Raw genomic sequence first — 55,434 nt, 5'->3', positions numbered from 1 at the left:
TAACAGTTTAACCTGGGCGGGTCACAGTTTAACCTGGGCGGGTCACATTTTAACGTGGGCGGGTCCCAGTTCTCTGGGTGGATCACAGTTTATCACAGATGAAGACTTCTCCACGCTGCTTTCAAACTGTGAGTAAACACCGTGTGCTTCACTTGGAGGCTGTCTGAAGGTATACACAGATGGACTTGGACATTAACAACGATATTCCGTAATAAGTCTGGAAACAATAGCTGGTTTAAATGATTTATTCGAGCAACTCGTTTGTCTTGTTGTAGTCCTCGCTGTTCGCGTCCGGATATCGCCATCGTAATCACAACCTCACACACTGGTACTGGATGTGCATCAACGTGTTCCTAAGAAGCCAAATATACCAAAAGATGTATGTAAACGACAGAAGAAAGCGATCGAAATGTGTATTTCAGTCGAAAGCCACGCACCCCACGGAAACGAGTTGATTGGGAAACAAGTTCATCCGGAACACCGGCAGCAACACACAGCAAAGGAGAATTATCGAAACAAAACAAAGTGTTTTTATTTATTTATTTAAATTATAACTACAATCCGAAAAAACTGGGGAAGCCTGGCTTCCCTTGGCCTCCGGGAGAAAACGCCACTGGTTGAGTGTGGAGTAGTGTGCGGTCTGGAACAGCAGTGCAACATTGTGGTTGCAGAGTGCTGTTCCAGCTACACAGGAACACTTTGCCACTGCAATCTCCACAGGTGAGCAGTTCTTAAAACAAAATGTCAGTCATTTTACATTTAGGACACTGCTTCAATACAACACAGACAAATGAGAAAGCTGAGAGCAGGCTGATCAGGCAAGTAGTAGGTGTGAGAAAAGGCTAAACCATGTCAGGTTGTCAGTCACATCACATACACAGAAGTTCTGCTGTTTGGAATACTGTAATTTAAGGACATTCAAACAGATACGCTTGTAGCCTGTCTCAGCTCTCTCAATGTATTATCTTATATTATAACTACATAAAATAGTGTTAGTAGAACATTGAACAGCTTAACATAGATGTAGGGTACAAAACCAGCACTTACCTAACACTGGCCAATACAAATAATTGGACCCTACATGGATTATACTAACCATTCAGTAAAAAACAGCAGCCGTCACAACCAGTTTCTGGGGTTTCCATGGAAGCAGAGACGGTTTTCAACCTCTCATTAAGAATCTTTGATGAAAGCTAAGTTTGGGTTTAGCTAATGTATTTATCATTTTACACGAGAGGGTTACACAACGAAAATAAATCTGGAGCCCCTTCATGCTACACACACACATAGTTAGCTACCAGTTGATGTGAGCAAATGTATTGTCACTATGTAATCTGTTGCAACCTATGGTTGCGGAGCCGAGGCGGGACCTCCTGCCACCGAGCTGAAAGTTCCAGAGCTAGCTGAAGCTACCAAGCTAAGCTAGCATTTTACGTTTCTAAGGTAAGCGGACATGAAACTATTCAGCAAAAACTATAAATAATAATCTAAGTTATTGAGTTTTTAGCATAATACTTCAGAATCTTAAAACCCCTTAACATTTGTATGCAATTGTGCTAAATTCAACACTGGAATCAAGCAAATATTAATATGTTTGCATGACATTAGTTATTTATATTTTGATATCACTTAATTATACATTTAATACATTTAAGTCAAGCTAAGGTACATGTGATGGTAGCTAGTTAGTGCTCTTACCTGTGAGGCCTCCTCCAAACAGCATAATAACCAGACTGTATCATTAAAACTAAGTACCAGTTCTAGATCCTTGACTTTAGACAAACAATTCAAAAGACAAAATGTATTTAAAGACCAATCTTTATTTGAATGTGCCTCTTAACCTGAGATATTAGTTATACAGTAATAGTATTGACAATCTAAAAAAACTGAGCAACTCAACAGTCAACTTTATATTTCTTATTGTAAGCATTTCTTATTTTCATTTTCCCCCTCTCATATTCAGTGTGGACGGATTGAGACAGCGTGGTGTCCAGAGAGCAGCAGAGACTTCAGGGAGAAACCTCCGTGTGATGGATGTCCTGTCTGTTGGTTTGGAGAGGACTGAGGGTCTTTCCTCTGCGAGGAGGACCAGGCCTGATGGAGGAGCCCATGCTGGGCACAGCTGATACCAACTGCACAGGCCTAGTCTGTCACTTTATTTGACTAAATGTGTTTACTTATACATTTAATAGGTTTACACCTTCTGTCCATATGTGATTTTTAAGTTTTTTGATTAAGTTGTGGTTCACATTTCAATAAATTGTATTTGTATTTTCACTCCTTTTGTCCATTATTCTTACTGAAAATGTTAGATTACACATTCACATCTGACTGAAGATTGGCCCCATTTATTTGTGACGTTGCAAACTCTGCGGTACAAGGCACAAGTGATGTGAAGCTCATAAAGTGAGACAAATAGAAATAATCAGCGGATGGAGTGTAGATGTGGAAATAGCTGTATTCGATCAGCTGACTGTGTTTTCACAATAAAAGTAGTTTCTTAGTCAATGTCCTGTACTGGTCTTAAAATCTCATAACATCAGCTTTTAATGTTCCTCTTGGATGTTCTTCTTGACCTTCAGAGAAGGAGAACATGTCGTGTCTTTCAGGCATGTCCTTTCCTAACAAAAATGACAGGAAACATAAAACATATTATTGCAGAACAAGTGTTATTTATGAAAGCGGTGTGTTTGTGTGTTTAGGGGCTGTAGATATCATTATTTTGTAATTGTAATGTTTTTTTTTTATTCAACAGTGAGCTACAAAGACAATCAGATTATGAATGAACAGTATGAAGCTCATCAACATTGAAATATATGTTATTATCAAAATAATATTTAACTGTTATCAAAACGTAGTGCAACTGTGGAAGCTTGCTCTGTTGTCTCACTGAAAGAATAACTTGTACCACGTTTTTTTCAGACAATATTGAGAGATAAATAGTAGCAGTTCTCACTATGTGTTAAATATCTTTGCCTTCAATACATTAAATTAGAAAGCTGACAAAACCATATTTCTTTAGCCTTTATTTATACAGGTGTAGATCTCATTGAGACACAATGTCTCATTTTCACACAATCATATTGCCTGTTAACATCTAAATGTAACCTTTTGCATGGAAAAACCCCTCAACTTAACTGATGTGTAGGTGATCTAGTATTTAGTATTGTTTAATGGAATGTATATCAGTGTATTCAAGTCAATACTTCATTTATTTAAACAAATATCTTTCTTGATTCTTTGTACAGTATGAAAAATAGAGTCTTTGTACCTGTGCTGAAGTTCACTGCTGTGAGGAGTCCAGTTATGTCTCTCACTCTCTGGTCCAGCCTGTCTGCATTGCCTGGACACCTTAAACAAACAGATATATATGTAAAGTACCATGTGTACAAACAACATAACTGATTCTCTTTGGTTGAACATGTTGGATTGTGTATTGTCCGAGTCAGGGTCCTTTTTATTTTACTGTAACTTTGGAAGTTGTGTTACCAATGCTTACTGTTTATTTGATACCAATTTGGTAATGCAATTAATAAAAACAACAAGGTTTGGGTTCGTTCTTCAGATGACTGTGACGTTAACGTGTAAGCTCGATAATGAACTCCAGCTCAACCAACCATATTGTAATATCTAACCTAATCATCTTGAAATATGACATTATTATTTGTAATATACACACATCTTATTGTGAGGTTGATTTCACATACACTACTTCTACATGAGCTTGTCTACATACTTGAGCATAGCCAATTTAAATTAACCTTAGATGCATACAGTTCTACCTACATAATAAAATATCTCTAAGTTACAAGGATGACCTTATTTTATAACCTCAAACAGAAGCCGTTTTTTCTACAGTATTATCCCACTTAACGCTTAACACTTGTCTATTTTGTTTTAACCTTTATATATACAGTCTATGGTTTTAACTTGGAGACTACGATTAGCATCGTTAGCACCGATGTAGCTACCACTCACTTACACGATAACCCAAGCCTTAACATTAATTACGTAGCTGATTCAAATCATAAACGCATCAATAAGTACTCGAATTTCACTTACCGCAAAAACCGCATTCATGCACCGTCTGTTTCAACCGCAGAGCGAGTCAAAATAGTCCGATATATAAGCATGAAGAACAAACAACCACGGCCGGCTTCAAGTTGTGTTTCCTGGATGAACTGAGCAGGCAGAGTCCCTGTAGCTAGCTTCACGAAACAGGTAGCAGAAAGACAAGAAGCTAGCAGCAGCAGTCACTTGACAGAGCTGTCACTCAATGTGACCACGCCCTAATATATGCATAACTTTAAGGCTTAGTATTAATTAAACAGATGAGTTGAGAAAAAATTCACCCCCCACACAGTAGTCATGAAGGGGGAATCTAACTATACAGAGAATATGGTTTTTTGAACCACGATGTAAACATGTTTATTTCTGCTATAAAGTTGGACATTTTAACATGGGGGTCTATGGAAATGGCTCCCTTCTGCAGACTGCTCCTACTGGCCACTAGATGAACTACAGTGTGTGGCACTTCCGTATTGGCGTCCCGGCTGAGAAGGGTCTAGCTCAGTGGTACTCAACCTTGTCCTAATCAGGAGCCACATTGACGAAAAAATATTTTTGCAAGAGCCACAATCCAAAAACGCTCCTTTCCTCCCTGAAACCATTATGCATTTGAGAATATGGATAATAGTAATATGTTACTAAGGAATGAAAAGCATAATGTACAGTGCAATAACTGTGATTTATTATTTTCCCTGCAACCACAAAACACACATTGCTGACTGCCCATAACAACAGATAACAGACAGCATGTTTACTGATCATCACAGGATGCCTCTGTCGCTCTTTCACTCGTATTTGTGTGGAATACGTTTTTTTGAGCAGTTCGGTTCTGTTTGAGTCTCGCCAGCTTTTCCGCCCTCAACTCTCCACCTTTCGGAAAGTCGGTACTGAACTTCGGGTGTTTTGTGTCGTGATGGCGCTGCAAATTGGACCTTTTAAATTGTGAAATGACGTTGTCACAAAGCAGGCAGATGCATTTTCCCGAACCGGTGGAGACGAAGAAAAACTCGAGACCCAGTCCTCTTTAAATGTTCGATATTCCTCTTCATATTTTCGTTTCCTATATTCCTTTACCATTTTTGCATAGTGCTGTAAGCTAGTTTTCCCAGTGTGACGAGCAATTATCTCGCGCACCTGCAATCAGAGCGCGAAACCTGAAATAATTTAGAGCGCGAAACCTGAAATAATTTGTGATTGGTTGTTCAGAGGGATGGGGGGGGCGGCTTAATAGACTGATGTGTGTGACGTCACAGATTACCCGGCATGAGAAGTACCCGTATGTGCGCTCATAGCGCATGCGCAACTTTGACCAAAATGCTCGTTCACATCAAGCACCTTAATTTGCGTACACGTAACAGAAACATGAAACGGTCCGATCCGCCGCTGAATCAGTACGCACGTGTGTGCAGCGAACACTTTACAAATTACGATTATGTCCACAAAATTATGTTTGATGAGTCTGGATGACTGGTTCAATACAAAACATCGGATTTGAAGCCAGGATCTGTTCCCACAATATTCAATTTCTCATCGTATGCAGTCGGGAACACCGACCGTCCCAGCACGTCGGCCGCGCAAGACAATGACACCAGTGTCAACAAACGTGAAGTTCGAGCCACCAAACGAGCTGCTTCAGCTGCCGAGAGAGAGGTAAATATTGCAGCACTACCAGATTACTAGCTCACACATGTATTTACTGACACAGTGTGACCTTATTAATTTATCAGGGGAAAAATATGTCGTATATATGAAGTCAGCCCGTGGGGCTTTGTGTCTGTGGTATAGGAAGAAAGCCTGTGGAGCTCTGTCTGTGGTACTATGAAGTCAGCCCATGGAGCTCTGTGTCTGTGGTATACATGTATGAAGTCAGCCCGTGGAGCTCTGTGTCTGTGGCATATGAAGTCAGCCCATGGGGCTCAATGTGTCTGTGGTGTATGAAACTTAGTCAGCCCGTGGGGATCTATGTGCCTGTGGGATAAGAAGTCCGCCCATGGGGTTCTATATTCTATATTCCTCCATCGCTGCCATATCTGCCACGTTGTGTTGACTTCCGGTATGGATACCCGGAGCGAGGACCCACACAGTGACGTCACCATTTGGGACTCCCCTAATGGCAGCGGCCTGGTCCCGGAATTCCCCACCCAGCCGGCGGATAAATAATTTTCTTTTGGCGAGTGATATCATATACAATAAATATTACGATCAATATCCATTGTAAAATGAATAAACTACCGGAATATTATAGCTGTAATGGTGTTTCCTTTCCCCTTTAAACCCACTGCATCCTTGCACTTCGCCAGGATAGGTCGCTGTAACTGAAGCTTCGAGAAATGAACCTATTTCCGACACAATTGTCCAAGTGGTTCGATGCTTCATTCAAAGCTTCATTTTGCCATCACTACTAGTCAGTCAGCTTAATGTACGTTTTTAATATCTGCATTCAGCTGACAAGATAACATGAATGTAACCAGATAACCAAGCGCATAAATATACTCACATGACTCCAAATCCATGATTATTCAACACATTAGCGGAGGGTCCATCCATGCCATCTTCCACTCAGTAAATTGTCATCTTCTCCTGAATCTCTGTACCGTGTGCAACTACTCTGACGTCATAGGGCGTAACCCACCTTCACTTAAGTTGCCAAGGTAAACTTTATTAGCTTTTAACCGTTTTACAATCAACACAATACTTTAGGTAATATTTACTTGGTTCTATGGTTAAAATGTACTTAACACAATGATGATACAAAATTACATGCAAAATGCAAGTAACACATTAAATAAAAGGAGACATTTTGAGTTAAAGCACTAATATAGTAATTTATTGTAGAAGTAAAACACATAATCTAAGTAATATCGTTTTTATCGGTGTAGAGGTATGGTTAACACGAAGCAGCCTGCAGTCACTCGCTGTTCTGATGAAGGTAAACACAGCGAAGGCGGTGCGTAAAAAGGCACAGCTCTCGGCGCGCTGGTGCTGCACTTCTCAGAGGCGGAGTTACCCGTCCCGCTGCCTCCTGATGCTGCAGCCAATTCATAGATGCGGCTTTCACACCAGCGCTTTTCCCTTTCTAGCTCCGAGCGGGAGCTTTTCTGATTCAGCTCCGGTTTCCCTTTTCAGCTCCCGCTCTGTTCACACCGCCCACTGGCGCCCCAGAGCTGCCCCTGCTGCGTCATGACGTCACCGTTTACATCGCTGATTTGCTCCCCAACCGCAGCCATTACGGCACTCACAACAACAACAACAACAACAACAACAACGGGGAACTGCGTCGGGTCGATGATCGTGTTGCTTTTAATCACACGAAGCCAGAATAAATTGAATAACGACTTCTCCAACCTTATACTTTGCTCCAGAGTGCCGTGGTTCATTGTTTATTAATGTGTTTCTGCAGCATTTACCGACCGCTGCAGTATTGGCTGCTCTTCCACGGGAGTTTATTCTCCCGTTAGCTCCCGGTTAGCTCACACTGCAGCGGCCGCTCTAAAGTATTCACTGTCCGACTCACACAAGCAGCTGATGCATATCCCCAGTTCCCCTTAGCCTAAGTGAATGTGTGTCAGTCTGAATTGACGCTGTTTGGTATCACAACGCTGTTATGAAAGTTTCTCTGGTATAAAACGGGTGATGTTAGCATAGCAACCGAAGCTAAACTGACTACTTGCATCCGATAGCTGCAATAATACAAAACAACACGTCTGCCTCTCTCCACAATGATCGATAACAGTGAACGGATGGTCAAAGTAAGGTACAAATAAACAGAATCACACGAAGCCTGGTTAGTGTTGCCTGACTTTATAAAGTGTGTTTATAAGCACTACTGCTTGTAGGCAGGCATAACAGTCGACCCATGTTCAGGGGAGGTGGGTTTAGTTTCCTGCACGCCTCGACGTAAGAGAGACGTAAGCTACGCCACCTCTTAGCTCCGAAGCTCTTGCCTCTGGACCGACAATTTTTTGGAGCTGGAAGTGAACCCGATTCCGGAGCTAAGAGCCGGCTGCGGTGTGAACAGGAAAAACCGGCGCTTTTCAGGCTCCAGCTCCGAGCCGGAGCTGAAAAAGCGCTGGTGTGAAAGGGGCATTAGTGAAGGAGGTTTTCCTTCTATAAAACAGCTGCGGGCAGCAGATCCGTGAGAGTCCCGGACATGAATTCATGGATCAAGGCAGACTGGTTTACTCTCCTGTTTTGCCAATCCAGTGCTTAAACAAAGGCAAGGCAAGTTTATTTATATAGCACTTTTCAACACAAGGCAATTCAAAGTGCTTTACAAAAAAATGAAAGACATTAAGAAAATGGCATTTAAAATGCAGTCATTAAAAAGAAAAGCTAATAAAATAAACATAGGCTATAGCTCTACACCCGACATGTCCTTAAATGAAGTCTGAGTTTGAAATATATCTCAAATAATGTATGCACTGCCATTTCCCCACATAAACATAACAGTCTGCAATTAAACGGTTGTCTCCTGTACGCTCCTCTTCCTACTTGGCGCACCGGTAACTTTTTTTGATTTTTGATTTGATTTGATATACTTTATTAATCCCCATGGGGAAATTGTTTCTCTGCATTTGACCCATCCTAGTGTTAGGAGCAGTGGGCTGCCATTTTGAACGGCTCCCGGGGAGCAGTGTGGGGAACGGTGCCTTGCTCAGGGACACCTCGGTAGCACTTGGTCTTGCCGGGACTTGAACTAGTGACCTTCCAGTTGCCAAGCCAAGTCCCTATCGACTTCACCACCGCCTCGTGCGCACAAGAGGCTGAGACCAGGCTGAGCCGCCAAATCCCTCGGAACATCATAAAAGCCATTTTCAACGGTTATCTGGTGAAAGATTAACTAGGCTACTGGATGAAATAATATGACTGTTATAGGTGCGAACATTAAACACTTTAAAAAAAATTATTTATATATTTATAATTCTGCAAATATTACGATAAACTCACAGCTATTTCGCGGCCCGGCAGTAACACCTCGGGGGTTGGGAACCCCTGGGTTAGATAACAGGTGTGTGTAAGTCCTGCATCTGTATGATACAAATGTGTGTAAAATGATACCGGGTGCTGTAATCACTCATCTGGTTACGTTATTGCATTGACCACCACAACCCCGACCCAAAAGAAAGGACGTATTGGCTTCCTCTAATTTTTTTCCCACGCCACGCTACTGTGAGCAACAGGGTTATTGTAAGTAAAAACAGTGATTTGCGCCCCAGTTAGGTAGTCCTTGAATTTCTCTGTCACTGCCCACTTCAGGGCCAACAGTTCAAGCTTGAATGAGCTGTAGTTGGCATCGTTCCGTTCAGTAGGGTGTAGGCTGCGGCTGGCATATAGGCTATCACTCGCTCTTGCCCCTCTTGCACTTGGGACAGAACTGCTCCTAAGCCTTGGTTGCTGGCATCTGTGTAGACTATAAATGGCAAGGAATAGTCTGCATATGCCAAAAGAGGTGCTTGCGTCAGTGCAGTCTTTAATGCATAAAATGCTGTTTGACACTCAGAGGACCACTGTACTTTACGTGTCTGTGATTTCTTATCAGCTGGGATGCCTGTCAGTAGAGTGTTCAAGGGGCGGGCAATGTTAGCAAAACCAGCTAATACAAGCAAATCTGCTGAAATGTAAGCATGCTGGATACAAAATCCATAGGTTATAACAAAAGAACAAAAAATACTTCTAAGACTTAAAGGGGCCTTGTGCTAATTTGCAGGTTCATATGTGTATATATACAGTCTATGGTTGTGCCTCTGCTGTGACATGTTGAAATTACATGATTTAATGTTCAAAAAGCTCTTTATTTTTCTCACACTGCCTGTGCTGCAGCACCTCTTTTCACCCTCTGTCTTAAAACAGAGCCCAGTCTGCTCTGATTGGTTAGCTGGCTATGTCATGTGTGATTGGTCAACCGCGTAGAAATGTCCCGCCCCTTAGCCTATCACCTACAATATGTTGGAGCGTTAGCCAATAGATGTGTTAGTAATGTCACTATGTTATTGAAGTAAACAAAGGAGTCCAATGGAGGAGTGTGTAGGAGAGAAACTTGGGATTTTAGCCTTTGCAAACATATATATATATATATTCTTTTTGTATATATATTTGTTCATATATATATATACACACACACTACAGGGGAGGAAAAACCCCAAAACCATAATAGGGGCACTTTAATGTTCAGAGTAAGGAGGATGATCATTGTGTTTAAAGGCAAAACATGTTTTTTAAAATCTCAACCCTTGCTTAATTTAAGCTTAGTAGCATTCTATGAAAGATTCTATAAAGGAAGTTGGTGTTATACTTAAAGAATGTATACTTTGTGTCCTTCAATACCCAATATATATCAACTGATATTTACAGTTTGCCCTATGGGATGGATGGCCTGATTACTCTGGTGATATAATACACTCAAGAGAAGATTGTGGAGTCTAATTGTGGCTCATCTCTTCACCACAGTGCCCTACTCATATTTCATCAACACACTAGTGTGACAAACACGACTAAAACACAGCTTGCATTAAACAATTGACCCCGTTTTCACTCTCTGGAGAGGAAGACTGTTAAATGGGCTACACTAATAATATATATACACATATGAAAAGTAACAGCATATAGATTAAAACAGCTCAACTGCTCATACCATTTTTCCTATTTAGGGCATACAAATATATAGAAAGAAGGTCAATTAAACTCTGCAGTCAAATTAGAAAAATCTAGAATAAGGCAAACCTAGAAATACAGCAACATGCAATCATGCGGGGCAACTCATCATCCAAAAGTAACCTCTGCCATTTAAAAATAAGAAAAAACGCGACATCTTTACAACTTCCACAAGATGCAGTAAATTGTGCTTTTATGGGTAATGTGCCCATTAAAGAGTAAAAGCAATCTGAGACGTCAAGACAAATGACAGCTTTTGAGTGCCATCTGCAATCTCTAGCTTCACAAACTAAATTATTCATAATGCATTTATGAAGTCCGCTGAGACTGCACTGTCATTCCTGTTCAAACTAACGGGAAAAGCAACATAAAGGGACAAGCTCTTTCCGATGACAATGGCCTCACAGATGGCACTAATGTGTTTATGCTGCCACCTGCTGGGTAATAACCATAACACCGCTGTTTATGCTGTGGCATAACGGTGTCAAATACATTTCCTTTAGTGACTGTCAGACAAAAGGAAAAAGACTATAATTAGAACTAAGAATATTTTATTCCTCAAAATCAAAATCACTTCTCTGGTGGGCAGAGAACCAGCTCCATATCAATATGATATAACAAACGTCCTCTTTTGATTCCTCAGAATCTAATTACATCTCTGGCAGTTCATCTTTCACACCCATCATTACAGATGTGCAGCGTAAAATAAAACTTTAATTGATTGTGGTTGTAGTCTTTGTATCCAGGGGTTACATCAAACTGAATAATCAGAGCGGCTGGGGGTTGACCAGGAGGACGCTCTCCCCCCTGATGAAGAGCTGGTTGATGTGGCGTGTGTGCACCTTGCCATACTTCTGGGAGACTTTCTTCTGGCAGACCTCTGGCCCCTGGGCCTTCGGCGAGACTTTGTGTTTATCCGTTCTGATTCTAACAGCGGTTGACAGTTTGGACTCCGTCCTGCTGTCCTGTCTCCGGCTGCTAGGCTGAGCAGCAGACGGGGGTTTTGGAGCACTTTTTGGGTTTGCAGGCTGATGCTTGCTGGCTGTGTCCTGGGCTCCGTGCTTCTTTGCTGGCTCATCATCTCCTGGACTCTCCTGGAGCCTCAGCTTCTCAAAGAGCTGCACACAGATGTTTGTCACATAAATAAATTAGAGTTTGGGAGGAGCACCTCCTGGACTTAAAATCAGTTTTATTTTAGGGGCTTTTTGGATACGGATACATTTAAATGCAAAAATTACAACAAGCTAAGGCACTCTATTTTGAACAATTATAGTGCTTTCAATATAATGGCACATGACAAAATGCATCACATTTCTAATTGCTGCTAGTTCTCAAAGCAGTCAAAGGAAACTCGGGGCATTTGAAAAAAAACGACATCGTAAATCTACTGACATTAAAGTCAGCTTGCAGTTACAATTCTTTATCACTGACTTCTTTATTAAAACAAACATAACTGATTGTAGCTTTTACTATTACAGAGTGTAAATATATTTCTGTCAGATTGAAGAATAATGCCTACCCGGGAAATGGTGAGGGCCTTCTCATGGTAAAATGCCTCTCCAAGCAGAGGCTCTCGGTACGTCTCATCGACATCCACCATGGCCTGACAAAGAGGATAAAAACAGATAGTAAACATTCAGTATAAAAAGACACAAACTTCATGGTTTCAAGTAAGATGTGGATTATTTGTTCAGCATATGGCAGCTGTTAATAATGAATGAGCGCTCACCAGGGTGGGAATTTCACGACGGCCACGACGGCCATGGCCGTCGTTGCCCCGCACTTTGGCCGTGATGCCCTGTTAAAAAAAATGCAATTCACGGCCAAAGTGGCCTTTGTGCCCCTGTCAAAAGTAAAAAAAAATGTCCTGTGGTATTGGTATTTTGACTAGCAATTTAGTTAAATTGTTTCGTTTATCAACGCTACAACATAGCGTTTCGTGAGTCGGTTGTCGTTGTTGGGGGGAAAAGCAAACAGCTGTTTGCTGCTCTCGATGTGCTCCGCCGCAAACAGCTGTTTGCTGCGGAGCACAGCGCGAGCAGGCTCCCGTGAGCGGGAGGGCGCTCCTTCTTCACTACAGACTATCGCGCCACCTAACCATTCGCCAAAAATGTTTTTAATACGAGCGGTAACCGGCCAAGCGCCGGGCAAAAAACAATCTTCTAATAAAAGAAAGTCACCGGAGGAGTTAAAGGAGTGACAGGGAGTTGGCTGCAGTGCCACGTCCTAAAACCCTTTTATATTCTATCGATTAGATTTATGATTCGAAAATTATAAAAGTAAGGTAGACATGTGGAGATTATCCGGCTGAACAAAACGTGCATTTATCAAGCAGGTTTGTTTTCCACAGACCTTATTTCCAGCTATTTGCCAAAACCCTGTGGAGAAATCCCATTGCTTTTTGTGGAGGGAACCAGCAGCTTACTTCCTGGTTTCAGGACGCGTCACTGCACCTCTCAATATGATGCCAGTATAAACAAGGTCTTCTGTCGGCTCTTTACATCAATGCCGACCTATGCTGACAAGTAAGTGAAGAGTAGACAATATAAAGGTATTGGCGAAATGTCCCACCAGTTTAGGATAATGAAGGTTTTAATCAAATCAATTACATATAGCCATTACATGGCTAACTCCTAATGACAGGAAGGCAGAAAGTGCATTATACAAATAATAATACTCATAATAATAGCAGAAATTTTTTAACAATGACCACAATATCATTATTTTAATAAACCAAATATGAACAATTGAGGGAAATGAGGAAGAACTGATGATTAAAATGTTGTAGTACAAGTAGTAATGTAGTTGGTGCATAAATTATTGCAACAAAGGTGTTAATTTTCTTCATTATTAGTCGATTTTTTTTGGTGGACGAATGCTCCGGGCCAGTGGTTACAATGGTGGGGCCAGTGACAATACAATTTTACCCTTACTGTCTACCCCTGACTGACTTATGTGGTTTATGGCTGAACTTAACGTATACGTTTAAGAAACACTATTGCTATTCAGCCGTTTGTAAAACGACTGGTGTTGACGTTAGTGCTACACTTTTCAGTCATGTTGATTGACCAGCCTTTGTGCCCTGTCATGTGGCCTTTGTGCCCTGTCATGTGGCCTTTGTGCCCTTAAAAAAAATGTGAACGGGAAGGCCAAATGGCCTTGCCCCTAAAATGACGAAATTCCAAGCCTGGCGCTCACCATGTTCCAGAACTTGTCGAAGGCCACAACAAAGCCCGAGCAGACTCCCCTCAGCCCCTTGAAGGTCCTGATGTGAACTCTGACCCTGATCTTCTCCTCCACGCATCGGTACAGCTCCCCCAATGGACTGCCTTTACACACTGAACACACATGACAAAGGAGTAACACAAACAGTTAGAAGGTATCACAACAAGCTTCTGCAAAAAAGGCCAACAATGCTGGGTTCTACTGGATTTTTCACTTTTCAATTGGTTGATGTACAAATATTGTATGGTTTCAGTTTCTGAGATATAAAGTTCAATATATGTATTCAGATTATTAGCATTATATAACAAATATCTTTGAATTTTGAATGTTTAATGGAAAAAATAGCAATTATCTTGGCTCTGAAAAGTGGTAATGGCGAGTTGACATTGGTTTGTCATATTTATCCATTTACATGTGTACAAAAAAAAAGGCGAATCGTAAATATATAAATTATATAATATTAAACGTTTGCTGCAGCCCTTATAAAAACAAAAATGGTATTGTGTTCCTATGTATATTATTATTATTCTAAGTTCATGGTAGTAATTTACAAGTCAGTTAAACACTACAGGACTGTGAGAAAAGTACAAAAAGTTTGAAATGAATGTTTATCCATATGAAGAGCAGGACAATCTCCTTCTATAAATGAAAATACTATGGAGTAACAACTTATATAAAGCTTATGTTTGAAAGGTTTTTAGCGGCATGTATGTGGAGTTGTTGCAACTTCTAAGTGATGGCAAGCGGGCCTATCCTAAAAGTCAACATGATAGCATCCCACTTGTTGACATTGAATAAGGAACTCCCAAAAAGTCTCAATGTATGCAGTGATGTAATAGAAGGTCTTATTGAACCTACAGGGCATCCTTGTGAGGACATTTTTCACCGGCTTGTGCCTCCTTCTCCGCGGTGCGCTGCTCTCCCCCTCCGGAGTCACCGGGTTGTTCACCATGAGCTTCTTCAGCCTCTCGATGCGCTCCGGGTCCGCCACCCCTTTCATGGCCTTCTGCCGCTTCTTCTCCACATTCTCCGGCTTGGCTCTACCCCGGCCGCCCTTTAGAAAGCTCTCGTAAGCCGCCACATTGTTAAAGCTTTTTATATTTGGAAAAGGAAGAGACACAGTGGGAGAGTACAAGGCCAAGAGAGGATCGAAGTTATCCGAGCAGACATCTGTTTTATCTGCGCCACTGCACGCAGCTTTACCGCAACGCTCCGGAGCTGATGGTGTACTCGAACAGGTTGCAGTGACCGATTCTTTGCTGTGTGACTTTACCATTTTTCTTTCCCTCTCCTCCATGTTTGAAACGCAGATGGGCGCACACACACAGTGCAGCAAAGAACCCTGGGAAAGTGACTGACGTAGGTTGAGGATGAGCTCTCACTCTGCACCTATTTCAAGAGTGGTGGCGAATTTCAATCACGGAAGCCTTATTTTTGTGTGGTGTTACAATTTTTTCCTGTGATATTCAGATAGTGATTACCTATTTCAAATCATAAAACAATCATTAAATAAATAATTCAACCCTCAGAAAACAGTACGTCTGGACTACGAGTTCCGCAATACGTATTTCTGTAACCCCTTATACACGATCTTTGGTTGCCCTTCCCCTCACCTAACCACACGATGGCGCCAAAATACAGGTTATGTTTTGGTAGCTTGTAAATCTGCTTTGATTATTTATGCAGTATCAACATAACAAATTGGTAATTGACGATGTTCGTTGATAGTGTGAACAAGAAGTGTCTGAGAGCAATATGATATTTGTGATTAATGAATTATTTGTTTATGTATGTGTGCTCCGGAACCTTAGTGTGTACTGTCTCCGGCTCCACTACGACATCATTCGTTGACGGACTGTACACAAACCAGCGTGTGTTAGCGAACTTACTCTCAGGATAAATGTAGATATCAGTTTATTGTATTAATGTTTATCCTAATAAATCAAATATTGGTGTTTGTGTAACTAACGGAATATATAGATATTAACGCATGAAGACAACGGGTTTAAGTAACTAACCTACTGGTCACTGTACGTTGGCTAACAACACATCACCTCCAAGTGTAAGTAATAAATAATGTTATAGCAAGACAAACGAACATGTCTCTTTAATAATTATTCTATAATTAGGTGGATAGCTTTTTATATTGAAATAATAAAAATAATTTGTGTAAAGGTTAAACCGAAACTATGTTCATAGGAGAGACATGTCTACATGTATGAGGTGAATGCATTTTGAATTGCTAACTTTGGAATATATTTCAATAACATCATAACCATTTGACAACAATAATGCATTTTTTGACTTTTACTATTCAATGGTTGTAACTCAACACAAGACTATTATTCAATTACAAATTGACAAATGTGACTTTTTTTTTATAAAAAGGGCATCACTGCAAACACAACAGCAGAAATGATGCAGATATTTGGACAATGATACACCCACCCATAGAAGTGACAATTTGTGGAGTGTAAAATGCACTCCATTCATGCTGTAATTGTGTCAGCTTCATATTTGATTTTGCTTTTCAGGAACCCCTCAATGCTGTTTGGAAAGGCCTGCATATTTGGTGGACGTGCCAGGTATTGTGTTGTCAAACCCTCGGCCTGTCTTTTTACGACTTCCAGCAACATGGCCAAGAGCAAGTTTGAGTACGTCCGCAACTTTGAAACAGATGACACTTGTCTACGGAATTGCTACATTGTTGTGAGATTGGATGGTCGCAACTTTCACAAGTGAGTTTCCTCTTCAAGTCAAACGTTCTGTCATCTCTGTGAAGACATAAATAGCATGATGGATCCTTCTCTTGTTTTGAGTTTCTTCTTTTTTGTTTCAGGTTTACAGAGCAGCACAAATTTGCAAAGCCCAACGACAACAGGGCTTTGGGCCTGATGAGCCGGAGTGCACGCTCCGTCATGGAAGAGTTAGAGGATATTGTCATCGCTTATGGTCAAAGTGATGAGTTCAGCTTTGTTTTCAAGAGGACTTCAACCTGGTTTAAGAGGAGAGCCAGGTACAGTTGTGCAGCACTGTGAATGTATCTGATTTCCCCACATGCTTTCCTCTCTCTGACTTCATTCCTCCATCTTTCTCTTCCTGCAGTAAGCTTATGACACATGTGGCCTCCCAGTTATCATCCTCATATGTGTTTTACTGGAAGGAGTTTTTTGGGGAGGACCTGCCCCTCTTGTACCCCCCCAGCTTTGATGGACGTGTGGTCCTGTATCCTAGCAACCGCAACCTCAAAGACTACCTCAGCTGGAGGCAAGCAGATTGTAAGTGCACACTGTGCCATAACTGTTTTACAAAGTCACTGATTTTCTTGTGTTAAACCAATGAGGATACCAGACTGTGTGTGTTCTGTCTTTCAGGTCATGTGAATAATTTGTACAACACAGTGTTTTGGACTTTGGTACAAAAGGGAGGACTCACCACAGCCCAGGCAGAGGAACGCTTAAAGGTGAGAGTGTCACAAAATCATAAATGAACAAAAATATGTTTGTGTGTTTAGGAATATTTGCTGTCTTTTTACAAATATGCTGTTTTGTATAATATATCAAAGGTTTTTTCCTTTTACATTTGTATTAATAACTTTATATGAACAGCAAAACCTTCAAAATATGAAAAACAATAATAAGGAGAAAACACCTGCACATTTAGAGTTAACATTAACTAAGAAATTACACTGTCTCAATTTTGGTTCTACTTTTCTGAATGTGCACAACATTTACTGTGTGGACTGTGCTTTTAATTGCAAGCCATTTCCAAGACAGCCTTATGAGGACATTTTTGTATGTATTGTTGGTGAAATAATTTGCTGATTAGTCAATAAACAGGAAATTATTAAATTAAAGTTAAAGAATACGGCCTTTAACTAATAAACAGGCTAAACATTTTCTGGTTCAGCTATTATGAATGATTAAGTTTGACAATTTTGTTATCTGTTTCACATCATTCTAAATTGAATGACATTCGATGATACAAACAAAAACAAATTGATCAAGTTGAAAACATTATTTTAGAGTCTGATATTCAATAACTGAATATTTCTCACCTTGTCTGTCAAAATGGAGACAATTAATGAAAAATATAAATATCATAGGATAAATTGATTATGAGAAGTATAGTTATTGTGTGAATATTTTGACAAAAATGTCTCTGTATGAACTATTTTCTGTTTGAAAGTTCTTCTGTAAACTTTATTTTATATTACTTTATTAATGGGTTTTTACAAAGAAGATATGATCCTTGCTTGTGTAGCTTTTGTGTGCTGTTCATTGGCCGATTTTTCACATGTATTCACATGGTGACCACCTTATTTACTGCTGGTTTATTCTGGTTGGAGATGAACACATGCCTCTGACTGAAACAGCTGTTCTCTGGAAGTCACTTTATTCTCTGGTGGTCTGTAACTCACACAAAGTGATGACAGCTGACGGGTTGTGGAAAGTGTTTATTCTGGATGAATGAGTCATTCACAACCCATCAAACCGCCATGTTTCTGGTTACTACTAAAAAAACAAAACAAAGCAAAAATAGAACCAGTTGTGGGAGGTGTGGATGATAAGATTCCAGTGAGGCCTGACAAATCAGCTGATTTTTGTCCTGCATAAATAACGTTTTGTAATATAAATTGAACTTTGTTGTTTCTCCCCCCAGGGAACACTAGCTGCAGACAAAAATGAGATCCTGTTCTCTGAGTTTAATATCAACTACAACACTGAACCTGCCGTCCTCAAAAAAGGCACCACTCTCATCTGGGAAAAGGTGAGCTGCTGAAAATGGTTTCATGTTGCAAAAATGACAGAGTAATTTACTGGGGTAACTCCTACTCATTTTGATATCTTTGGTTTGTGTGACAAAGGGCTTTTAATATCTCACCTCAGCCACTTCCACCTCACACCTCATCTATTTCTGCTTTAGTCAGTGATAGCCGAACATTTCCCAACATGACTACTGTGTGTGAGGTATCTGCTGATAACTGCCTCAGACAAAACACAGCAGAAAAGATTGAGTCAGGAATAGTTGTGTGCACTTGTTTGCAGGTTTGGTTGAAATGTCATTTACATTTACTATTTATATTTGGGAAGCAGAATTGCCTTCTGTGCATGTTTACTTACTAATTGTTTTTTCCCGGACATACAAATATTTTGGTTGCCTATTATGTGGTCACAGTTGCCACATAGTCATGTGGTACAATTGCTTTCAGGTGCCACTTACAAAACTTCCCTGTTAGGGTTTAATTCTCAGCTTCACTTTTCAACAAGTCCCTGCTTGCACTAAATTGCCAAATGCAAATAATGTAGTTTACCTCTTAAAATAACATAATTTTCCCTATGTAGGAAAACATACACATCTCAAACAACTTCCACGTTTTATTATACCACTTCATACCAAAGTGAAATAAAAGGAAACTAAATGAATTAATTCCAGGCAGGTTTAGAATAAATATAGCCGGTTACAAAAGGTGGCTAATATTATTGTGAATTATACAGAATTCCACGTGCTGTATACACAAGCATTACCTGAACGTGGCATTGCATTGTGGGTCAGTAATTACCAGAAAAACAAATAAAATCATTAACAAACCAATGTCAGAAATGTCTCAACAGTACACATTTTAAAATAGTTCTTGATATTTTTCAATGGATAGTTTTTCAATATACAGCAATTTTATTTATTTATTTTTGTCCAAGAAGTTTGATACCACAGATATGAAACAAAGCAGTGGGCACTATTTCGCTGACGTTGTCCGTATCAACAGGAGTGACAGTCCGCACACACAGAAGACCGCAATTATGGCAGAAGCAAAAAAGCCCAAAATATATAATTCTCACTCCGAGTGGGAGGATGATTATTTTTGTATCTATTCTAATTCAAAGTCCATCTCTCTCATCTGCAATGCGAGCGTGGCTTTATCGAAGAAGGGTAATTTAGGAGCGGCATTTCAAAACAGTGCACAAACGCTACGAGACGGAATTCCCTCCTGATTCTGCCCTACGCTCCCAAAAGGGGAGGGGCCTGAAAGGACAGCTAAATGCACAGCAGTCCATTTTCACCAGGCCCAACAACAAGAGCAAGGCTGCTACCATAGCATCTTATCGTGTCAGTCACGTTCTTGCGAAACACATGAAGTCTTTCCAGGCCCGGCTCCAGGATAAAATGACTGAGGGGGCTGTTCAAAAATCCGAGGGGGCGATTTTTTTTCACAACAACGAAAAATACTGGCAATGTAATGAATTGACACACCAAGTTTTTTTCATTCTCACTGCTCTACAATCTCTTTGCTTCTTTATTTGTATTCCGGATTGACCCCTCTCGTTCTGTTCTTTTCCTCTGATCTTTAACTTTGTTAGTCACAGACTAACATTGATTTCCTCAATTTATAAATGGACAGGCTCTGTAATTATACCATAACCTTTTCTCCTCTATCCCTTAACTCGTCTTCCTATACAGATTTACTTACTTACTATCTACTAGGGGTGTAACGGTACACGTACCCGTACCGAATAATTTCGGTACGGGTACGTGTACCGTTGTACTATCTACTAGGGGTGTAACGGTACACGTACCCGTACCGAATAATTTCGGTACGGGTACGTGTACCGTTACACCCCTAGTAGATAGTAAGTAAGTAAATCTGTATAGGAAGACGAGTTAAGGGATAGAGGAGAAAAGGTTATGGTATAATTACAGAGCCCTTCGGTTCGGTACACGTGTGTACCGAAGTGTACCGAAGTGTACCGAACGAATATAACGTTAAACGTAAACAATTGAGAACGTGAACAACTTCTTGGAAGTAATCTCAGGTGCTGCGTCGCAGCATTCAGAGTAATTTCCTCACATTGGGCTCATCGCGTCATAGAGCGAGCAAGTCATTTCATTGGATGAGAGGGCATGCTATGAGAGCTGGTCAGAGGGATGCGTTCAAATGTAGTCAGTAATTTGAGGAACTGTCGAAAATTAATGGCGAACGCAGATAAAGTTGAGCTCGAAAATCCTCCAGCATCATTGAAGTCTCCGGTTTGGGAACATTTTGGTTTCGCAGTTACGAACAAGGATAACGGACAAAGACAGGTGGACCAAACCAAAGCTGTTAGTTACGCAGCTGGCAATACATCAAACTTGCACACTCTTGAAAAGGCATCACCCGAACGTGAATATAACCGGTACCAAAAGAAAAAAGACTGAAGTGCAAACCCAACTCCCGCTAGCATTTAGCCTCCACCACTCGCAAAAAGTTCAGACCGAGCCAAAGCTATTACAAACGCCAAATATCCTTATGTTGCCATGTTAGCAAAGCGCTACCTGGCTGTATCTGCTACCTCTGTCCCTAGAGAGGGTTTTCTCCACAGCAGGAGACATTGCTAGTGCCAGCAGATCTGCCCTTTCGGCAAGCAATGTGGAAAAGTTCATTTTTCTTTAAACAACATGAAATGACAAGCAAGTCATTATGTCAAGCTGGCTGCTTAGGTGCTAGTACAGTAAAGTTCAAATACAGATTATTTCAGTTCATCGAAATGCTGCACCTTAATGTTTATTGTATTATATTTTGTATTTATTTGAGTGAATATTCACAGTTTAATAATAATTAAAAACCCAAAACTAATAGTTTATGTTTTGTGAGTACTTGTACAGTAAAGTTCAAATACAGATTATTTCAGTTCATCGAAATGCTGCACCTTAATGTTTATTTTATTATATTTTGTATTTATTTGAGTGAATACATTATTTACAGTTTAATAATAATAAAAAAATATATATATATGTATGTTTTATTTTGTGAAAAAAAATTCTGCTGTACCGAACCGAACCGTGACCAAAAAACCGAGGTACGTACCGAACCGAAATGTTTGTGAACCGTTACACCCCTACTATCTACTCTAGTCATGTCAGGATTAAAGAAAAATGAATCTGGTTGATTTTTTATTTTCAGGATTGAATGTTCAAACCAAGACCTAAAACCTGGCATTCCATAAGAAAGTGACTAATATATAAAACCAAATGTAATATTGGATCAAATACTACACCAAATGGACAGACACAGATTAAAAATCCGTCACTAGATGTCGCTCATTGTACCAACTACGGTTTATATAATAAGTTTAACATATTATTATTATAGTAAAAGGGCTCGCTTTGGCAAAAACCTGATCCGCAGGCAGTCCTAAATAATAACAGGTAAGCGTCATGTGTGGTGCTATCTGTAGTTGTCTTATTTGAAGAAGTATTAGAAAAAGAAATACGCTAACGCTACAAACAGGCACAACACTGTTAATCTGTTTTTACTGACATGTAACATTTTATTTCACCTTGCTCTATGTTTTTTAACGTACATTCCGAAAACGGGGACTTTGCCCGGAAAACGGGGACGTTTTGGTCCCCCATCCGACTGTGTTTACAGCCAAGCACACATGCTAACATTAATTAAGACTACAAGCTCACTTGGGGTTGAGGCTTGTTTACACTTTGCTTGACTGCCTGCCCACATATCTGATCTAAACATAGTAACGTGTGTTGGGGGAAATAATTATTTAAAGTTATTTAATAATTGTGACATTTATTTAACTTTTCGATGGATGGATGAATGATGCTCAAAGTGAGGGGGCAAATAAGACAACTTAGGGGGCAATGCCCCCTTTTGCCCCCTTGTGGTGCCGGGCCCGAGTCTTTCAAAGACGGCGAAGTTGTGAAAGAAGCATTCCTGGAGGCTGCCGACGCGCTTTTTGGGGACAGTAAAAATAACAGTAGCATTTCAACAGGTTTTTGATATAATAAAAACTCAAGTTAGATACCGTTATTAATCAGCTGTAAGTTTTAATTTGTTTCATTATAATTATTGTACAAAATGGTATAAGATAAAGATAAAGATTATAGTCTATTATCAATTCAGCTTACTTATAAGTCTTGGTATTTTATCCAATACAAAAACATGTGGTTCAGTAGGGGTTTAAATGCTGGAGTACTTCCTGGCAGAGTGCGCTGACTTCCTGATGTCTGGAATCTGGCTGAGTCTTTAGACAGACATTATATTGATGCTTCCCAAAATGTTAAACTATTCCTTTAAGTTCCCTTTAAATTGCACTGCTCATATACTCTTCATTCTTTGTGTCCAGCGAGATGAAACGGTCACCAAATGCATGAAGCTGCCAAACGCAGAGGAGAAGGAGGTGGCGGTGACCCGCAGCAGGAGGCGGGTGCAGGCCCATCACTGCGACGTTATAGGGGAGCAGTTCTGGGAGGAGCACCCCGACATCCTGGAGGACGACAACTGCTAACAAACAGCTCCTGAGAGAGAAGAATCCTGAACTGATGTTGGCTAGAACGGTTGAAGTGGACCCATACCAGCGGTGGACAGATAGCAGCTTGTTGTTGACTAGATAAACATCAAACAACATGTCACCCATGAGGCTCCGTGCCCCTGAATCCCTTGAAAGAGCCATATCTGAGACTCAGGCCTTTGATGACAGATGTTGTGTAATTACACTCTCACAGCCAGAACATATGCTTTCACATATTAAACTTCTTTCATAATGTTCCCTAAAGTAGGACATTCTCTGCTTAAATTGATGATGATGCCTGTCATGTTCAAAGAGAGGCAGATCATTCCTAAATCTTTTAACAGCATGTATTGAGGACAAACAGCAGCTGCCCCAGGCATCATCACACTCTTATGCATGTAGCTCTCCTAAAGTTGTTTTTACAAAAAAAAAATATATAATTTCGGGTACTATCATTTGAACTTTCAGCATTTTTGCCTTAATACCTCTTGACCCACTGTAAGTTTGTTCTTTTGTCTGCATGTGGGCGTTTTTCAATCCCAACTCTCCTTTTTCTGTCCATAAAGCAGAGTTCTTATGCTTGAATTTGAATGATTCAGGATGGCTATTTGCAAAGTGTTCAATATCACTTACAGTTTGTAGTAAGGTGGAGCATACTTGATAGGAATAAGCAGAGTAAAGCAGAAGCTAATACCTTGGCAGGAACAAGTGGCCTTGTCTTGGGCCAGGACGCCATTTAGAGATGTGAATGGATTTGGCGGCCTGCACTGTCATCAGAGCTAAGAATACCTCACACACCCTGCATACACTCTATCCCTTGACATGTGCTCCGAGGCTAATTTATCATCGCACTTATAAATGACCGGCTCAGTATGAATGGCTTTTGAAGGATTGAAGTGGACAAGCCAACTGTATTTTAATACTGTAGTAGGCTCAGTTACTGTTGAGTTGCTGTATTTTTGGTCTCAACGCATGTCGCTCTCTCTCTACTGTACTTTATGTAACTAGGATTCAAATCTATTCACACTTTAACAAATCATTTCAAACTAGCGTGATAACATGCTACATTTTCGATTAAGTAACATGTACAAAAGCACATTATATAAAAGCAGAAGTTCATCTTTTCTAAATGACTTTTTCTGTATGCTTAGATAGGTTCACTTGTAACAGTTGCCAACATGACAATGACTCAAGAAATGCCTCTATTGTATAGAAGGTATCTTAGTAACCAGAACGTGTTGAGGCAAGCGGTGCAGTTATTTAAAGAGAGCATGTGTTTACATGCAGGGTCTGAACCTAATCCCATTGGGATACTGGTTGTAAAAAATAGGAAATACTCTAAACATCTTCTTTAATATTGTACTTTCATAGCTCCTGTAAATCATCTCCTGTCCTCAGTTCTTATAGGTAAAATGGCCACTGAGAAGCAAGCCGCCTGTACATCATATTGCTCGACCCTGGCTCCTACAAAATGACGATCCAATACAACTTTACTGCATTCTTAATGAAGGTTCAAGGATTCCAAGATTACGGTAGCATTTATAAACATGTGGTTAGTGTTGTAAATTGAAAAAAAACTAAATGCAAAAAAACCACTTGGTAATGTGAAGGCAACAAAACATTCCTTGGTTAATTTCATTAAAAACCTATAAGTCTAAATGATTAATTTTCCTGTTTTTGTCTGGCGACATTGTGTGAATGCAGCAGTATATAGTCTAAGAAGTCAATTGTACTCAGCTTCACAGAAATGAGTGATACTACGGCGGTGAAAACAGTGAACGTCTTCAGCGGCTCTAAACCGGGAGAAGATAACCGCGAAGATGTTGCAGTGATGTCATCATGTTGATCTCTGCTTGGACTTGGAAACTACCATTTTTTACAAAAAGTTTGCATCACAAAAAGGATGGAATGTAGGTATTAATCAGGCAGGGAAGGTCCAAAGAAAGAAAAGTTAAATGTTGCATGATGGGAAATGTAGGATCCAGCATTTTGTGAGCTTAAAGTATAGTAAGATAACTAAAAGTGAGGATATCTTCATCACCCTAACCCTAACCAACTTTATAAAAGTACAATAATATAATTGCTTGAATATCCCTTTAAGAGATAAGGCAGAACAATTCAGATAGTCCTTAAACAACCCGCGCATGTGTGTGATCATGAAGGGGAGGGGTTGAGAGTGAGAGATGTGCACCCCGCGGTCTGCAAGCATCTCATTCAGACGCACAGCTTATCGCGATGTCACACCGGCGGGGTTTTCTCCATCTGATGTGAACCCCCCAGGCTCGGCTCCGCGCACATTGATGTCTCAGTCCGGCAGATTGTTCATTTGGAGCCGCGCGTTGTTAAGATGCGTCCGGGAGGAGCGCGCTCTCCTCCTGCCGGTGCGGTGCTCTCCTCCCTGTGTCTGTGGCTCATAGCTTCACTGCCCTGTGTTCAGGCTGCTGAGCCTGAAGGCGTTGTTTACAATGGTGAGTTCTCCTGGAGCAATGACTGAAATCTGATTTGAACACGTCTATCTGTATGTATTGCATTTCATTCGAAAACGTGTGGTTTTAAATGCAGCACCCCACATGTGGGTTGGGAATGCAACATGTACAAAATAGTTTGTTTTATTTGTTAAAATTGTCAATCCTCCAATGCATATGTTATATTTTCTAAATTGGTGATAAAGCATACTGTAGAGCATTTACAACATGGTTACATGTCATTTTGTTTCTGTTTTATCATCAGGAGATGAGCAGGGTTCAGTGAGAAGCATCCTTGACCAGGTACAGAGTTATGAGATGACTTATCCCACATGGCTGCATCCTCACAGACACAGGAGGTCTGCCCACGAAGAGGTGAGTCTTTCTCTCTTCATCTCACTTATATCACTAACACAGGCGAGGAGCTACCACCCCTTACTGTAGTCTAAACCATTAGACTAACAAAGAAAGGATCATATTCTTAATGACTCTTCTAATCCTGTGAATAATCCTCTTTTTATTGTTATCCTTTCTTTTAAAAGAGTGAGTAGTATCAAAGTGAGATTCAGACACACTTATGCACATCAGTTCTTGTCTTTTATTCTTAATCCTTGATGTTTCGCTATTATTCCTGTCTTATGTATGAATGAATGGTTTTTGTGTGACCTCGTCAACAGGGGTGGTTCTAGGGGGTTCTAGGGGGGGCAGGGGGGGGCAGTGCCCCCTAACACTGACCTCTAACACCTAACACTGACCTCTGGCTCCCCTAACAATGAAACGTTTTTTTTGTTGGTTTTTTTTAAATGTATATTTTCTGGTACTCGGTTTGCCAAAAAACGCAGGATTTGTTGCTGTAATGTGAGATTGTGCAGACACCCTTATGCAAAGTAGAGATGTAACTGTTCATTGCCTTTATTTTTATATAAATATGGTGTTAGTGCAAACATTGCACTATAACTTAAGCTGAAGCTAACAGTAATAACTATAAGATCTATCTGAAATAAATAAGTGTACTGAAACAAATACCAATAACTGTATTGCATTGTTTTCTTATGCGCAATTACTTCATACTGTCTAGTTCTCTTTTTCGTCCTGCATTTATTGTGCCCCCCTCAGAAAATAACTGGCCCCCCAGTGCCCCCCCCAGTCAAATTGGTCTAGAACTGCCACTGTAGTCTCCAAACCAAATTTCTATCAACTTTTTTTCAGATCTACAACCTTATAAATATAAAATAAACATAATAATGTTGGCATTTGTTTGTGAGTCAGTTTTTGTGGAAAACTTGCTGCAATCTTTGTTTCCGGCCCAGCATCCTGCAGAGGCCCAGGTTCTGATCTCCGCTGAGGGCCGTGAGCTCAAGCTACACCTGGAGAAAAACAAGTGAGTGGCCCCAGTGTGTTCATACAGAAGGTTCATATCACTAATTTCAGCACTCCCAGGAAGTACATAAACGAGTCCAAAATAAAAATTCAAGTAGTCGCCTTTATCAAACTCTTCCCATGACACTAAATCAAGTCTTTAAGAATATTCAACATTGAGCTGTGTATTCTTAAACGTCCAGTAGACGTTTATTTGACCAGATGTTAGCTGTCACATAGACACATTTATAAGGTCAGTGCCCCCCTCGGATGCAGAGAGAGGGGGATGAAGGGGGGAAAGGAGCTGATGGTTTTAGACGACACCCGATCTGTGTGCCCTGGGCAAACAGGAAGTAAGATTGTGCGTCTGCACCTAACATCCTGTAATCTGATGGAGCGGTTCCTGTCCGGAAACAATGGGATGGTGTTAGGAAGAATATTGCTGGGTTAATGGACGGCGTGGCCGCTGGGGGGTGGGGGGGGACTGCAGCGGTGGAGATGTGTTTGGTGGCTACAGGGCTGTGGTTTATCACTTTTGGATCTAGGCCAGCAAGTGGAAATGGAAGCTTTTATGAACATTAGAAATACAGTCCATTTTTGTTCAAGTGCAGACTTTCCCTGTCACTCATTGACTCACAGGCACACAGATTAACAGACCATGACTCCTCTGTGTCTCACTGACCGGACCCTGAGGGATTTGACCCTCCCCAGCAGGTGGTCAGACTGTTAGATTTCCTCCTGGGCAAGGAATTGTAATCAATCACACACTGGTTGTCAGCCAATGGTGCTCAAGAGAAGGACATAGACAGAAAGTTGGTTTGATATAGATTTAATTTGTTCAGTTCCACTACATGAGATGGAGATGGTGTTGACTGATTTAAAGCCTGTCCTGAGAAAGAGAAAATACAATGCTCTAGAAAAAGGCAAGAAAAATATATTTTGAAACCCTTTTTGTGCAACTTCTCAACGGTTTCCTGGACCAAGACATCTGGTAACATGGTGCCAATCACTTCTCCAACAGTTACAGAGCAAGAGGACTGAGGCAACTAATAAGGCAATCCCAAAGGCAATTTCAAGCTCCTGCCAACAATGCACATAAAATAAATATAAAAAGAAAGTCAAACATTTATTATTATGTATTAAAAGATATAAACATCGAAGACTGCCGACGTTTTTAGGTATAAAATTGAGTAAAACAAAACATGATATGAAAATAGCATTGTGGTAGACTGAAAGCAGCTGAGAACTTGTTAAAATAAAGCAAAAGAAGACGTAGTTCAATATTAAAGGAACTCGTCCCATTTCCTTGTCCTTGATCCTTTGATGTTCTGTTTCTAAAAGCTTTATTGATGTGGAAAAGAAAGAATTTAAATAGTCTTTTCTGTTTCATCCACTTAATCCTCAGCCTCTAATGTCCACTAAGGACTGTAGAAACATTATTAGGAAGGAGTCGAAAGGGGGAGGGTCGTTTCTTTGTGTTAAACATTTTCTGAAGGAGTCTAAATATATTTGTAAGAGCAGGTCTTTCAACATGTTCTAACCATATTTATATTTTATGTAAGCCTTCCCTTGAGCTGCGCCTGTTCTTGTTCATTTAGTCACTGACACTCAAGTCTGATAAAACAACGACACGACAACTATGTTAACTATCATTTCCAATGAGGTGCTCATTTTAAAATATGATTTAATGACATAATACAACCTTTTAAAAACACAGACGTTTGTATGAATAAAGTCGAAACATTTTTAGTGACTCTTTCAAAGATTAGTTTTTCAAACATTGTAGCACACTCACCCTCCCCAACCCGATAACGTTCACATGGCTCCTTACAGAAACTCTTTGTACAGCCTTAAGAGAAAGTGCTTTCTGGCTCTCTTTGAAGACACATTATTTAGTCTGAGTTGTACCACTTTCCCCAGCCACCAGCCAGTGTCTCCCCTCTCTGCAAGCCCAAACAGTAAATCCCCCGACCGCAGTTTGTGTCACTGAATATCAATGTCTGATTTTGGAGATAAGCCAGAAGAAATGCTGCCGGTGACCATCTCCGTGTCCTGGCTACTCCCTCTTGTCCTCATTGCCCTTACAACTGCAACTCAGATGGTCACCAGATAGGGGAGAACCCACACTCCCTGTGCGATGCTCTTAATCTGGTCTTTCTGTTTATCCTATCTATCCTATCTACCTATCTCCTTTTTTTTGCTCTCTCCCCTTTTGTTCCACTCCACCTCCTCTACTAAATGTATTCCTTTATCAAAACCTGGAGAAAGAAGTAGCTGTTTATGTTTGTGGGCATCGGTACTCCCTGTGGCTGAAGCACAGACTCAATCCATTTACGTCCTCCCCTCCTTGCTCGTCAATGTGTGTGTGGGTTTTCCTTTTTTGTGGTTTGTCGTGCATCGATGCAATGTGACTCAGCCTGAGCTTTTATCTTAATGAAAGGCTGCAGAGGGCTGATCTGGTTAGGAGTCGGGCAGTGGCTAGTGTGCTGACTCAGAGTGCAGGAAAAGGGATGTAAAAACAGAGCGAGAGGGGGGAGGACGCAGTGTAAGAAAGTGAGTGATGTGCCGGAAGAGAAGGGTTGAGGTGAGAAAAGTCATGGAAAGAGAAAAAGTAGCGATGCTCTGTTTGGGGGTGAGTTATGTGGTTCAGATATTGAATCCTGTGGATGTTCTCGCTTCCTCCTCTGCATGACTTTCTCTGTTCTCCTGGTTAATGCCCTTCCTGCACACCCTTAAGTGCATGAACCTGAATTAAGCACTCCCGTGGGAAATGTTCAAATCATTGTTCCTCCTCTCCCCTCGTCCTCACCTCGTATGTCTTCCACTGTCTACTCTTAAAAAACGAGCACCCCAATCTTTCTCGTTTTTCGCCTTCTCTCACCTCGTCTGACATTCCCCAGGGCTCCAATACAAATATACATCTCCCACTCGTCTCCGCGGTCAGGGTTTGAGAGACTCTGGCCACACGCAGACAGACGACACACACACACAAACACACACACATAAAAACACACAGCAGCCTGAAAGAACACAAACAAGGCTGAAAGACCTGATGGATCACAGGTCTGGGATGCAGGGGTGCATTCGCTTGTCCTTGTTTCTATGTTTAGTCTCACAGTGGCTCTGCTCTGGATGCTTTGATGTCTTAACGTAGGCCGGTGTGTGTGTTGGGGAAACACTCACACACACACAGTACAGTGGCCTCCCTGTGCAATAAAAGCCTCTTCATCATCCGTTGCAGAGTGGTACTTTGACTTTGCGTCAGTTTTCTCTCCCTCCACCCGCGTGTGGTGATGTCACCCGATACCATGAGGGAATGCGACCCACTGACCCTGATGCATTACCCCACGTCTCCTCTCCTCCCTCCCTCCCTCCCTGCCTCCTTCGTTATCTCCCAAGTACATTAGCATTACTCCCCCACTCCTCCTCTCCACTCGTAAGTCTGAACCAAGCCTTTGTCTCGGCCTGACTGCCAGACAGTCCTGATTCTGCCAGTATTGTGCTCCTCAATCACGGCATCTGTCTGAACACTGGAAGAATTCCAAACTCTGCAAAGCTCTCCCGCCATCATGAAGAGCGGTATATGCAGATTTGAAAGCTCTCACTGCTTTTACCAGAATTGAATTAGAGTCAATGGGTTTGGGATATTCAAAGGGTGTTTGTCTTTTTAACTATACAACTGAGGGTTAGATGAGAATTGCATTGCACATTCACTCCCTTAGGGTACATGAGAAAAAACCGCCAGCAGAAGACAGGGTGACTCTGTTAGCTATGTCCAAAGGTAACAAAATCCTCCTTAAACCACCTTTGAAGCTGATGAACACAATGTATGTTCTTGCAAATACCAAAGTGTAAAATCAGAAAAATGTGGTTTTGCAGAAGTCACTGCACCCGGACAAGAAACAGTCCTGTCTGGAAAACCGTATGACCAGAAATTGTTGTTTTTACTCTTTACAGTAATCAAACTTTAAAAATGACTAAATCAGTAGCTTTACGGGTGCTTTTAATTTAAAAAGATTGCATCGGACAGAGCCATGCCAGCTATTTCCAGACTGTTTAAAGTCCTTATGCTAAGCTAATATAACCATTAATTGTAAAATAAGGAATTTTGTCACTTTTTCTTTTCTCTGATCAAAGACTATCATTACGATGAACAGATTGTATTGTATATGGATATCCATGTCACCCGTTCCATGCTATATTGGGCATGGTTATTCTACACTCGGAAGCATACATATCCTCCTATTGTTACATAAAACAGTTCCCAGAGATGAAGCCATGACTCTAATGCATTTGTCCATTTACCTGAGCTATATATATATTTTTTTTTTACTACCGGAAACATTGATGTGTCAAATTGAAACAACACTGTTTGAATGCACCTGCAAGTTATCTTCAGTGTTTCTTGTGGTTAATTCTTCAGGCCCTATGACAGACGCTTTGTTTCATCCAGTTCTTAACGGTTTATATTAACCACGAGTTGGTGCAACCACAGTGGCTATGGCGCTATAAAGTGTGGTCATGTACGTTATTTATTGCCTTAACAGATAAGTCTGTATCTAACTTTCTGTCTGAATTTGACAAAATAAATTGTAGGGTTTCAACTCAGAATTTGAAGACAAGCTAAAACGCTACAACTAAGCTGGTAGTGCTTTCAGTAATGACAATGTATATATACAATTATTTTGTCTATATCTCACATGGCAGCAGGTTATATAGTCATCAATCTTCTAATGTACACAGGTGCTGCAGGCATGGGAAAATAAGGGAGGATGGCGGAGAGAAAGAGTCATTATGTGTCTCCTCGTGGAAGAAGTGATCCTTCCTGTGTGAAGGCAGCAGCGAAAAAGCTCATCATCAGGCATGCTGCCATTAATTCTGCAAGTTAGAGCGACAGAGAGGGCTACACAGATGACAGGAGAGCATGATGGGAATATTCCGGTGGTTAGACAAGCAGGAAAACTAGAGGAAGGCCAGATATAAATGCGGTTAGAAGGTCAAATAACAATAAAGGGGGGTTACCAAGCTTAGGGTGACATCAGCCGGATACATTTCCACTGAATGATGATTTTTAACTCTTCTGTTAGACCGCTTATGCATGTGTGGGCAAACAGAGTCCCCCTCACCCCACCAAACCCAGAGTGGTAATCTGTTAAAGGATGAATCAGATGTTTTCTGTCTTTGACTTGCTTTGTGGCTGATTGCATCACCAGGCTGTCATTGTTTCAAGACTATTTTCTCCCTCAGGGCATCTGACAGAGAGAGAAAATAAAAACCCCCATCTTCCCTTAATTTGTCTTCATCGTCCTTTAAAGGAATAGTTTGACCTTTAGGGTAAATACCCTTAATCACATCCTTGCCGAGTGTTAGATGAAAAGATCGATAAGTGGACCCTCTCATGTCCTCCCAAGTAAAACCAGGAGCTGGCTGGCTATCTTAGATTAGCTTAGCATACAGACTTCAAGCAGGGGGGAAATGTTAGCGTCCAGGAATAACAAAATCAAGCTATTTTGACTCATTTACACATTAAATGTAATTTATAAAACATTAAAGATTCACTGTAACCAGAAGTAACTTTTTAACTATTCAACCCAGTCTCATGGCATTTCGTGTTACAGTCACGAAATGTAATCTATTGATTCGTGTTCACCAACACAATTTTCGTGCAGGCCCGGACTGGCCATCGGGAGGTCCGGGAGTTTCCCGATGGCCAGGCCTGTTAAGTGGCCTGCTGGCCTGCGATTTCTTTTTTTTTAATGTATTGTGAACGCAACGCTGCGCAAATGTGGGTCTGCCTCACACAGGGTGACTATCTGTATACATGATGTGGCCTGCTGACAGGGCCGTCCCTCCCTACAGGCTGATCACGCAGACTGCGTGGGGCCTCACCTCGCAGAGGGGGCCTCATCTTGCGGAGGGGGCCTCATCTTGCGGAGGGGGCCTCATCTTGCGGAGGGAGCCTCATCTTGCGGAGGGAGCCTCAACGGAGTCGCAAATGTGGCGCACCTATAGGCTTATGCGACGCATAGTGTGGCGCGGCACGGTTTGCGAGGCTCCACTAGCGCGAGGGTTTTGATAGTTAACTTAGTCTAAGTTATCTCAGAGGGTTTCAAACTGTTTGTTCACCATTTATGTAAACACATATTTCCATTTGAGGGGAGAGTGATTAGTAAAATATGCATGAATAAAAAGAGGAGCAGGGGGGGGGAGGAGGGAGACAGTTGAGGCTTGTTCAGGAGCCCAGACGCACTCACAACTATAAATGAACCATAAATAAATAAACAACTTTCAATAAAAATGTATGGATCTGTTTCATCAGGGTGTATCCATACAGTAGATCTAGTCTCTTTATTTTCCCCTCAAAATGCACCAGATTGATGCATTTAACTCCAAAATCAAAAAGAAATCGTATGCATGCTCCCGGACCCCCCTAGAGGATTTGAGGTCCAACCCCACTTAAAATATGTTCACATTGATAGGTTCCCAAATACATTTGCAATTTTTTTTAATTAGTAACCCCTGTCCATATGTTTATTATTGGGTAGATTTAAACTAAAGGGCTATCACTATGGGCAGCAACGCTGTAAATATTCACAAATAAATCCAACAAAATGCCACAAAAAAAACTGGTAGTGGCCTGGCTGGGTGTATAATTCCCGGCCTGACTTATTGTCCCAGTCGGGCCCTGTTTTCGTGTCACACAGAACGATTTTAAAAGCCATGTATTTCTATAGTGTGTTTCGTGCCTGCACCACGTCTTTTTGTCCTGTCTGGTCTTGGAACACCCGAAGCTGTGTGGTTCATAAAAACATTTTCTGACTCAATATCAAGCCAAGATTATTCTTTTTATTTTAAATCGTATAATGTCGGACTTTTTTTTGCCGTTTTAAAATCATTTTTTCCTTCTAATTTGTTATTCTTTTCTAAATAACACACTGTTATTTACTCAACAATAACACACAATTATCCTTGTTTTTATTTATTTGTTTAATTCTATAATCTCTGGCTTTTTTGCCGTCTGTCAGGTTCATGTTATGACCGTCTTTTCTATGTTGCTGTGGGGTTTTCCGAGCGTGATTGCGATACACACCCACTGAACTGATTACCCAAGATCCTCAGCTATGGTTGAAGCTCGGTGATTGGATGTTTTAGCCGCAATGCATGTTGGGATATGGTATTTATGCGATATGAAATCCGAAAACATTTAAAAAAATAAATAATAATACTTTATTCCGAGTGTGCTTGCTTTTCTCTTTGAAAGTCATCACATAACGGCATTATCAATCTTAGTGGGACATCTTAGACGTTGTCTCTGTCTCTGTCTCGTGTTTATTTTAGGCTTAAGTCAAGTCTACTCCCAGCTCCAGTAGAAACATGAAGGTTTCTCCAAAGCCTGATTTAACTGCAGTTACAGCCTGTTTGATGCATCTGAGTTTGACCGTGGGGGAGATTTAGAGAGAAAGAAAACCAGCTGTGAGACAGGCACAGTTTATGAATGAAAACAGGAAGAATGGATTGAGACAGAGTTGGAAGGAGAGAGACAGGAAAACAAGCATCTGTGCGAGATGTAAATATTGGGGCGGTGGGTTGACAGAACTTTGACAGAAACAGCCCGAGTCTGAAGACACTCACTCAGTCACACTCACAGATGGAGAGTAAGAGGAATGTGTGTTTTACCGCAGTGAAATGTATGGTTCTTTCGGTATGTGTATGTTTTCACTGATTTATCTGCCTCTCATGTGCAGTCGGTATTGTATACTAATGGAGAAACTCTAGTAATATAAAATAGGACATTTGTAAATAATGGTTGTGTCAAACAAATGCAGTCTCCTACTTAAGCTATACTTTACACAAGGTCACAAGAGTCATTAGGGAAAGGTACATATGGATTTTATTACGGTCTCAACCCATTTCCACACTATTCTTTGTGTTTCCTCTTATCTCTGTGAGGATCTTTGTCTAAATCTTTAAAGCAGTCTGGTTTTGTAGAGTGTCTCTGTCAAAGTAAATGTTTCATGAGCTGTGGGCTGCGGGAGAGACTTTTCTATCTCTGTCTGCTGCAGTTTTTACATTTCCCCCCATTGCTCTACCATATTATAGCTGTTTCAGGAGATTGACACTACATATATTCTTTTTCATTCTCTGAGTTTGTGCCATCTTTCTCCAGGCATCTGTTGGCTCCTGGATATCAGGAAATATGGTACACTCCCGAAGGAGTTCGCAAGTCCTCCTCTCCTGGCAACACTGTAAGTCTGTGCGACAGTTTGATGCTCTCCCTACAGTGGGGAGCTGTACATGATCAGTGAAGAGAAATAGACACCATTTTGGTTGATCAAAGCCTTGGCAGGAGGATAACAGGCAGTATGGTCATCAAATAATAAATGTTATGCTCACATAATAAGGTCTTCTGGTTGATTGATGGCCTTATCACTGCACCAGTCTGCTTCCCCACATAGAGAGTACGTGTTAAGTTCTATTATCGTTGTCTTTCAGGGACACTGTTTCTACCATGGGGAGGTTCTGGGCATGGAAGGCTCAAGTGTTGCTGTTAGCACATGCTCAGGACTCAGGTGAGTAACACTTCATAATGTTGTCTAATATGTAGAGCTGGTCCCAATGGTGAAAGGCATTTCTTAGAATTTGAAGAAGTCTCCCATAAGACGTTATCCTTTTAAAAGTAAAAATATAAAAAAAGCGATTCATGAAGACAGCTCTTTTCTCCAGTTTTTCCAGCAAAGCAGTAAAGAGCTATAAGAAGTAGAGCCAAGAGAAAGTTTCCCAATACTCCCAAGCAGGGAGTAAGTGCTGCAGAATAAATCTTGGATGGATTATGTTTGCGATTCATCTTATTAAAGATGTGTTGGCACGGCGAGATCAATGAATTAAAGCTTTTAGCTCCATTAATACTAATTTACGCTCTCAGTTCATTTGTTTTCTCGCTGACAAGAAAACACTTGGGGCCAACAGGACATAATTAATGGATACATAATCACTTTTACAATGCAAGTGATATAATACCTGTCTAAGTAGCATGCAGTAAGTTACTGTTGTTCAACATTCTCTATTTGGTGGAACTTGTCCAATGTTGACACAGATTAGAACAGATCTTGTCAGAAAATGCATTAATCAGGGTCTAAGCTGGGAATCCTTACTGTGGTTTATTTAAGTACAAGTTGTGTGCTCCCAGAGAAAACCCTTAGATTGATTTAAACATAAGTTTCTTGATGACAATATTATAACTAAAGGTTGCACAACTGTCCAGCCTGTTATCGACCCATGAAGTAGATAAGGGGACAGGAAACCGTTGTAGTGTCTTGTGCAGTCCAGTGTGTTAGTAGGTCATTGGCTCCAGAGCTGGTTCATTGAGTACAGCTCAGTTTGGAGATCCTGTGTTTCCTCCTGCTGTATATGCAAGGCTGCTGACCCTTCCTGCTAGAGACAATCAGACAGGCCGGCAGCAGAGGAGGAACTGAATCGGAGCCATATGCGTGTTTATGTGGCCTCAGCGCTCTGGAGGATGAGTGAATGAATAAGTCTTCCTATGTGGATTTTCTGGGGGAATGCAAACACAGCACAGAGGGACATCGACATGTGGGAGTCTGACCTCTCCAGATGTTTTGTACAGCTGCTTGACCTGCTGCTGTGTGCATGCGTGTGTGTGTTTGTGTTTAGATGTCTGCCATCATGAAAGAGTGTGTGTAGCTCTCTGTGTGCTGCAGCTGATCTTCATTTATAAACGGCAGTAAATCGCCTGAGATGCGACGCTCTGCTCCACCCATCCATAAAACCACCACAGCCAAATTTAAAAAATCCAGATTTGACATGCAGACATTAGTTTGACAATGCAATAAAAGATTACTGTTGGTAATAACATTAAATCAGACGTTTGAGACGTATTTTCAGAAACTATGATTTCCACAGTCCATCACCGTGTGCAGATTCAGTCAACAACATTGTTGATCCACCTCGAGCCCTGATTGGATGGAACCATTAACAGTGTCTTGTTTTCCCAGGGGACTGATTTCTCTGAACACAAGCGTCAGCTACCTGATCGAGCCTCTTCCTGTTTCCACGGGCGCACAGCAGCACGCCGTGTTCAGAGCCGAGAGTCTCCATCTACCCAAGGGTAGCTGCCTGCATCACCATGGCAACAAGGAGCATAAGGAGGGGCTTAACGACTTCCTCCATGGAATGATGTCACCACGGAGCAGGAGGGTGAGTTAGGACAGGGAGAACGATGACGACTGAAATCCTTTGCAAGTTTTACACAAAGCATGCACACCATCTATTATAAACAATGCTTTCTCTATTTTCAGGAAAAAAGGGACCTGAGTAAGAGTATGAAATACGTGGAGCTGCTGCTAGTGGCAGACAAGGCTGAGGTGAGGACAGGAAGGTTTCTTTATGACACCATTCAATGTGGGAGTACAGGAAGAGGCTTTAAACCTAATTAGTAGCCAATGAGACATAAGAGAAATGGGTACCACTTTACAATTAGACTACCGTTATAAAGGATTCATAAAGGCTCCAACATAGACATCAACACAGGCTCACTATTTGGCAAGACGACTAAGCCTTATATTGGCTACTTAGCGAGAATCAACTCAGTGAACAACAGATACCAAGGATGCTGGCTGATGAAGAAGACGAAGTAAGCTAAGTAGCCAATATAAGGCTTAGCAGTACAGATAAATGTGGGCTCACTATTTGGCAAGCAACCGGTCACAGGTGCCCTGTTTATCTCATGTCTCATAAAAGCTTATTAATGATTTATAAAGTGTTCACAACCTAATTAATAAATGAATTACAAACTATTCGTAAACCTTTTATAAGGGTAGTCTTATTGTAAAGTGGTACCGAAATATGCATAAGGTTAACAATATTACTTAAAACAAAAAGGAATGAAGGTGCAAGTAAGCCACTCACCTTGACCACAGATAAAATAACTAACGGGCAACAGATACAAGTCAGGAGTAGACAAGGACACTTGCATGTATAAAGACAAACAAAAAGAGCAAAAGCAAGCTGAGAGACATATAATAAAGACATCAAATAAAGCCCTTTTTTAGGGTGAGGGCAGGGGAGGGTTAACTGTGGTCAAATGTGAAATAGTATGTGATTTTTATTATTTTGTTTGTTCAGAGATTATGATTCATTGTATGTAGGTGTATGGACTTACTACTGGAGAATAGTTCTGTTAGTTTAGAACAGTCTACCAGGTGAGGTAAATGTGAAACTTTAAATACCTTTTAGGTGTTTACGTGAGCGTGAATAGCTGTCAGTCTCAATATGTTTAGAATTGTTTCCACCTAATCATATGCAGTACATTATTGTATAATTGCCTCACACAGTATTGCAATAAAACTAAATATAGAAAGCAACGTCAGTAACTTGCACCCATCACTCTATTTAGAGCTAGTTATTGTGAATATAAAGCTCAGATTCACATCCTGTTTGTTGTCTGAAGTCCCCTTTTTACGGTTCGAGCAGATGTACAAATCATAGCGTGGGTGTGTCTGTTTCTCTGTTTAATTTGATTGATGTGGTTTGCAGTTTGAGAAGCATGGGAGTAGTCTCGAGAAGACCAAACAGAAATTACTTGAAGCGGCCAACTTGGTTGACAAGGTAACATCTGATTTGACAAGAAACTGACTCGTCAGGTTCGTGATGCCTATATGGAGTAGTTAAACTCTGTGTCTGTGGCTTTTCCTGTCCACACCCGCAGTACTACAAGGCTTTAAACATCCGCGTGGCTTTGATCGGTCTGGAGGTGTGGTCCAGCCAGAACATGATCAACGTTTCGGACAACCCTCACAGCACTCTGGCAGCGTTCCTGTCCTGGAGAAGCAAACAGCTCCGCTCGCTGCCCAACGACAACGCTCAGCTCATCACGTCAGTGTCATTCTTCTACCTCTCACATTTCCATCTGCCGTACTTCACTCTCTACAACAACAGTGTTGCTTAGTAGATCTCTTAATTGATATTTGCTTGATTGCATGAGACTATAGCCATCACCAGTTATATCCCAGTGGGCTGTTGTGCAGTTGGAGCTAATTACCAAGGGCATACTGTGTCGTTTTTAGGGGGAAGGGCTTCCAGGGCACCACCATCGGACTGGCCCCTCTCAAAGCCATGTGCTCCGACTACCAGTCTGGTGGAGTTAACACGGTGAGAGACAGACACACATTTTCTCCTATGTACTCACTTTTAGAAAATAGGGGAAGGGTTGTAGGGTGTGTGCGCCAAATGTACGTGTGTGAGGAAAAGAGGTAAGGACCACAATTGAATGCCTGATTAATATTCCTCTAAAACTTCAAATATATCAAAAAATAACTTGATTAGCCGTGTTAAACAAAAGTTTTTGTTATTGAATCAACCAAAAAAATTACCTAATACATGCTTTTAAGTTTAAATAATTCTAGTTTAGACTAGTGGTATGACAGTGTGTATCCAGTAATGACAGTATCCCCAAAATGCAAAGAGAAACATATTACACAATATGTTGAATATTTTTCGACACATCTTTGAGTAATCTTTGACTCTTCTTTGAATAGGACCACTCAGAGTCAGCTGTGGGTGTAGCCGCCACCATCGCACACGAGATGGGTCATAACTTCGGCATGAGCCACGACAGTGCAGGCTGCTGCCAGGCCAAGGCCGAGGACGGAGGCTGCATCATGGCTGCTGCTACTGGGTATGGACCAGAAATGACCTACGACCAGACAAATGACAGTTACTAACCCTAATAGGGAAGAGACAAACAGAAGATTTAAAATGGCTGATCTCATGAAGTCTTACCTGCTGTGTTTGTTCTCCATCCTCCCCCCAGGCATCCATTCCCACGTGTTTTTAACGATTGCAACCAGAAGGAGCTGAAGAGCTACCTGAGCTCTGGAGGGGGGAAGTGTCTCTTCAACTTGCCAAACACCAGATCCATGTACGGAGGGCAGCGCTGCGGCAACGGCTACCTGGAGGATGGAGAAGAATGTGACTGTGGAGAAGAAGAGGTGTGTTGTGTCTCTCGTATGTTGGCATATTTTTCCTTGTATGTTTATAGTAAGATAATGACTCCATATTGTTTGTGTAGGAGTGTACCAGTCCCTGCTGTAATGCCAACAACTGCACTCTGAAGGCTGGAGCTGAGTGTGCCCATGGTGTCTGCTGCCAAAACTGCAAGGTACTATAAGAATCTGATGATCATCTTATCAAAGAGAAAATCCTCAACTGGGTTCACTAGATTAACACTGTAGATATTTAATGATATCCCTACAATTCATTATTTCTTCATCAGTGTGTTTCCTAAACTTCTCGTCATCTCTCAATCCAGTTGAAGAGCCCGGGTGTGCTGTGTCGTGCTCCCTCGGGGTCATGTGACCTGCCAGAGTACTGCGATGGGAAGGCAGAGTCTTGTCCGGCTAATTTATATCTGGTGGATGGTTCGTCGTGTGCAGGCAGGCAGGCCTACTGTTACACTGGCATGTGTCTGACCCTGGAGCAGCAGTGTCTCGCTCTCTGGGGACGAGGTGCGTAAACTGGATGCTTGTTATCTGAACATATTTTGTTCCATAAGGGGAAGTATGTCATTTAAACACGTGTAGCATATTCAGTATTGGAAATGTAGTAAAGCATATACAATCCGTTTCAAGTTTATTGGGTATAACTATCTAAAACTAGAGCTAGTCTGATTACAAGTTAAGACACTTTCTTGGCTTGGTGTAGTATTACAAAAAAAATTAAACCATTAATCAGCAGCTTTTTTCTGTGTTGGTGTGGTAATAATTATTTGGCCACAAGAGGCTGATGTGCAACACTGTGTCATGTTGTAAATAAATAGCATTAAACCATTAATTAACCACTTCTCACCGTCCCAAGCTATCGCCTCAAAACCATGGGTGCTCGAGCTTTCAGCTGCTCGGCTCCCAGATTCTGGAACACCCCGCCACGACGCGTCCGACAGTCTGATTCCATAACAACATTCAAAACCCAACTCAAAACCCACCTGTTCAAACTGGCATTTTCCCTATAATCTGTACCCTGTGTCCTTTTGTGTCCTTTTGTGTCCTTTTGTGTCCTTTTATAGTCAATGTCCTGTTGTTTGTCTTGTCTTACCCCGGCTGATACTTCACTAAATCGACTGTTTTAATTTGTAAGGTATAATTGTAACTGTAAATCTGTAACCCTGTAAGGTGTCCTTGGGTGTTTTGAAAGGTGCCCCCCAAAATAAATGTATTATTATTATTATTAAGGTTTTATTCCATGTGAGTTTTATATTGGATCGAGGAACACTTTTTTCCCAACTTATTTCGCAGATGAAAAATACATTTTCCTGGGATTAAGTTCTTAAGTTTTAAACACAGGCGAGAAAAACAATACAGGTGTAACAAAATAACAATTGTTTAGTTCTCACATGCCTCTTAAAGGCTTGGTACACATCAGATTGACATGTATTTCGATTCAAATTGAATCATGGAATTTCCAAAAGGAGATTCCTGTTCCATAACCTTTTATTTTCAGAGTTTAACTGCATGAGTGGATGACAAATGCTTCAATAAGATCATCTTTTAAATGTGGTTAGATAATACATCTATAAACGATAATCGTTACCATCAAACAATCGTGTATATTTAAAGCAGTATAATATCCAGAGCCTAGTAAAGCAGGGAGTCTGGGTAGAGATAGAGTCCTCAGCGGGTCACAGGATAAGTGATTTTTGTTGGACAGTGTCCATATTCCCGTTGTGACAGAGCCTCCCCAGAGAGCCTTTGTAGGACCACAGGAGCCACACAGAAGAGTACGAGATGCCATCTGGTCTCCATCAGGTGGTCACATAACACACTGTGCAGGCATTATCTGCATGTGTGTGTGTTTGTGTGTGTATCTGCAGCCGTATTCATGTGTATGTGTTCCTTTCCTCTCCTGCCGCCACAGATGGCCGTCCAGCCCCTGACCTGTGCTTTAGGAAGGTAAACGAAGCCGGGGACATGTATGGGAACTGTGGCAAGGATCTGTTCGGGAAGTACAGGAGCTGTAAGGACAGGTGACGATTAAAACATTATCGAGGGCATTGACATTTCTTGAGAATTTAAACTTGTTATTAATCAATCAACAAACTATATATCTGCTTTTATTATCTCTGCTAGTGATGCTCAATGTGGGAAAATCCAGTGTTTAACCTCAGCCGCCAAGCCCATCGAGAACAATGCTGTCCGTATAGAAACCACTGTCAGTGTGGGCAACAGGAAGATCCATTGTATGGGAACACATGTGTACAAGCCTGGGCAGGGGGACGAGGAGGGGCAGGGGGACACTCTGGACCCAGGCCTGGTCATGACGGGCACCAAGTGTGGAGATGACTCGGTGAGATTTTATTGTTTTGACAGAGATCATTCTTGAGTTGTGTTTTTGAGATTCTGTCAGAAAGCCACATTTCAAAAAGTCTTTGTCAATTACAAAGTTTGTGGCTCAAACCTCTTTTTGTACCAGCTATAGAAACTAATTGATTCTCGGTCTCTCTTCCTCACACCCCTCCTTCTCTCTACAGATTTGCTTTAACGGAGAATGCCGCAATGCATCTTTCCTCAGAGCTGATGAGTGCAATGCAAAGTGCCGTGGACACGGGGTAAGTTTCTATGTGTGTCTGAGAAGAAGGAAGTGGATTTCCTAGCTGTGTGTTGGCTGCCAGCCCATTATTATGAAAAGCTGGCAAACTTGGCCGTGGTGCAAAACGTATTGAGACCCTTTTTACTTGATTATAAATATCAATATAGCAAAGTGGAAATACCGCATGCATTCTCAATCTTAAAGTAAAAGGGCAGCTGACCATCAGAAACATTTACTTGTTGCGGAATAAAAAGTATATGTATTTCCTCTCAAATAAAGTGAACTATAGAACTATAAAGTAGCAAAATATTATATTAAAGTAAATTACAAGTAGCTCAGAACTAGAAGTGGTTAAGTTACATGCCAACTCTGGACTCAACTCATATTTGTTTATTTACTTCTGTACCTGCCTGTCAATGTAATGAATATAAACTTGTTTGTTGTATTTCTAATGTGTAATATTGTTTTTGCCCAGCTGTGCAACAACAATCACAACTGCCACTGTGACCCGGGCTGGGCTCCTCCTCTGTGTGAGCAGCAGGGGTCGGGGGGGAGTGTGGACAGCGGACCCGTCATCACCCACAGTGAGACACTGAGCTTTTAGATTATAACTTTTCTTTGAAATTATGCACATTTTTGACTTTTTCTATTTAAATGTTCAACAGGCAATCTCCTTCCTGTCCTGGTGGTCCTTCCTCTGGTCCTGTTTGTGGTTCTGGCTGCTGTTGGACTGTTGTTCTACTACAGACATAGACTCCACCCACTGAAGTCCTTCGCTCCACCTCCAGTGCCAAGGTATGTCATTCATTACGCAGGAATAACTACAGGATAAGTCCTCTGGCTGCCCATATTGTTTAACATTTCAGGAAGATTTAGGAAATTATATTCTGCAAGATTAACTACTATTTAAAGTGTGGTGAGAACAGTTTTTGTACTGTTGTTAAGTTTTTATGAGCTATACTTTTTTTATAAACCTTCTTATTCATCTGTTTTGTATTTAGTGTGTGGAATGGTATGGCTGTACATTCTTGTAACTAAATGCAATAAATGAACAAAAATCATAAATAATATTATTTTGTATTTGTGTCTTACCCCTCAGCTGTTCAGTCCCGGTCGATGGCAAGCCTCTGCATACTGACGTTCACGTGAACGGTCATGCCAACCCAACATTCTTGCTTAAAAAACAGGACTCGGATAACCTGGTAAAGAAGAGACTGTAATGCACTTTGCTAGTATTTGTTAATATTTGAAGAAAGCACTAACTTTGCGATGGTTTCATTCTCCCACAGGGGAAATCTTCTCCTCGTCCCAGCCCGTCTTGCTCTTCTCGGTCCAGGAACGCCATAGTGCGTCCAGCAGTGAAGCCTCCTCCAGTCCCTTTGTATGCTGCAGTGCAGAGAGAGCAAACACCTCAGAGACAATGCTCTCCTCAGGGTTACACTCCACCTTCAGCTAAATCTGTGCAACTCAGCGAGCAGAGACGGAACCAGGCTCCTCCACCACCTCCAAATGTACCTTCCAACGATGCCAAAACCCACTCACAGCATTCAGCAGATCCAAAACCCAGACCAGACCCCCCAAACAGACCTCCACCGCCTTTACCTGTCAACAAGCTACCAGGGGTGAATATTTTTGTCATTCTTTAAGTTATCCCGTGTTGCTCTTGTGAATTAAATTTGAAATTTAAATTTCGCATTTTTTTTATGTAGGAACAGCAACAAATGAAGGGACTGCAGGTTTCTACTAATGCGCTGCAGAGAGGAAAAGCTGCTTTGGCTCCATCTGCTGGACAGAAAAGGCCAAAGAGGTAATATATAGCATGTTTTCTTTTAAAGGTCCCATGTCCCATTTTCTACTGATCATAATTCTTGTTGAGGTCTACTAGAATAGATTTACATTGTTCAATGTTCCAAAATCACATTGGTTTCTCATACAGCATCTCTGTATAGTATGTGTATTCACTCTCTGTCCTACACACCTTGTTGGAGCTCCTGCCCCCCCCCCCCCCCCCTCCCTATGAGCCATGTGTGCTCTGATTGGTCAGCTCGCCGACTCTGTTCTGATTAGTCAACCACCGTTACAGCTGAACATCAGTGTTTATGTTTTACAATGGCGTTTGCTAGACATTTGGACTTAGTGACGTCAACCTGCCCCGAAAGAAAAAAATGGAAAAAGAAAGATCTCCAACGAGGCGTTCTGGGGCAGCATAGACACGTCTTTTCTGTGTTAGAGTTTTACTCGCTAGGGTGTACTTTGAGGGTTTGTGACTCTGCAGACCGTTTACATGCAGAAAAAGCTAAATAACACACAAGGGGACGGGTAATAATCGGAAAAGCATGACATGGGACCTTTAAATGTTCATCTATACAAACTCCTTGTTAACTTCTCTTTTTATGTGTGCTTCTTTTAGAAACTAAGAAGAGCTCAGGGAGAGATTGGGGACCACCACTCACACCCAGTAATGGACTGCCTCAAACTGTTTTTTTGAAAATAGACATCTGAGAATGAAACTTGGGGATATGATCAAAACTTGACACCAAATTACTGTTTATTTGCACTCAGTGTATTGAGGGAAAATGGTAGAATCACAGCAAGTCATAGTATATATCACAATTAGTACATTTTAAGTCTCTAAACCTTAAGATATAGGCTTAATCTGTTTAGTAAATTAGCCCTTTGCGTCTGCTTTCACAACTTGAAATGGCAAAAGCTGTGAATTTAATAACTTTTTATTATGAATGTCCAAATAAGTTAATGAAAATGTGAACTAGTTCCATGTGTGCAGCAGTGTTCAAACACTGATCCAGGAGTATTTATTCACAAAGAAAAATGAATGTTTACAATGTAGCCTATGTAATAAACATGGTGTCTCTTAAAGAGCATCAGCTGTAAAGGGATATCTTATATTAAGAAAAGATGCCAATGTGGAAGTGCTTACGCGTCTTATGTGTGAATAAGGACGGGATTTTAACAGGACTCAAGTGGACCAGTGAAAGCCCTGTATGCATGCTGTAAGTATATGCTTATGATGAGAGATACATGTCTGATATGTAGCAGGAAATGTTAGGGACTTATACAAATATTATTAATTTTGTTTTAGTGATTTTGTATTGTTGTTATGTTGCACTTTGAGCAATCTGGTTGGGGTCAAATACTCACTCGCTGAAGGATCTTAAGCCTGTAGGAGGTGAGCGTTTGATACATATTTTAAGTATCATTTTAAACCCACACTCACTCTTATTTCTTAGTTCTGTAACAGACAATCAGTGATGAAGTACTCTTTGTCCCTGGGCAACCTTTCAAACTAATTCAATTTGGGAAAAATACGAGCCATACTTAAATGTCAAAGTCAAACATCAAAATGACAACATTCATTTGAACAATTTTGCAACCGTTTCTAAAACATTTCAGTTGGACTTCCCCCATGACCAAAAGACTGTAAAGTTACTTTTCTATCTGATAAAACATGACATATATCCCAGTATTTGTAACAGTGATTACTTTGTTGTTACTGTAAGGTACTGCAACAAATCCTGGTCCGTTTGACTGCTTGGTGGGCGGTGACCTGGTTTCAACTGAAATATGGAAATACAGCTGCCATGTTTGGTTTATCTTGTTATCAGACCTATGCAAACTGTGGCACTTTGCAACACTGTGTCTTCAACTGGAAATCAAATAAACACATGGAAAAAATAAAAAAAGATTGTGTATTGAATTTTACTCTGCTTTGCTTTCTACTTCTACAATCAGGTACACTTCTTTAAAATATTCTTACACTTCTAATAAAACATCTGGAAAAAACACAAGGAAAATCTGATGCAGAACAATACAAACACGTGTTTGTTTGGGTGATATTGTTTATTCGTTCTTTGTTGGTACAAAAAAAGGCACATTTTAGTTAAGGCCTGTTTTCAAAATGTAAATACTAACTGGACAAATATTTTCAAGCTGATGAGTAAAACCGTATCACAGTCACTCTAATGTCTTGCACTACTATACAGTCAGAAGTTGGCCTACATTGTTGACCACAGCATATTACTAGACCGACTGTAAAACTGGGTGGGACTTTCGGAAACAGTTCTAAATTAGTTTGAATCCTACTTAAAGGGCAGAAACAACTTTGTTTCTATAGGTAAATAGAGCTCGGTTGGATGCTACTCAATCGGAAGCTATTGGTACCTGTTTATGTGGATAATTTTGTAAATGATGCTGTATGATGTCCTTTTGTTGTTCTATTTATGTTTTTATGTTTCATGTGGAACTACTTGAGCAGGTCTCCCTTGGAAAAGAGATCAATGATCTCAATGGGATTTTATCTGTATAAATAAAGGTTTGAAATGAAATGAAATACACATCTGAGTTGACAAATATGACATGTGGGGCTCCATCTTGGGGCCTCTTCTCTTTAACATTTATATGCTACCACTGGCTCAGATAATGAAGAACAACAAAATAAGTTACCATAGCTATGCAGATGACACACAAATCTATGTAACAATTTCACCAGGAGACTATGCTCCAATTCAAACACTGAGTAAGTGCATTGAACAAATCAATGACTGGATGTGTCAGAACTTTCTCCAATTAAACAAAGATAAAACGATAGTTACGGCTGTAACTACGGTTCTATGAGTCCCGGATGACCGCCAGAGGCGGTGCTTTAGCACTGGATATGTCCATCGCGCGCATGCGCAGCTCGAGTACCAATAACAACAAAGTCACCTGTGACCCACGTGACACCGGCTATATCAGCCGGTATTGTCAGAGGATCTGTTCCCCGAATCTTCTCGCGAGCACACAAGAATTCTGAGTGACAGGGAACTCTGGCGGTCATCCGGGACTCATAGAACCGTAGTTACAGCCGTAACTATCGTTCTATTTCGTCCCTACTGACCGCCAGAGGCGGTGCTTTAGCACTGGATGACCTATACCAACAATGTCATGAAGAATCCAAGCCCTTGCTCACCACTGGAAGCAGCGGAGCTCGGCAAAAGGACCACGCCCAAAGAATGGGGAGTGGCGACATTGACCTGATGACAACTGGAGAATGTGCCAGAAGACGCCCACGACGCCGCGGCGCAGATGGTCTCCAGGGGCACCCCTCTCAGGGCAGCCCAATATGTTGAGATGCTCCTTGTAGAGTGGCATCTCAGCCTGGTGGCAGGGGGCGGCCACTGGCCCCGTAAGCCTGTGAGATGGTATCGACAACCCAGTGGGGAAGCCACTGGTTAGAGGGCCTAACCTCCTTTAGTGCCGCCAGGGCAAACTCAAGAGTTGCTCCTCCTGCCGTATACAGGCAGTAGCCTTGATATACGCCCTTTGGGCACCCCCCGGGCACAGCAACTTCGATGTGCCGTACTCCTGAATGTCAAAGCGTGCCAGCTGGGCAGGCTGATTGAAGTGAATTTGTGGAAGGACCCCGGCGGGAATGCCACATTTGCCCAAAGGGCAACGCCTGAGAGTCTCACCTCGGGCATGTATTGTTTATGGAGAGGACATGCAACTCCCCGACTCACTTCCCTGAGGCTATGGCAAGCAGAAATGCTGCCTTTGTGGGCAGCCACCTAAGCCCCACCTGGGCCAGGGGCTCGAAGGGAGGAGGTGATAGGGCATCCGGCAGCAAGGGCAGGTCCCAAGCCGGAGCCCTCGGGGTGCAAGGGGGACGCTGCCGTAAAGCCCCTCTCATAAAGAGGGACACCGACCTGTGGCACCCCACCGTGGCGCCGTCGACCCGAACATGTTGGGCAGAATCACAGCCACATAAATTCAGAGTGGAGTGAGAACGTCCACTATCTAGAAGGGACTGTTGTCTAAGCAACAATGTACATGCTGTCCCCAAGGAACACGCACATTCTTGCCCCCCAGTTGGAGTAGAAAGTGCGTGAGTGCAAGCTGCACGGCCCGAAGCTCTAGCACGTTGACCCGGCGCGCACTCTGCTGGGCAGACCACTGACCCTGAACGGTCCTGCCCTGCCGCACTGCACCCCACCCTGAGAGACATGCACCTATGGTGATGGTCTCCTGGCGGGATGGGATGGCGCCCATGGGCACGCCTACCAGAGATAGGCCCTGCCCCTCCAGCGTGACGGAGAGTGGAGCAATGCTGCGACACCCTGACTTCACTGTGCCTGTGCCACTTGGCGTCTAAGTGAAGGCTGTTCAGCCACATCTGCATGGGGCACAACGACAGCGGGCCTAAGGGCCCAGCGGCCGAGGCAGCTGCCAGTCTGCCCAAGGGCCGGAGGAACTGAATATAAGGCACCCTCTTGCCCGGCCCACGTGGAAGTAGGCATCCCTCGGTTGGGAACCACTCCACCTGTGCGTATGCAGTAGTCAGCATATAGAATGGCAGCACCTTCAGGAATCTGTTGATTCCTCTGAGGTCCAAGATCGGGCGAAATCCGCCGACTTACTTGCTCACGAGAAAGTATGCCGAGTAGAACCCCCTGGCTAAGTAGAGGGTCTTACTGGGTTGATTGCGTCCTTGGACAAAAGGACGGACAACTCTTGGCCCAGAGGTAGGGCCCCTGCCGGATCGCTGACGACTGTCAATTAGACCCAGCCGAAGGCTAGGGGCCGGAGCTGCGGTCCGTACCCCTGGGTTAAGGTGAAAACCACCCAAGGGACGGAAGTACAGACTGCCCAGAAACTGAGCTGCTGCTGGGAAAGCAGCCGCCGACCACCCCCGGGATTTCAGAGCCCAGCCCCCCGGACCCTGGAGCCTCTTGGGGGGGGTCCGGTAAGGCTCTGGGGCACGAGGCCGCCTGGAAGGCGGGCGACATGGGGCACGAAAGTCATTGGGAGGCGGTTGAGTGGGCCGCTAAGACCTCTGCAGACCACCCCTGTAATCCAGCGGCTGAGTGCGGCTGCTAGAGCGGCCCCTGGGCCTGCTGGGAGTGGGCACAGGTCTGCGAGGACCCGAGTGCTGCTGCCTGGTCTGCCTAGCTTGGGCGGCACACTCCAGTGCCTCCAGGGCAGCTGATCTAAACAGCTCCCCTGGCTCGACTGGTACACGACGGAGGACTCTCCGTCAACCGGAGGAGGTGCGTCAGCCGAAGGAGGGGCGCCAACCGAAGGAGGGGTGCCAACCGAAGGGGCGCCCGCCTGGGTCCTACACCGGGCCGAGGCTGAAGGGCCAAGAGGCGACTTCATCATGCCCCTATCGGCAGCTAGGTGATCCACTTTAGAGGACAGCCTATTTCTAGTCCTTCTATTGGGGGGGGGAGCACACAAAGCCATCGCTCCCTCAAGTCGCCGGGAACGGCCGAATTGATCTGGAGGAGTACGTGACAAGGAGAGGTGTCTGTTGGCTGCTGCCAGACGTTCCACCTCAGTGATTCGAGCCACTCTGAGCACCCGAGGCATGCAGCTACAGCTCATGCAGGCATTTACCGTGAGAACCTCCCTCAGATGCTCGAATTTCGTCCCCACTGACCGCCAGAAGCGGCCGAGGCAGGAGGGGCAGCGGTCGTGGCCGTCCTCGGGCTCAAGAGAAACCCTACAGGCGCTACATGAATGAACCATTCTGTAGGTAGCCAGATGCAGCATAGCCGGGAGCGGGTGCGGGAACACAGCCTTCACCAGCTACCTGCTTAACGGAAAGAGTAGAGCGTTGCTGCTACTCGCCGAACAGAAAGAGGGATGTAATTACACCCACGTTACGGCAGAGGGAGCGGGAGCGAGATCACTGCCTTCACCTAGCTGGATTAGTAAATAAGGCAGTTTACCAAGAGCGGGGGCGAAAACACTGCCTTCACTGGCTGAGCTAGAGGCGAGTGCCAGATGCAGCGTAACCGGGAGCGGGTGCGGGAACACAGCCTTCACCAGCTACCTGCTTAACGGAACCAGGCAGTTTAGCGTCTACCAGGAGCGGGGGCGAGAACACTGCCTTCACTGGTTAAATTAAGACGAATGCCAGATGCAGCGTAACCGGGAGCGGGTGCGGGAACACAGCCTTCACCAGCTACCTGCTTAACAGAATAAACAGGGCAGTTTAGCGTCTACCAGGAGCGGGGGCGAGAACACTGCCTTCACTGGTTGAGTTAGAGACGAATGCCAGATGCAGCGTAACCGGGAGCGGGTGCGGGAACACAGCCTTCACCGGCTACCTGCTTAACGGAGAAACAAGGCAGTTCCGCGTCTACCAGGAGCGGGGGCGAGAACACTGCCTTCACTGGTCGAGTTAGAGACGAATGCCAGATGCAACGTAACCGGGAGCGGGTGCGGGAACACAGCCTTCACCAGCTACCTGCTTAACAGAAAAAACAAGGCGGTTTGGCGTCTACCAGGAGCGGGCGCGAGAACTGCCTTCACTGGTTGGGTTAGAGACGAATGCCAGATGCAGTGTAACCGGGAGCGGGTGCGGGAACACAGCCTTCACCGGCTACCTGCTTAACGGAAAAACGAGGCCGTTTGGCGTCTACCAGGAGTGGGGGCGAGAACTGCCTTCACTGGTTAAGTTAGAGTCGAATGCCAAATGCAGTGTAACCGGGAGCGGGTGCGGGAACACAGCCTTCACCGGCTACCTGCTGAACGGGAAGAGTAGAGCGGTGCTACTACTCGCCGAACAGAAAAAAGGGATGTAGCTACATCCGCATTACCGGTAGAGGGAGCGGGAGCGAGAGCACTGCCTTCACCTAGCTGGGTAAAATAAAGAAGCTAACAGTATACGCAAGACGTTAGCCGAGCGGCTGCTGCTAACGATCAAGCGAGATCAAGTCAAATAACACACATGTTTAAGACCAGATAACTAGCTTCTAAAGAATAGAATAGCACAGAGCCGTAGTTACAGCAGTAGCCATGGCCAGGGCTCACACGGCATCTAACCGTAGTTACAGTAGTAACTATGGCCAGTACTTACACGGCTTAGAACCGTAGTTACAGTCGTAACTCTGGCCAGTACTTGCACGGCTTGGATACTTACACAGCATAGAGCCGTAGTTACAGTAGTAACTCTGGCCAGTACTTGCACGGCTTGGAACCGTAGTTACAGTAGTAACCATGGCCAGTACTTACATGGTTTAGAACCGTAGTTACAGTAGTAACTATGGCCAGTACTTACACGGCATAGAGCCGTAGTTACAGTAGTAACTATGGCCAGTACTTACGGCTTAACCCTGTAGTTACAGTATTAACTATGGCCAGTACTTACACAGCTTGGAACCGTAGTTACCGTAGTAATTATGGCCAGTACTTACGGCTTAGAACCTTAGTTACAATAGTAACTGTGGCCGGTGCCTAAAAGTGTCAGCCAACGGCTGCCCACTAGACAATATAATATTGGGAGGATGAAATCCTCCTTAATGGCCATACATGCAGAGCACACGGCACACACAGTGAAGATTGTTCTCTGCATATCGTCCTAGTGCTAGGAGTCTAGTACTAGGAGCAGTAAATACAACGATATAGCGCTACTGCAACCATACCATGCGTTTACCGGGAGCAGCAGCGAGAGCACTGCCCTCACCGGCTGAGTTAAATAATGAAGCTTAACCGTACATGCAAGGTGTTAGCCAAGCGGCTGCTGCTAACAATCAAGCAACCAAGTCAGAACACAATGTTAAGACCAGATAATTAGCTTCTAAGAAAGAGAACAGCCCGCATAGAACCGTGTCTGGTTACAGTAGTAACCGCACATGCCGAGCACACAGCACCCACCGTGAAGATGTTCTCTGCATATCATCCTAGTGCTAGGAGTCTAGTACTAGGAGCAGTAATACAACGATCTAGCGCTACTGCAATCAAACCCTATGCTACAGGGAGCGGGAGCACTGCCCTGAGTTAATAGTTAAGCTCAACAGCAAGGTGTTAGCCAAGCGGCTGCTGCTAACAATCAAGCGACCAAGTCAGAACACAAATGTTAAGACCAGATAATAGCTTCTAGAAAATAGAAAGTACTTACCTTACTTTCTGCATCTAAACGAGAAACGGGTTTAAAGTATGACACTCTTGGCTTTCCATACTAAATCGAATGAGGGACGCAGCCAAAGCTGGGACTCAAATGCTAATGATAGCTCGGGCACAACGCCATAAGCAGAACTTTCAAAAGAGCATAAGGGCAACTTTATGGGAGAGGAAGCGGGAACACTGTCGTCACCAGAAAGTCTAAGCCACAAACAATAAGACGGTAATCAGGACAACTTGGCTGGGAGCGGGTGTGGAAACACAGCCATCACCAGCAACAAGCTGACACACGCGTTAGACGCTCCTGGAGGACGCGTCTAACGACCCGTAGCCCCGACTGTCAGTCGCGAAGCTTCACGCGTCCAGCTGTTTGCAGAGAAATCCCTCAGATCAAACGTTCAAACCTGAACGCTGTAGGCTACGAAAACGTAGCCACGGTACCCTCGCGCAGCGAGAAGATGAAAAGGAACAGATCCTCTGACAATACCGGCTGATATAGCCGGTGTCACGTGGGTCACAGGTGACTTTGTTGTTATTGGTACTCGAGCTGCGCATGCGCGCGATGGACATATCCAGTGCTAAAGCACCGCCTCTGGCGGTCAGTAGGGACAAAATAGAACTGAGGTAATGGTTTTTGGAGCCAAGGCAGAACGTATAAAAGTTAGCGCTGAGCTTCAGTCTGCAATGTTCAAAACAACAGATAAAGCCAGAAATCTAGGTGTAGTCATGGACTCTGACCTGAGTTTCAACAGTCACATTAAAACAGTTACTAAATTAGCCTACTATCACCTAAAGAACATATCTAGGATTAAAAGACTAATGTCACAGCAGGATTTGGAAAAACTTGTCCATGCCTTTATCTTCAGTAGACTTGACTACTGTAATGGTGTTTTCACAGGTCTCACTAAAAAATCTATTAGGAAGCTGCAGCTGATTCAGAATGCCGCTGCTCAAGTCCTCACTAACACTAAGAAAGTGGATCACATCACTCCAGTTCTGAAGTCTTTACACTGGCTTCCTGTGTGTCAAAGAATAGATTTCAAAAATATTGCTGCTGGTTTATAAAGCACTGAATGGTTTAGGCCCAAAATACATTACTGACCTCCTGCTAAATTATGAACCATCCAGATCTCTCAGGTCTTCAGGGACTGGTCAGCTTTCTGTCCCCAGAGTCAGAACTAAACATGGAAAAGCAGCATTTAGTTATTATGCTCCAAATATCTGGAACAAGCTCCCTGAAACCTGCAGGTCCGCTGCAACTCTGACTACTTTTAAATCCAGGCTGAAGACTTTTCTTTTTGTCGCTGCTTTTAATTGAACTATTCATATTTTAGACTGCACTGTAACTTTTATCCATGTATTTTTTCTTTTAATGTTTATTTTATTAGCTTTTCTTTTTTAATGCTTAATGTCTTTCATTTTTTGTAAAGCACTTTGAATTGCCTTGTGTTGAAAAGTGCTATATAAATAAACTTCCCTTACATTTAATTTAAATTAAAGTTATACCTTATTATGCCTACATGGTGGTTTGTCATGCATCTGAATCTCAGAACGGCACATACACTGTTTTCCAAACCCGGTTCTTTTAATCATCAAACAGACAATACTTATTGATGGGCTTAATATTGAATAGACTTTACCAAAACAGCTTTGAATTTAATTGAATTCCCGTTTCGACCGGTAGGGGGCAGGCAGTGCTACAACCACAACCTAGAAGTACAATATGGACTCGTCTCATGTGTTGTAATGGCGAACTTGCTGGGAAACATTAGCTTTTTGCACGTGAAGCAGGAAGAAGTCAACAAAAACATTAATTTGAAGTCTTGTTTTAACAGCCTGCAGAATGTAAGTCCAATTAGCTACTCTACTTTTAATTCTGTTCAAGTCCTGAGGGAAATATCTGGCTCATTATCGGCTAAATGCTGACATGTGTTGACATGCTAGCTTACTTTGTCCTGTCTGTTGTGACATTGAAGACAGGCTCAGTAGTGTACAGTGGGATTCTCAGAGTTTTCCCCTGAACCTGTTAGAGTAACACTTTGGGACTTAAATCCCCAAGAATTAGTTAGAGATGCTAAAATGCACTATTCAGCTGAGGGGAACTACAGAGTTGTAAGTAGTGATGTTACGTATTGTGCCGAGGCTTCGGAGCGTGTGTCGAGTAATCCCCGAAGTTTTTTGTGAAGCATGTATCGAGGCTTGTATCGTTTTGGGCCAGTGACGTAATCGATGACAAACGAAGCCTCGCTGCCTGTCGATACCACGTGACTGCTTCACGAAGCGATTCAGATCCGTTGAACCGTTGAACCCATGGATGGTTGAACCACAGTGCTGATATTACCCATGCCATGGATGTATTTATAAGAACCATATTACCCCTCCTGTACCCGGGCCCGGTGACACGATGGAATTAAGAGAGCTCAGACCCTCACTTATAATAATAATAATAATACATTTCATTTCAAAGCGCTTTTCCAGGTGCTCAAAGACGCTTTACAGTGGTGATAAAACATGATAAAATAGAATTAAAAAATGTATAAGAACATGATAAAATAACATTTAAAAGTTATTAAAACAGCAACACAGCATAATTCACAGATTAAAAGCCAGTCTGAAGAGGTGTGTCTTGGTCAGTGTTTTGAAAGTGGGGGGGTCAGTGCAGTCTCTGATGTGTTGGGGGAGGGAGTTCCAGAGGGTGGGGGCAGCAATGGAGAAGGCTCTGTCGCCCCAGGTTCGGAGCTTGGTTCGTGTGGGGATAGAGAGGAGGTTCGCTTCTGATGAGCGAAGGCTGCGGGAAGGGGTGTAGTGGTGGATCAGGTCGGAGAGGTAGGGGGGGGCCTGGTTATTGAGAGCTTTGTGTGTTAACAGAAGGATTTTGA

General features: G+C 42.4%; 3 protein-coding genes across 4 annotated transcripts; 2 read left to right on the top strand and 1 right to left on the bottom strand.

Annotated features, from left to right (window-relative positions):
- Window positions 1-10,216: 10,216 nt before the first annotated feature.
- On the bottom strand, window positions 10,217-15,295 carry lsm11 (LSM11, U7 small nuclear RNA associated). The gene is made up of 4 exons (XM_034092914.2): window positions 14,803-15,295; window positions 13,918-14,057; window positions 12,239-12,322; window positions 10,217-11,837 (listed from the first exon to the last, which is right to left on the bottom strand). The coding sequence occupies exons 1-4, from the start codon at window positions 15,239-15,241 to the stop codon at window positions 11,487-11,489; spliced, it is 1,014 nt and encodes a 337-aa protein (XP_033948805.1). The 5' UTR covers window positions 15,242-15,295; the 3' UTR covers window positions 10,217-11,486.
- Window positions 15,296-15,795: 500 nt separating this feature from the next.
- Window positions 15,796-23,822, top strand: thg1l (tRNA-histidine guanylyltransferase 1-like). 2 transcript variants are annotated; one of them, XM_034092831.1, is made up of 7 exons: window positions 15,796-16,006; window positions 16,479-16,682; window positions 16,784-16,960; window positions 17,050-17,222; window positions 17,319-17,407; window positions 18,607-18,714; window positions 23,064-23,822. In XM_034092831.1, the coding sequence occupies exons 2-7, from the start codon at window positions 16,489-16,491 to the stop codon at window positions 23,223-23,225; spliced, it is 903 nt and encodes a 300-aa protein (XP_033948722.1). In that variant the 5' UTR covers window positions 15,796-16,006; window positions 16,479-16,488; the 3' UTR covers window positions 23,226-23,822. The 2 variants fall into 2 exon arrangements, with proteins under 2 accessions (XP_033948722.1, XP_033948723.1); XM_034092832.2 differs by lacking the exons at window positions 15,796-16,006; window positions 16,479-16,682 and having other exon boundaries at window positions 16,803-16,970; window positions 17,149-17,222.
- A 1,625-nt stretch (window positions 23,823-25,447) lies between these two features.
- On the top strand, window positions 25,448-46,367 carry adam19b (ADAM metallopeptidase domain 19b). Its single transcript, XM_034093447.1, has 23 exons — window positions 25,448-25,696; window positions 25,959-26,068; window positions 27,004-27,074; window positions 35,220-35,298; window positions 35,546-35,622; window positions 37,066-37,267; window positions 37,369-37,434; window positions 38,606-38,677; window positions 38,778-38,944; window positions 39,136-39,220; window positions 39,607-39,746; window positions 39,882-40,059; window positions 40,140-40,229; window positions 40,380-40,575; window positions 41,981-42,089; window positions 42,193-42,409; window positions 42,594-42,671; window positions 43,128-43,236; window positions 43,318-43,447; window positions 43,752-43,854; window positions 43,942-44,274; window positions 44,362-44,459; window positions 45,063-46,367. Exons 1-23 carry the CDS (start codon window positions 25,576-25,578, stop codon window positions 45,067-45,069), a joined length of 2,838 nt encoding a protein of 945 aa, XP_033949338.1. The 5' UTR covers window positions 25,448-25,575; the 3' UTR covers window positions 45,070-46,367.
- The last annotated feature ends 9,067 nt before the right edge of the window (window positions 46,368-55,434 follow it).

The sequence above is a fragment of the Pseudochaenichthys georgianus genome, chromosome 10, assembly GCF_902827115.2.
Source record: "Pseudochaenichthys georgianus chromosome 10, fPseGeo1.2, whole genome shotgun sequence".
NCBI classification, from domain to species: domain Eukaryota; kingdom Metazoa; phylum Chordata; class Actinopteri; order Perciformes; family Channichthyidae; genus Pseudochaenichthys; species Pseudochaenichthys georgianus.
Note: the sequence above shows the minus strand (reverse complement) of the source record. Positions and strands in the feature narration are given on the sequence as shown.

Coding starts and splice junctions, on each gene's coding strand:
- lsm11 (XM_034092914.2), bottom strand. CDS start 15,241: ATGGAGGAGAGGGAAAGAAAAATGGTAAAGTCACACAGCAAAGAATCG. Junction 14,058..14,802: donor TGTCCTCACAAGGATGCCCT/GTAGGTTCAATA, acceptor ATGTGTGTTCAG/TGTGTAAAGGCAGTCCATTG. Junction 11,838..12,238: donor AGGCCCTCACCATTTCCCGG/GTAGGCATTATT, acceptor ATCTGTGTGCAG/CTCTTTGAGAAGCTGAGGCT.
- adam19b (XM_034093447.1), top strand. CDS start 25,576: ATGCGTCCGGGAGGAGCGCGCTCTCCTCCTGCCGGTGCGGTGCTCTCC. Junction 35,299..35,545: donor CCTCCTCTCCTGGCAACACT/GTAAGTCTGTGC, acceptor GTTGTCTTTCAG/GGACACTGTTTCTACCATGG. Junction 42,410..42,593: donor CCAAGTGTGGAGATGACTCG/GTGAGATTTTAT, acceptor TTCTCTCTACAG/ATTTGCTTTAACGGAGAATG.
- thg1l (XM_034092831.1), top strand. CDS start 16,489: ATGCTGTTTGGAAAGGCCTGCATATTTGGTGGACGTGCCAGGTATTGT. Junction 17,408..18,606: donor AGGCAGAGGAACGCTTAAAG/GTGAGAGTGTCA, acceptor TTCTCCCCCCAG/GGAACACTAGCTGCAGACAA. Junction 18,715..23,063: donor CCACTCTCATCTGGGAAAAG/GTGAGCTGCTGA, acceptor CTTTGTGTCCAG/CGAGATGAAACGGTCACCAA.